A 72,089-nucleotide genomic window follows, 5' to 3' on the forward strand; every position below is an offset into this window, starting at 1 on the left:
AATTTATAGATAAATTGGAGAAAAGACAAGATTAGCATGACATTGATATTAGAGGCAATTGATTTCAAAAATGGCACAATTGAGTGGAAAGAAGGTTATGACACCTTCTATGTCATGAATTATGACATATTGCCAATGCAAAGGTTAGAGGACTAAAAGCTTATGACATCTTGCTATGCCAAAAGTATGATGCATGAGAAATTCATGCTTCCACCGAAGCACAAAAATAGGGAAAGACTAGAGAGAAATTAATTAGGTGGAAATTGAAATTAGGAAAATTAGAAATTGATGAAATTAGGAATTAGGAAAATTAGAAATTGATGAAATTAGGAATTAAGTGAATTAGAAAATGAGGAAATTGATGAAATTAAGTGAATTAATTAACAATTTTTCATTCATTAATTAATTCATAAGAAGAGGGGGAATTAATTAGCCAACTAAATAAATATTTAATTGTGACAAGAAGACTTAGGATAAATAAATAAATTATTTAACCTAGAGGGAAAATGACAATCAAGATTAAATGAATAAATCATAAAATCCTAGAAGATGAATTAGAAATGCAAGGACGACAATTAGGTCTTGACAAAAGATAATTAATGTCGATTCGATTTGATCATGATTTTGAATTGATAAATGATTTGATTGATAAATGCGCCAATTAACGAGGAACAATGACGATCGATGTCAAATCGATCGCAAAATGACAAAAATGACAACGAATTGAAAATGACCACGATCGATGACAAATCGATTGCAAGATGACAAGATTGAAAAGATGAAAAAACCCTAATTCCATCATCGATTAAGATTGACGATGTCCAAAATATGACAAATGAGCATGCACATTGATGCGACAGGATAAGATTGACCAAAATCATGACTAAAGATTGTTGTCGACAAGACCAAATTCAAAAGCGAGATAAATGAAGAATGTAGAAGAAGGACTCGATGCTCGCAAATGATAAAAACCAAGTGTGTGACATAGGAGAAATGTTAATGTGATGCAAAAACCCTAAAATAAGGCAATGCGCAAATGTTAAAGTATGACTCCGCAAGCGTTGACCATTTTTAAATGTCTACATTTTGCCCCTCTTTGAGACAATGCGATTTCAAGCGTTGTTTCAAAGAACAATAATGAAAATGCCCCAGACATTGACAATGACATATGCATGCCCCCTCGAGGAATTGGCCGAAAAAATCCAGAAAAGAGGCCAAGTGATCGATAAGAATGATAGAAGATGATAGGTTCGAACGGACTACCAAGACTGATGGAAGAAATGTTAGTAAGCATAAATTAGACAAAGGACAGTTAGAGATGAAGGAAAACTTGCTTTCACAAATGCACATAAGTAGGTGAGAACCTTTATTTAATGTAGCAAAGTGGATGCAAAGCATCATGGCATTGAAGGCCAGAGCTGGAACGCAACCCCTTTTGCAAAAGACAGACACATCGCACACAAGGAATGAGTGAAGCATCCTAGGGTGCATACATCAAGGGTCGAGGTATGTGCGGCGTTCACAAAGCAAACGTACTTATCACAGACACCCAATGATATAGTTGCCCTAGTTTGTGGCAAACATTCGACAAACAACAAACACAACAAAAAAAACAAAAGGGACCATGAACCATCCCGGTCACTCTAAATCACTCAGTGACATCATCGAGCAACATAGGAACATGATCGAAGCCAAAGATAAATCAGTAAAAAGATAAGACACACAAATTCAACCAAGTCAAACAAACAGTCTGATTATCATTGTCAAAAGTGGAAAATAGGAATGATCATGCTGTCTGGTTTCAGGGAATGCGATACCCCGTCTAAGATAGGACACAGTCTGGTTTCGAGTATACCACACCCCGCATAAGACCCATGATAATGTTGACAAGGACAAATGATATTGATGCTGATGTTCGATTGATAAGACAATTATGATCAGTTTGAATGCTTGGTTGAACAGTTCATCTGTGAATGCATGATTTCATTAAAGCCTAATGTTTGATTGCGTGTCATTGGAGGTATGCTCAGCGATCTGTCTATGCACAAAGGGGATATTTATTGACAAAATGCAAAATGCTTGAGAAATTGTTTTTAGATTTTGATGTTTTGAAATTTTTTTTGTGTTCATTTTTTTCAGGACATTATTTGACTTTTTAGGGATTTATTTCAGGACATTTTTTTATTTTTTTGGATTTTTTTTTTCAGGACATTATTTGATTTTTTTGGATTTTTTTTCAGGACATTTTTCAATTTTTTTTGGATTATTTCAAGACATTTTTCAATTTTTATGATTTTGCCCCCAGTGTCTAGCAAGGAAAGGAATATGATAGGTGAATAAATAGGCTTGCTGAAATGATGGTGGATAGAGGGAAGACAAAGGCCTTTTATCATGGAGACAATACGGATGCAATTTTCAAGGGCTATTGCGTGATGGGACAAAAGACTGGATATGACAATGTAAAGCAATGACAGGGCATGAGGGACATGTCAAGAGGTTTTTGAAACCATGTTTAAATTTTGCATCCTTATGTCAGATCAAGATCAAGGAATGAAAAAGAGTGTATGGATAGTGATAAGATATGGATAGGATAAGCAAGACCAAGAATGGATAAGGGACATGGACTGAAGGTCAGGATAGGATACGGGATAGTGGTAGAAAGTTGCAATAAGACAGGGAATATGGATGAAAGGTTGTAATAAGCAAATGGATAAAGACCAAAAGCTATGATAGACTGAAAGCTGCAAACAAGATGCATGATGCTCATGAAGATCATCAACCTTGTCAAGATCAAAGGTGGAAAGAGGAAATGGACATGAGGGACAATAGGATAATGGAGGGTAATGACAAGGGTTCGATAGGATAATGAAGGGCAATAGGATATGAAGGAGGAAACCTGCCCCCAAGTACGGTGTGCAAGAAGTTCATAAATTACGCATGATGCCTGTTTGCCAGGTTTTCATCATGGTACTTGCCCAAGGCACCTGTTTGCCAGGTTTTCACCAGTGGATGAATTATTATTGCTTTACTTTTTTCTTGTCTTTTTTTTTTCACTTTTTTTTTTGTATTTTGACTTTTTCAATAGAAGATGGACAGATGATAGGGGATGGAAGAAGGACTCAAGCGTCTTTTTGTTTGGATAGTAGCCTTGAAAAAAAAAATGGACCATGACCTTTAAAAGTATGCTCAAAGACGTTGGTAGGATAAGGACATTGAAAATGAGATGAAACTAAGGCAAGGATTTATGCAAAGGATTGGACCAAAGGGATCAAAGGATGGAAAATATGAATTGGATAATGGATAAGGTATTGGAATAATTGGGCTTTAGTGGATGGAAATGAAGGCAAGATCAACATTGGCACACACCTTGAGGGGTGATAGACTGATGGAGGAAGAATGGATCTCAGATTGTGAGATTTGGACGGAGGAATAGCTTGGGATTTTGGGACCTAAGGGCCCAAAATGGATGAAGAAGGTGATGGAGGAATAGACTTGGAAAGTTTGGATGGAAGAATAGCAATTTTGGATGCCAAGTTGGATATTTCTTTAAGCTTTTGTGCTTCAAGGAGCCGCTTAGGGATCCACATGGTTTTTGATTTTTTATGCTTTTGTGGTTCCTTAGAGTGCATTGCTTGCACAAGGGATTTAGGAACCCATATATATTTTGACTTTGCTTTATTTTTCTCAGTGGGCCTTTGTGGCCTTTTGGATATTTCTTTTTCTTTTTGGATCATATTTTTCTTTTCTTTGACATGTTGATTAGATTGGACATGTTGATCCTTGAATACATGTGGATTTCTAGACTTATGACTTTTATACTTGGCATCCAAATTGCTTGGAGGGGGAAAGGAATGCATGGATGGATATGAATGAAATGGAGTTCTTTTGGATGGATGGAATTTACTCAAGGATGTGTGCCTTTGCTGACCTTGCATAGAGGAGGAAGGGATATAAGGACCTAAGATGGATGGAAAGTATGATGGGGAAGGTGTATGTTTTGATTTTGATGGAGGGGTATCAACGTCTTGAGAGTGAGTTGTGTGGACACGACCCTTAAGATCTTCTTTAATATGGAGGGGTTCTTTCTCATGAAGGTCTACTCCTTTGCCTTTATGAATATCTTGACTTGTAGGATACTCTTTTCTTTGGGAAGAAGACGTGAGTCCATTATGAGGTGGATATGATATGAGAGAAATAATGAGTTCTTGAAGTGGATCAGATTGCACCAAAGTGGAAGAACCCATTATGCATGTCGAGGGTTCATGAACATCTTGCACTGACACGTTAGAATCATGAGGGGGACTAGGATCATGAGGGGGACTAGGATTGTGTAGTGGACATGGTTCAATGACAGGCTCTTCAAGAGATGGAATGGGAGAAATAATGGGATCATCAAAAGAAATGCGATCTTGGAGTGTGTATGGAGGATTAAGACAAGGAGATGGAGGAACAAGAGGATCTTGTGGAGGATTTAAAGGAATAATTTGATCTTGACAAGGAGGAAGATCATTGGAATCCTCTTTAAAGGTGCTTTGCTCTTGACTTTCAATGGGATCATCGGAAAGGATGGAAGGGATATCTGGAATGTCAATGGGATTTGAAAGGATATTGTGTTCTTGGATAGAATGGACAGGAATAATGGAATCATTGCGAGTATCTGGGGAAATGGGATCATGGTCAACAATTGGATGGGATGATAAGGTTTGAGGATCTTGATCTTGATCTATTTTAAGACACGTTTCTTCATGCTCTAAATTATCCTCTTGACATGAGGTTGGACTTTGGATATGCATGGGGGATTCTGAAAAGGGATCAATGTTTTGGCATGAAGGAAATGCACTTTGAACATTTGTGATGGATTTTGGCAAGGAATCAATGCTTGAACATGAGGAAGAGGGACTTCGAATGGGGTCCTCTAAAATAGGTAATGGCAATAAAGTGCATGGTGGCATTTGGTCTTGTATTTCTGAAACATGACAAGGATGTGCATCATGAATTGGATTATCTTGGCAATCAATTATGGATATCTCTTGGATAATTTCATCCTTGGGTGTATTATTTGATGAGGACAATATAGAAGGTTCTTGTGAAACTTCTAAAGGTGTAGGGATAGATGCCATTGTAGAGTCCATTTGTTTGTGGGGGGATGAGGCATTGCTAGACATAAGTGTATATTTTGATCTTCCTCAAAGAACTCACTTGGTAGTTTCCTTAAGATCCTTGCAATAAAGCCACCTTTCTTTCGAGGTTTGGACATAGTTGTATCTGGAATTTGAACTTGTTTGGCAAGAATTTGGTCTTGGTTTGATGTCATGTTTTGATATTGGACTTGGTTCAATTGTTCTGACATGTTTGAAACTTGGGTTGGTGTGTGCTGCAACCTTTGTTTTTGAATGTTTGGTTGTGGTTGTTGACATTGATATTCGACCATTGGTTGAACCATTTGTGGACATTGTATAGTTGGTTGGACATATTGTTGAAATTGGACCATTGGTTGTATTGGTTGTATATGTTGAACAATTGGTTGAACCATTGGTTGTATTGGTTGAAAATCTGATTGATAGTAAACACCTTGTTCTTGTTGTGGAGGCACATAATGTTGAAATTGATGTTGTCTCTTTTCTTGAAATTGTTTCATATTTGTGAGAGGAGAGCTGGTATGTCTGATCGTTCAAGAAGAGATCTTACATCAATTGGCTCAATCTTTGGATTTCGACCTAGAAACTTTTTGAAACATTTCGGACATTTGTGATCTATTCTTCTCAATGTTTTTCATTCTTTGTTCCAAAATCTCATTTTCTTGAGCTAGCTTCTCCTCTAGTTTTTGTATTTGGAGACGTGTTTCATCATAAAAAGTTTGATCCAAGTTCTGAGACATGTAGAGATTGGATTGACATGATTGATTGCTCAATTGTGATGACATGGCTTCATAAGAAGGTTGAGACCCCATTTCAACAAACATGTCACTATGCAATGCAACTAATGGGATTGACAAATGCAACCTAAAGGATGACAATGCAACTTAATGTTTTTGTTGTTTTCCAAGATTTTGACAAACTCATGAATGCAATTCTAAAAATGAGACCCTTAGGAAATTGAAATGATGTCTAGACCTCAAAGGACAAAAGGACCAAGTGACAATAGGACAAATTGACAATGTCTCCCCTATATGCTTGGATACTAAGCTAGGTTTGACCAAATGACATTGATGACAAAAAGACAAAAATTTGATAAGGTCTAGACTTCTTAACAATGACTTAGGGTTTATCAAAGATTTGGATTACTCAAGTATGACAAAACCTAGTTTTGACACTATATGTAAAGGGAAAATTACTATGCAAATGACCCTAATATGATATGATAATGACCTAAGCTTGATGAAGAGACCTAGGGTATGCAAATGTGACCTAATGTTATGAGGACAAAGATGCAAATGCAAATGAAAATGTATGACAATGTCAATCTAAGACAAAACCTAAGGTTGAATTATGAAATGGTATTACTCTAATGAAAGAGGACACATGCAAATTGATGACCCTTATTGATATGCAAAGGAGTATGACCTAGGTGAAACTTAACCTTGGTAGTTGACAATGAATTTGCAAAATGCAAACCTAGGATGAACCTAATGTTGGACATACAATATGACACCTAATTGAAGACCTAATAATGACATGAAAGGGGACACCTAAATGAGAACCTAATAAGGACATGCAAATGGACACCTAAATGAAATGGACCAAGTGGAATGCAAGAATGATGCTCTAAGCCCTAAGTATGGACAATGGAGGACCTAAATCTAAGTGACATGAATGTTGAGACAAGATTTGGAAAAATGTTTGACAACCATGTTTGAAGGTGTTTTGAACTTTGTTGAATGAAATACTCTTGTGTTTAACCTTGTTTTAAATCAATTTGTCTTGTTTTTGAAATGAGACACAACTCAACTTTTGACAAGCAAAGAAGACAAGATATTTTAACTTAGACTCAAGACAATCATGCTCATTCACACATTTATTATGGTAGGCAAGGATAGTAGGTACTTGAGAGGTAGACTCGTTATGAGATTCAAGGAGAATACATAGATGCTTGACCCCACGGGCTCCCCTCCACGACACTCACTTCTCAGGGCAGCCAAGCATCAGTCCCCATGGAAATCTCCCCATGGTGAACTTAGTATCTCTTCCAAGTATCCGAACTTGTCCTTCTCAAGCAACTAGAAGGATTTTTGGCCTCTAAATACAAGGTGTCTAGTAAGGATTTCTTGTAAGCGTTACTCCTTGGTGTCACGCAAGCGTGATTGAGACATAGGCCCACCAAGATACCAAACAAATGTAGTCGTGCAAGCACGATTTAGACCGCGAGGCCCTACTTAGATGCTGATATGAGAAAGAGTCCAAGGGTCATCACTTCCCAAGTAACTACAGTTCCCATGTAACCCTTCCTTCAAAGCTTTCGCCCATCAGGTATTTATTTATAGTGAGTTAGAATGCCAAGGTACTCTAGCTGTACTCACTTTGGGTCATTCCCTTCTCACGATTATCACTTGCTTGCAAAAGAAAGCAAATGGTTGGGAAGGCAGGCCCTCTAAAGGTAAAACACAATCCAAAACATGAGAATGGTATCGAAGATCTGGATTTCTGATCACCCTAAGAAGGATGAGAGCATACTCTCCTACTCCAATGTCAAACTCAACAAACAAAGTAAACACATGTTTATTCCATCCTATTTAGCAATCAAACTAGGTGCCTAATTATGAACCACAAACACAAAAGTTCAGTTGAAATACAAGGCAACCTGCAAAATCATCAAGTTAAAAGTTTGATTTGCTTGGTCTTTGACTAGTGAACCTGCATAAGATTTGTTAGTAGTTTCACTTTTGTCTTCGCCATGCGTAATGCCAAGGTGCTGCACAGAGAATCAGTACCAAAAAAAAGCAGAATGCAAGAAATAGAATGAAAACCATTTTTTTTTTTTTACACAAGCGCAAATTGCCTTAACATAGGCGCAGAACCCATCAAGTTTCACCTGTGTACCCTACACAGGTGTAGAAGTCTTTGACACATGCACAAAACTGTTTGACACAAGCGCAGAAGTGTCCAAAAAGCTCTGAGGCGCCCTGTTTCTTGATTTTTTCACCTACAAACAGCTCAAAAGCACTCAAAACATGATTAAGGGGTTAGTTCACGTCGGGTTCACCAATTAATGTAGCTAGGAAATCGGAAATCATCAAAGCAATATAAACATTTGCCTAGTTCAATCACGAAAACTCAAATGCAATGATAATAATCCTAAAAACATTCAATGAAAACATTGAAACAAGACATTCAAAATGAAATCTAAGCAAACCAAATGCAGATGTCTCCTTCATGTGGCTCCATTGTTCTTCTTTCTCCTTCAAATTGCTTTTGTTTGTGGATCTCACCTACAAGTGCATACACATGAGATGAAAGCAAGATTGACAAGATAGCATGACAGCATAAGGGTACTAGAAGCGTGATTGATTCGGGGATTGATCAGGAAGAAATTCATCCAATTTATAGATAAATTGGAGAAAAGACAAGATTAGCATGACATTGATATTAGAGGCAATTGATTTCAAAAATGGCACAATTGAGTGGAAAGAAGAAGGTTATGACACCTTCTATGTCATGAATTATGGCATATTGCCAATGCAAAGGTTAGAGGACTAAAAGCTTATGACATCTTGCTATGCCAAAAGTATGACGCATGAGAAATTCATGCTTCCACCGAAGCACAAAAATAGGGAAAGACTAGAGAGAAATTAATTAGGTGGAAATTGAAATTAGGAAAATTAGAAATTGATGAAATTAGGAATTAGGAAAATTAGAAATTGATGAAATTAGGAATTAAGTGAATTAGAAAATGAGGAAATTGATGAAATTAAGTGAATTAATTAACAATTTTTCATTCATTAATTAATTCATAAGAAGAGGGGGAATTAATTAGCCAACTAAATAAATATTTAATTGTGACAAGAAGACTTAGGATAAATAAATAAATTATTTAACCTAGAGGGAAAATGACAATCAAGATTAAATAAATAAATCATAAAATCCTAGAAGATGAATTAGAAATGCAAGGACGACAATTAGGTCTTGACAAAAGATAATTAATGTCGATTTGATTTGATCATGATTTTGAATTGATAAATGATTTGATTGATAAATGCGCCAATTAACGAGGAACAATGATGATCGATGTCAAATCGATCACAAAATGACAAAAACGACAACGAATTGAAAATGACCACGATCGATGACAAATCGATCGCATGATGACAAGATTGAAAAGAGGACAAAACCCTAATTCCATCATCGATTAGGATTGACGATGTCCAAAATATGACCAATGAGCATGCACATTGATGCGACAGGATAAGATTGACCAAAATCATGACTGAAGATTGTTGTCGACAAGACCAAATTCAAAAGCGAGATAAATGAAGAATGCAGAAGAAGGACTCGATGCTCACAAATGATAAAAACCAAGTACATGACATAGGAGAAATGTTAATACGATGCAAAAACCCTAAAATAAGGCAATGTGCAAATGTTAAAGTATGACTCCGCAAGCGTTGACCATTTTTAAACGTCTACACCGGTATTTGATGAGGAAGCTACTTCTCAGGGGGTGTAGTTGGTATTTTGTATGGACTTGAATTTTGTAGCTTTGGCATTTGATGTCAAAGGGGGAGAGATACTATGGAAAAACACATTATCTTGTAAAGAGGGATTGGTATTGAAAATAAATCTTTGGACAAACACATGTTACTCCCAGGGGGAGAAATGGAGATTGTTGATTTTTGGTATTTGGCATTTCTATTTTGGCACTTTGATGGTTTTTCCATCTTGTGTTGCTATCAATGCCAAAGGGGGAGATTGTTGGTATTTTGGTATGGTTTTGTCATTGATGTCAACACCTACTGAAAACAAGCACTTTGGAGATCCAACAACATTCACCGACAAACAAGTAAACTGTGCAACAGTTACTGGCATATGGTTCACCGAAAAGATATAATGTTCACCGGTACCTGGAATGATATAGCAGACACTTGGTAATGTTGAAGACATCGTGTGGACATTTTGTTTTGAAGAATTAATCATTGGTATATTCATATTTGCATATTTGCTTTTACCAGCAAATAGGTCCAGGATATCTAGGGTTACACCAGTAGGTTTATCTTTTCCAGATCAGCATGGCACGATATGGAGATGATTTATTATTGTTATAAATGCATTTAGCCTACATGTTTAATCGGTTATTGCATCAGATATTATATTGTATAAAAATATTTTATTGTAATATCTTGTAGAGCCGACCTACTAAAATTGGTCTTAGGGTATGGTATAAATGTAAGATCTTATTTGTAAGATCAAGTGTGGAATGCGAAAAAGAATTGAGTGAAGGTATATGCGAGATCAAGTAGGGATATACATGAAGACATCATTTGAAGGTGAAGTTAGGTTTTTGTAGAAGCATATCAGCATTACACCGGTACTGAATCCAGCATATGAAGATGCTATTTTGTGCAGTACATTCTTATTGGATTTAACCATCCAACTGTAGTCAGTGTGACTCCCATTTTGTAGTGAGCTCTAGGCTGTTGGACTTTCTACATGTGCAGACCCCATTTATGTACACTTACTATCTGTAGTAGTATCATCTGATTGTGGGTAAGGTTTCCCACCATGGTTTTTCCCCTTACAGGGTTTCCACGTACAAATATTGGTGTTATGTGTTGTGGATGACTTTATGTTTGTGTTTCATGCATTAATCTATACCGGTATAGCAATTTACTGTTAACACTATCTACCTGCATACTTAACTAGTTTACTGGTATTAAGCATAAAGTTGGTTAATTTGTTTTTGGTTTGAATTTATTAGACAACTGATTCACCCCCGCCTCTCAGTTGTCTTCGGGACCTAACATGCATAACTTCCAGGGTTGTTGATAACTGATCTGTACTCAAACGATCTATGCCCAAACTTGTTGCATGCATAACAATGACCATTAAATCTACCAGTTCTAGCATTGTGTTTGTACACATTATTTTGCATGTAAGGAAAATTATTGTGTCTTACTCCTACACACATTGACAGTATGTCCTTCCTTATGGCAGTTAAAGCATACAAGTTTTAACTTTGGCTTACCTTTGCTTCGGTTGATCTTAGGTGCCGATTGCTCCTTTGGTGCATCAGTCTTGGTTCTTGAGGATTCACCTACCTCATATGTAGAGAAACCAAGTCCAGAGGTATCTTTTGATGGCTTCATTGATTCTAGCTTTTGGTCCAACTTTGCAACACTACGGTTGAACTTTGCAAGTATCTCCTTTGTCTCATCAAGTTCCTTGGAAAGAGCATCATTGGTCTTCATCAAGGTTTCATTCTGAGAAATGGCTGCATTGATTTCTGCTTGCATTTCTTCTTTCTCTTCCTTACCCTCTTGCAGATAAGCGACAATGGTACTAATTTCTTGGTTTAACTTAAAGATCTCATGCTCCTTGTCCTTCACTAGATCTTCAACTTTTCTTCTCTTTTGTAGCTCTTGACTCATCTTGATAGTTAGTCCTTCCATCTCCCTCCTTAGGTTAGTTTTGGACTCATTCAGTTTCTCTACTTCTTGGACTAGGGCATCCATGTCTTCTTCATTAGAAGAGTTGTTCTCAGTAATTTCCATCATTTGCTCAGCAAGATCTCTTCTTTTGGCTAAAGATGCTTTATACTTGAGCTTAAGTTCATCATAGGCTCTCTCAGATTCAGCCAAACAATGAGTGAGTTCCCTCATGTTGTATTCCCCCATATCTCCTTTCAAGTGGTTAGACTTAGAGAAAGGTCAGCTCTGATACCAATTGATGGATACTAAGAGAGAGGGGGTGAATTAGTATGCCCAAAAACTTAACCAAACTCTTAAGCAATTTTACTGCAGACCGGTATAGTAGTTTAAACAACAAACCGGTTAAAACACAGATAAGAAAAATAGCAAATACAAAATTCACCCACAAAAGCACAATCACCATAACATAAGATATTTTGACATGGAAACCCAAATGGGAAAAACCACAGTGAGTAAAACTCACAAGTTAACTATCTGTTGAATAGTAACCAGACCGGTTAAGGCCTTACAATGTTCTTCACCAGAACAAATCTTGCTAGGATTTCAGATCTTTGTTAGGAGATAAGTCTTGTTAAAGACTACCCTACTAAAGGATTTCAGATCCACAACTGTAAACCACCTTGTTAGAGGATTTACAATAGGCTTGACTGGGCCTACCTGATTAAGGGTTTCAGACTTGTCAAAGAGATTAGTAATCAAAAAATGAATGATCTATAAAGTAGCACACAATGCTTAATTAGATCCTTGACTACTCCCTATTAATGCATTGCAACATTACTTCAGTCTTCTATCCTTTGCATGTTCAATCTCTATCATACGATGCTTCTATAACAACTTCACACTTCAACACACATACACACACTACAACCCTAGACATGATGTCCTTAAATAGGAAGCTAATTTCATGTCGGTCTAGTGAGATTGGATTACAATTTCCTAGGTTCAAAGGATCTAGACACATTTGGTAACATGGCACAAAAACATCGTCAAAGTGTCGGTGGATGATAATTCATCACACTTTACAAGTTTACCAGTTGAATCACCGCATCGGTGTTGGTGGATGATAACTCATCACACTTTACAAGTTTACCATTTTAACACAGTATACTGATTACTGGTTAACAAACAAAGACAAGTAAATTGGAACATAGTGCTCCGATCAAAAAGATTAACTACTGCTAGAAGTCCTCATTCTGCTTGAGGTCTTCGGTCATGCTTCGACCGGTAAGCTTCTTCTGCAAAACACCAATAGTCTTCTACAAACAAAGACTATAGATACAATGACATATAATATCAGTGTGAACAATACAACACATATTACAAGTGGAGAATAATTCATACATAAAATAAGTGTGTGTCCATCAATGACAATCACAACTAAGCATGTCAACAACCACCTCAACTAAGTACAAACATTATCAAAATGCCAACATTCACTAATTCTGAATTTGCCAACCCACTCAAGGTTTCCTTACTTTTGCACTATTTTTATACAACCTTATCTCCATTGGATCTATTGGAGGAGAAAGAGGAGGAGTATAACCATCTTTTATTGAGTTCCAAACTCCAAACCTTAAAGAGAACAAATGTGCTTCCATTCTCACTTTCAAAAAAGTGTAGTTTGTACCATCAAACTTAGGCACCTTGTAGGATCCATCATGTGCTATCCCAAACCTTCCTCAAGTGATTAAGCTACCTTTAGAGGAACTTGTTATTGATACCAATTGTTGTACATACCCCAAGACTAATAGGGGGATGCATCATTCTTGAATGAAAATCTAAAAATTATTTGCACAATTTAAATTCGAAATCCTTAATCTAAACAGCAACAATGAAAGATAAAATAGTGAACACCAATGCAAGAAGGGAAAAACCATAGTGAGAGCTATCTCACAATATGTGAACAACATTATAAATTTTTTTTAAGGTTCACTACCTACAGAAGCACACTACTCCTAGAAAGAACTTGTTGAGGAAGTTCACTACCTTCAAGCAAGATACAAAGGACCTTATGAAGAGATTCACTATCTTAGAATATGATACATGAATATATGGGTTACAATAAATAATCTTTCAAAATCACAACCTCCAAAAATCTCCTTAGAATGTAGGTTCTCTTGACATGTTACCTCAATAAAATATTGAACAAATCAGCTCCAAAACTTTCACCACACTTATATTGCCTCAACTTCACATCTTTCATAATCCATATCAATCCACACACTGTAAACTTATTTTATATTTTATTTATATTCTTCACAACATCTCAAAACTCTAATTAGGTTTCCAAAAATAGGGAACAAGGAATGATCCCACTAAGTCGGCCTAAAAAATAAATTGTAGTGAAAGCGGTCCAATCTAGGAGATAAAGAAGACCTAAAAGAACTTATTACATATTTCTATGTAGCCCAAAACATCAAACATGTTGGTGCACTGTAGGTCCTAGAGATAACTGAGAGGGGTGGGGGGGGGTGAATCATTTGTCAAATAAATTCAAACCAAAAACTTATTAACCAACTTAATGCTTAATACCGGTAAATCAGTTAAGTATGCCGATAGACAATGTTAATAGAAAATTCATGTACCGATAAGAATTAATGCATGAAACATAAGCACAAAGTCATCCACAACACATGACACCAATATTTGTACGTGGAAACCCTGTAAGGGGAAAAACCATGGTGGGAAACCTTACCCATAATCAGATGATACTACTGCAGATAGTAAGTGTACAAAGAGGGGTCTGCACATGCAGAAAGGCCAATAGCCTAGAGCTCACTACTCAATCACAAATGGGAGTCACACTAACTATAGTTGGATGGTTAAATCCAATAAGAATGTACTACACAAAATAGCATCTTCATATGCTGGATTCAGTACCAGTGTAGTGCTGATATGCTTCTACAAAAACCTAACTTCACCTTCAAATGATGTCTTCATGTATATCCCTGCTTGATCTCGCATATACCCTTATATCTTTTTTGCATTCCACACTTGATCTTACAAATAAGATCTTACATTTATATCATACCCTAAGACCAATTTTAGTAGGTCGTCTCTACAAGATATTACAATAAAAACATTTTACAAACAATACAATATCCGATGCAATAACCGATTGAACATGTCGGCTTAATGCATTTACAACAATAATAAATCATCTCCATAGCATGCCATGCTGATCTCGAAAAGATAAACCTGTCGGTCTAACCCTAGATAACCTGGACCTATTTGCCGGTAAAAGCAAATATGCAAATAAGAATATACCAATGATTATTACTTCAAAATAAAGTGTCCACATGATGTCTTCAACATTACCAAGTGTCTTCCATGTCATTGTAGGTACTAGTGAACATTATATCCTGTCGGTTAACCATATACTGGTAACTGTTGCATAGTTTACTATTTGTCAGTGAATGTTGTTGGATCTCCAAAGTAGGTGTATTTAGTAGGTGTTGACATCAATGACAAAACCATACCAAAATACCAACAATCTCCCCCTTTGGCATTGATGGCAATGCAAGATGGAAAAACCATCAAAGTGCTAAAACAGAAATGCCAAGTACAAAAACCAACAATCTCCATTTCTCCCCCTGGGAGTAACATGTGTTTATTCAAAGATTTATTTTCAATACCAATCTCTCCTCAAAAAGATAATGCATTTTTCATACATCTCTCCCCAATGTTTTTCCATATATCTCTCCCCAATGTTTTTCCATATATCTCTCCCCCTTTGACATCAAATGCCAAAGTCACAAAAAGTCAAGTTCATACAAAATACCAACCAATTCAATATACCAACTACTCCCCCTGAGAAGTAGCTTCCTCATCAAATACCAGAATAAAAGATTTGTCCATTTAATTCTGCTGGTTGATGACAATCATCAACTGTCTAAGTCTCTACCGGTGGAGGTAAGACTCCGAGCTGATCTTTGAGATACTCAAAAGTTTCCTTAGGAAAAGGTTTTATAAAAATATCTGCAAGCTGTTCTTTAGTATTCACATAAACTAGTTTTATCTCCTTTTCTTCAACTTTTTCCCTTAGAAAATTCAGTTTGATAGAAACATGTTTTGTTTTAGAATGTAATACTAGATTCTTAGATATATCAATTGCTGCAATGTTATCACAATATATAGTAATAGGTTCCTTGCATTTTACCTTTATGTCTTTCAACATTTGCTTAAGCCAAAGTACCTATGTTCAGTTTGTTGCTCCTGCAACATATTCTGATTCTACTGTTGATAAAGATGTACAACTCTGTTTCTTACTTAACCAAGAAACTAATCTCTTTCCAAGAAAGAATGCTCCTCCAATGGTGCTTTTTCTATCATCCACATCTCCTGCCCAATTTGCATCTATGTATGCATATAAATCAAAATTTTCATCTGTAGGATACCATAATCCAAGATTTGTTGTCCCTTGTAAGTACTGGAAAATCCTTTTTACTGCTGATTCATGATTTTCCCTAGGATTACTCTGAAATATAGAAACTATACATACTGCATTCATAATATTAGGTCTGGTTTGTGTCAAATACAGTAAACCTCCTATCATAGATTTGTATCTAGTTGGATTCACAGGTGTAGATTAATCCCTTTGAGATAATTTGTCATTTGTAGTCATAGGTGTGCTTACCGGTTTAGAGTTTTCCATCCCAAATTTCTTAAGTAGTTCTTTCAAGTACTTCGATTGACTCAAAAATATGCCTTTATCAGTTTGTAAAATCTGCAATCCTAGAAAGAATTTTATTTCTTCGATCCTAGACATTTCAAATTCATGCTGCATTTCAAGAGAAAATTCTTTGCATAATCCATCTTCTCCTCCAAAGATTATATCATCAACAAATACTTCCATAATCAAGATGTCATCATTAGTTACTTTGTAATATAAATTGCTATCTGCATTTCCTTTAGTAAAACCAATCTTTAAAAGATACTTATCCAATCTTGCATACCAAGCTCTTGGAGCTTGTTTTAACCCATACATAGCTTTTCTTAATCTGCAAACCATATCATTGTCATCTGTCAAGGAAAATCCATCAGGTTGTTCAATATAGACTTCCTCTTCAAGATCTGCATTCAAAAATGCACATTTAATATCCATTTGATAAACTTTATAATCCTTGTGAGCTGCAAAGGCCAAGAATAATATAATTGCCTCAATTCTGGCTACTGGTGCAAAGGTTTCATTGTAATCAACTCCTTCTTTCTGAGAATATCCCTTACACACTAGTCTTGCTTTATTTCTGACAACCTTACCATCTTCATTGAGTTTGTTTCTAAATACCCATTTGGTTCCAATTACATTTTTATTTTTAGGCCGGGGAACCATGTCCAAGTATTATTTTTCTCAATTTGTCCTAATTCTTCTTCCATAGCTTTAATCCAAAATTTATCTTCACATGCCTCATTGATAGATAATGGTTCAATTTGAGAAATAAGACATACCTCTTCATTTGCCAATCTTCCTCTTGTCATGACTCCTTTAAATTTGCTTCCAATTATTTGATCTTCAGAATGATTCAGTCTTACATACCAGGGTGTCTTAGTTTGTTGTTGTTCTTGAATTACTGTGGAATCCTTTGATGATATCGGAGTAACTGGATCATCATTCTGTACCGGTGGATTTATTGTAGGTTCATTTGTCATAATTTCTGTTACCGTTTCAAAGTCTATATACCTTGAAGTTCCTCTGAATTGTTCATCAATCTTTACATTTGTACTCTCAACAATTTTCTGTAATCTTTTATTAAAACATCTATATGCTTTACTCTTAGATGAATAACCAAGAAATATTCCTTCATCACTTCTAGGATCAAACTTGCCAATATACTCATCTCTTCTAATATAACATTTACTTCCAAAGATTCTGAAATACTTAAGAGTAGGAGTATTACCAAACCATAGTTCATGAGGGGTCTTACCGGTTTCACCTTTGATGTGAACTTTGTTGAATGTATAGACAGCAGTGCTTACTGCCTCTCTCCAGTACACATGTGGTAGATTTGCTTCTGATAACATACTTCTTGCTGCATCCAAAATAGTTTTGTTTTTCCTTCCAACAACTCCATTCTGTTGTGGTGTCCGAGGTGCTGATAACTGTCTTTTGATTCCATTTACTTCACAGAATGTATTAAAATCTCTAGATGTGAATTCTCCTCCTTGATCTGATCTTAAACATTTAATTTTCTTACCGGTTTCATTTTCAACCATTGCTTTGAATAGCTTGAACTTCCCAAGTGCTTCTGATTTTTCTTTGAGAAAAGTAACCCAACACATTCTAGAATAATCATCAATAATTAGCATTAAATATCTATCACCTTGTAAGCTTTTAGTTCTAGCTGGACCACATAAATCAGTGTGAATTAAATCAAGGGTATTATTGGATTTTTCTGCAATACTTTTGAAACTAACTCTAATTTGTTTTCCAAATTGACATTCCTTGCAAATTGTATTCTGAGGTTTCACAATTTTAGGTAGATCTCTAACTGCCTTAGAAGTACTGATTTTTACCATGCAATCAAAATTTACATGACATAGTCTTTTATGCCATAGCCAACTTTCATCTATATGTGCATTTAAGCATGCCTTTTCACTATTATTCAAATGAAAGATATTACCTCTAGTCTGATTACCGGTTGCAATTTCCAAACCAATTCTATTCATGATTTTGCATTTTCCATTTTTAAATTGTAACTGAAAACCTTTCTCAACTAATTAACCAACACTTAAAAGATTATGTTTTAATCCTTCAACATAGTAGACATTGTCAGTGTTATGTTTACCATCAAGAGATATTGAACCCTTACCTTTGATTGAATAGGTTTTGTCATCTCCGAATCTTACTAAAGCTCCATTGTATTCTTGAAAGTTCAAGAATTTACCTTTGTCTCCAGTCATGTGATGTGAGCATCTTGAGTCAATAATCCATTCATCCTTTGATTCAACTTTAGCTGCTAGGGCTTGTTCTACCGGTTGAGCAATAGGTACTGGTTGATCTTCTGTTATAGCAACAAAGACCCATCCGTTGTCTACTGGATCCTCATCAGAATCATCAGTCACACCTTCATCAGCAATGTAACAAGATTTATCTTTGTTTTTCTTAAATCTGTATCTCTGATATTCAGGATTAGGTTTGTATGTCCTTCTAGCTTCTTCTCTTAGTCTAGCATGTCTATCAGGGCATCTTGAAGCCATATGACCAATCTTATTGCAGTTGAAACATTTAAAGGGTGCTTTACCTTCATACTTACTTCCAATTGGTCCTTTTGGCATTTTTCTTGCAAATAGTGCTTCAAGTTCTTCAAGCTCTTCATTCTCCTTCCTAGCTTCTTCAAGTTCTCTTGCATAAAAGCCTCTCCAGTATGATTTGTCAAAGGATGGAGCAGATGATGTTGATGCTTTGAAAGCCAAATCAGTTTTTATAGTAGCAACAGGACCAAATTCCTCAATTTCAAAAGCTGAAAGTTTTCCAATTAGTGTATCCCTAGTTACTGATGTATTAGGCATTGTTCTGAACTCATTTATAGCAGTAACCTTCATTTTATATGCTGGTGGCAAACCTCTTAAGATTTTTGAAACAATCTCATCTTCACTCAAGGTTCCTCCACAACATTTGATACCCAAAACAATTTCATTTACTCTTTCCATAAAACCAGAAATCCTTTCATCTTCTTCCATTTTCAGATGTTCATACCTGACTCAGAAGCTTTCAAGTTTTGCAATTTTGACTGTGGAATCCCCTTCATTTAGTGTTTCCAAATAATCCCAGATAGCTTTTGCAGTGGACCTATCTGATAATCCCATGATTTGTTGATCTGATAATGTGCTCAAAAGTGCTTCTCTTGCTTTGCAATCATTTTCTTCATCTGTAGCTAAAGTAATGGGAGCAGTCTGACTAGCTACACTAGTAGTATAACCATTCTTAGTAACTTCCCAGATGTCTTTACCAATGCAATTCAGATGTGTCTCCATTCTGATTTTCCACATCTCATAGTTGGTTCCATCCAGTTTAGGACTATCCTTTCTGAAATAATTAGTAGACATTGGATCTCCTCAAGTTGTTAAACTTCTGCAAAAAGAGGACTAGGCTTTGATACCAATTGTAGGTCCCGAAGATAACTGAGAGGGGGGGGGGGTGAATTAGTTGTCAAATAAATTCAAACCAAAAAATTATTAACCAACTTAATGCTTAATACCAGTAAATCAGTTAAGTATACCGGTAGATAATGTTAACAGAAAATTGTTGTATCGATAAGAATTAATGCATGAAACATAAGCACAAAGTCATCCACAACACATGACACCAATATTTGTACGTGGAAACCCTATAAGGGGAAAAACCATGGTGGGAAACCTTACCCACAATCAGATGATACTACTGCAGATAGTAAGTGTACAAAGAGGGGTCTGCACATGCAGAAAGGCCAACAGCCTAGAGCTCACTGCTCAATCACAAATGGGAGTCACACTAACTATAGTTGGATGGTTAAATCCAATAAGAATGTACTGCACAAAATAGCATCTTCATATGCTGGATTCAGTACTAGTCTAGTGCTGATATGCTTCTACAAAAACCTAACTTCACCTTCAAATGATGTCTTCATGTATATCCCTGCTTAATCTCGCATATACCTTCCTTAAATATTTTTTGCATTCCACACTTGATCTTACAAATAAGATCTTACATTTGTATCATACCCTAAGACCAATTTTAGTAGGTCGGCTCTACAAGATATTACAATAAAAACATTTTACAAACAATACAATATCCGATGCAATAACCGATTGAACATGTCAGCTTAATGCATTTACAACAATAATAAATCATCTCCATAGCATGCCATGCTGATTTGGAAAAGATAAACCTGCCGGTGTAACCCTAGATAACCTGGACCTATTTGCCGGTAAAAGCAAATATGCAAATAAGAATATACCAATGATTACTAATTCAAAATAAAGTGTCCACATGATGTCTTCGATGTTACCAAGTGTCTTACTTGTCATTGCAGGTACCGATGAACATTATATCCTATCGGTTAACCATATACTAGTAACTGTTTGTCGGTGAATGTTGTTGGATCTCCAAAGTAGGTGTATTTAGTAGGTGTTGACATCAATGACAAAACCATACCAAAATACCAACATGCACATCCTTCCAAGTAAACAATAGGGTCATGTTTAGATGAAATGTGTAGCACATAACCAGTCATCCTAAAACACATCTTTTAAATGAATTTACTCAATGTGGATCATGACAAGGAATACTGTGACCCAAAATACAACTCATCACATACTCCAATTATGACACAAACCCCCAAATGCATAATTCATGCAAGAGAGTGGGCCTTGTTGTCAAAATAACTACAAATCACCTTAGACACCAACTCTAAACAATATGCAGCACCAAAAATATCAACCATTTTCATGCAGACCATATAGATTCATTACTTGAACATTCAACACTATTTCCATACACTTCTTTTTTCACTATCATACCAAAACAAGCTAGCACAAACAAACTAATACAAAGTTCTTCATACTCATATGCCCAGAAAACATATTCACAAGATAACTCAATGTCAAACTAACTTGCAGATGACATCATCACTTGAAATATGAACTAAGACACTATACAAACATTACAAGCATATCCACTAAGTTTCAAGAGCATAAACATCAATTTGGAGAAATGAGAAGCATTTTCTAGACCAATTTTGATAACCAACCAAACTACCAACCTATTGCATTCACCAAACAATGTCCACAAAAACACTAGAGACTTAAGAAGATAGAAGTACAACATCCAAAAAATACACATGTTAGATCCAAAACTACAAGACCATATCTTCAATTGCAAAGGAATGTAGAGAATTCTCCCATATAGCCTTCAACACACCTTCCTATATTTTCACACTTATCACTCTGCAAAGATCAAAATAACATTATAGCACCATTTACTCACTTAGGAACAACTTGTGATATGTACAAGACATCAATAGCATATCCACTTCATCACCATGCTTCTAATCCCCTGCTTAATATTTCTAATCCTAAACTTATGCTTCTAAATCTGATCTTAATATGATATCATCATGTTAACATCTTTGCTAACAAACAAGAAAGACATGACATGAACATGAACCACATCACCATCACTGGCATCATCATACAAAATATCACAACATACCGGGTGTAGCATCCTAAATTGTACTCACCTACAATTTTGTCCTCACTTAGGCCTCACTTTGGCATTCATCCTCTAAGGTCTGATTGAAGCTTTGATTCTACTCACACCAGTCACCAAACTCAATATTTTTACTATCTACACTTTCCTCCCCAATATCCTGGGACCTTGATGATTAGGACTAGGCCGCCCAATGCCACGGTCCTCTCAAAGAGGGCCCATTTTGGGGCCTCATAATGGTCACTGAATTTGAGCACAAATCTAGATCCCATGTTGTCTTGTGTCAAAAATTCAATTTGTTTTTGACTAACATATATAAAAGGAGGTCTACCCCTCTCATTTTGATATAGCACATTCATAATTCGAATCCAAGATCTCAATTACACTCTAGAAAATCCAAGTGAGTAAGCAAATAGTCTTCTTTCAAGCATTGGAGTAGAAGTAAAGTCAAGATTCAAGCATTGGAGATGACATTAATGTTCTATGTTTTATGAAGATTATCTACATGAAACCCTAATTACTTGTGAAGATAAACAAAACTTTATTAAAGGTATATCATTAGCGTTTCAGACATTTTTAGCGTCCCTCTCAAAAGGAAAGTATTTTACTATACTACATTTACATTTCAACTCTATTTCATGGTTAATTCCAAAACTAGGGTTTGACCTAAGGCAAACCCCTATTCCCAACAATTTTCCCCTTTTCACTATGTGCAAGTATAGGTACAAAGATGCATTTTGGAGGAATGGAAGGATTCATAGAGATAAATAGGTTTCCTTTTGGACAATAAAAAGTTCAGAGGACCAAGATGACCACCACCATGGTCCCCATAATTTGGGCTGAACTTCTAAGAACAAATCTGAACCTTCATCTACTTAGATCCAGGTTTGTGGCTCTATTTGATGATTGTAGCTCACTGTTTATGCATAATTGCTTCAATATCCATACATTTACCCTAATTTCAACATTTTTAATTAATTGAATTCAATTCATAGGGAAAGAAAAACTCCATCTAGGAAACCAAGATTTCGATCAAAACCTAGATCTATCAAGGCTAGATCTAGCAAATTCCATTTTTCCCCAATGTAATGGTAATCAAGCAAAAATCTAATGGTGAAATTGTAATTTTTCACACATTATATTTTGGTGAACCCGACCTCTTACAAATTAATTTTTGATTTATGTTCTCAAATCTGAGTTTTTAATCATTTTCAAATTCAAATTTACATTTATAAGTTTAATTTTCAATTGAATTACATAAATTTAGAGGTTAAATTCACACGAAGCCTAATTTATAATTCTAAAATTGAACTTGTGGGTTGCTTGATTTAGATTAATTATTTCAAATCTGATTATTTATGCAACTTAAAATTCAAATTTGCACTCATGGATCTTATTTTCAATTGAATTACATAAATTTAGAGGGTAAATTCGCCAAAAAGTCTAATTTATAATTCTAAAATTTACTTGTGGGTTGCATAATGTTTCAAATCTATTTCAGATCTGATCTTTATGATGTGCTATGCTTGTTAGCAACAAAGAGGAGGAAAACTAAGAGGGGGGGGGGGGTGAATCAGTTTTCACCGGATCTACAAACTTAACTATAGAAATAGATCTGATAAACTGCAGTAATAATAAAGATAAGCAAATTAATAACACAACACACAACACCAATATTTTGACGTGGAAAACCCGGTTAAGTAAAAAAACACGGTGGGAACCTACCCATAGTAAGATGATACTCTGCAGTAGTATATGAAAATATTACAATGGGGAATGCACATGCATTCAAGCACACTGCCTAGAGCTCACTGCTCAAATGATAATGACTTGAAAGGCTACAACTCTCAAGGAAGTCTCACTAGCTTACAACAAAATTAGGACTACAATATAGAAGAAATGAAATGAAAGAATAGCATCTCCAAATGCCTAATTACAGTTCTGGTTAAGCACAATTGTTTTCTCTGCAACACCAATCTCTCCTCAAACACAATGCCAAAGGATGTGTTGAAACCCTAAAATTTCAATACTTAGTGTCCATGTCATGTCAGTCACCACCAAGCTTCTATATTTAAGATGATGAAAGTTTGAAGCTACAGAAGTTTTCTTTTACTCAGTATAAAAACCCCATATGCTATTTCCATCAGGCCTCAATCCTACATGAATAATTTTTGATAGACTAAAGAAAAATCAGCAAAATAAACTTCGCCAGTCAATATTTCATGTATACATTGAAATATCTATTCTGATTTGATAAATCGGTGTTAAACACTAATATCGGGATAGTGTTACCCAACATGAGGACTTGACTACCTATCGAGATAATTAATAAAGGCAGAACAACAATTCTTTGTAATCCCAATGGAACAGACTATCCTGATATCACTACTTTGGTGTAATTATACTGAATAGGGCATATGGATGTCTATTGGAGTAACTACCAAAGGCAGAGTAGAAACATTATGTAATGTTGATAGAGCAAGATATCCTGATAAAATAAAATGTAAGAATATGCTATGAACCTTCATCAAGATAACTTATGAAGTTAGAATAGCATACCAACAGGGTTCTGATCATTAAAACTATCTCGATGATAAATAAATGGAACAATGTCGGGATAACTATCCTGATTATGAATTCATGAATAAATAAATCAATATTGAAGAAACCTATGGTGATAAAAGGAAAATGGAGAAGGAATCCTTATCGATATAACTAATGAGATCGGGATAATGAATCACCTATGATTTAAATGCATAACTTATTTTGAAATAGGTATAAGGGTGGACATCGTAACAATCACTTTGATGGCATGCTTTTGGTTGGAATACTTCTATCGGGATAAATCAGTGAATTCAATAGCAAAACCTTCATCGAGATGACTTGTGAAGTCGAAAGGATAGTTTTTAGATATGTCGATAATGAAAGTAACACCAATAGGCATCATCCAATATGTGTTCAGTATAGGTAACCCAAAGATCAAAATCAAACTAATGGTTACCTATCGGTATGACCCATGTCGAAATGACATGAAAAAGAGACAGCTATAGAAAGCGCCATATTTATCCACAACAGCTAAAATTGTTAGAAAGGTGCCAAATTTAGAAACATTGATGGAAGGAGTTAAGTCCTTGTCATGCATCTTGTTGCATGAATGACATTCTCAGAGAAACACAATCCAGGAAATTCTCACACCAAAATTACAGATGCGTAGAGAAGACATTGGAGCAGGCGAAAAGGGACAAAAAGAGTAACAAGTAAGTATCTTGAGAAATTCTCCTATAATTTCCTCAAGAAATTCATTGGATTGCTTGTGAAATGGAGAGTTCTAGCGGTTCTAGGAAGAGGAAAAAAGGAGAAACAAGCAAGGGAAAAGGGAAAAAATAAAAAATTGAGGAGACTAGTGTAGAAACCCAAGTAGAAGAGAGAAGATTAAATCAGGATCTACTAGACCAATTGCCTTGTCCCACCCCTAAACCCAAGAGGTCTATAGAATGGAATTTGGAAGACAAATATGGTGATGTAGGAGATGTATACACAACCATTAGAGGCTATGAATTATTCATGTTCCACTATCATAAGCATGAAGAGCCTGAGCCAATTTGCAACACATGGAAAATGAACTTGGGAAAGCAAGTTGTCCCAAATGTTTATGTTAGTGTGGATCTCCTAAAATTGTTAGTGTCATGCTTGTGAAGTGTGTACCTGTTAGACCTGCAGTTGCAACACAAAACACTCAATAAATCATTACAAGCAATGGTTAGAAAATTAATCAACAAAAGCTAGAACCATAGCTAATTGATCTATTGCCTCCTAGTAAATGTGAGTATGAATTTTGCTCTCAGATCTGGTTATGCAAATTCCAGTGACTTGACTACACTTAAATGGAGGATTTAAATGATGAAGATGCATAAGCTAGCAATGATAGCATGATTAAGATACATAATTTCATGATTATTCTAGAAAATAAGCTAAAATGAAGATGCAATTAAGCTAAAATTGAACATGATAACAATGCTAAGAATGATTTGCTAAGAGCTATATGCCTATAGTAATAATTCTTGAATGGAAATGAGATGGATTGGCATCAAGATCCTTTGAACTCCAAAATGGGGTCTATTTATAGGATTTCCAAGGCTAGGGGTGAGGTGGCAGGGATCAATGGTCAAGATTAAGTCTGAAGACATCAATGGTTAAATTGGAGGAGGTTGAAGAAGAGGGTGGATGAAAGGGAACAATTGGAGGTTGGTAGAAGAAGAGGTTGGATGAAAGGGAAAATTGTCATCTCCATGGTGACAAGTGTCAAGAAGCTTCTAGAAGAGGTTGGATGAAAAGGAACATTTAGTGACAAGTGTCACAAAGCTTTGCTCATGAGAGGGCAAAGTGTTCAAGGAAAGGGGACATGGTGGTTAGGATGTGCAAACTAGGATGGTTAACTAAACCCGGGGTTAGATGGAATGAGTTAGGTTTAGAAGGGGTTAGGTTAGGAGAATTTGAATGTAGAAATTCAAATAATAGGAAAAGGATAATTAATTTCAACAACTCATAATTGATTTGTTTTAATTAATTATGGGATTATTGAAATGAATTTGATGGGGGGAATTAATTAATCAAAGGGGATTATGAAAATGAACCTATTAAATAAATCCTTAGATTTATTAATAAGTAGATGATAGGGGGATTTTAATCAAATTGTTTAGTGAATTCAATTAAATTAGGAATGGGGATTAATTAAATGATTACTTATTTAATTAATTATCTTGAGACCATTTTTAGATGTATACAGTTAGCACAAAATTATGATCCCAAAAAGAGGGCAATCTGCGATCGAGATGGAAAGCCCTATTTCTTTATATCTAGGGAGGCAATCTCTAAAGTTTTTGACTTGCTTGGGATTTATGGATATCCCATTGTCCTTGAGAATCTATCCAAAGAATATCAAAGGTTAGATACCACATATGCAGGATGGAGATTGCCCTTTCACTTTCTTAATCCTAATGCACCATTGGAAGCAGGGGAAGGTTTTGCATTTCATGTGAATTTGTTCAAAAATTATTTCAAGTACACATATTACTCAGTTAGGTATTAGGGTTGAACACCCCAGATTTCATGAGGGTAGAATCCATGATCATAGCGATAGACATTCAGTCCCTAAAAGACAGAGAATTTGATTATGCTACAATTGAAGCAGGGCAACTTGAGACAAGGCTTATAGCTATCAAAAGAGATTCATCCCGAATCCACTTCCCACATTAATCCTTGTTGATTGTTGATCCCAACCAGTGCTGAGAGGGGAGGGGTGAATCAACACTTTACTGATTTTGCTCATTAAAACTTTTATCTTAAGTTATCACTAACTTAACATTCATCAATATAGATAACTATTGTAGAAGAATAAGCATGCATGAAAATATACACAATGACACCAAGATTTTTCTCATGGAAACCCAAATGGGAGAAAACCACGGTGTGATTAGGAACTCACAAAATTTGTACTCTTCTAGAGTACACCCAGTGAGGAGCCATCCCTATTAGGAGGTTACAAAGACACTGTTAGGTGTCACCCGGTTAAGTGATTTTGTCTAAGGCCTATTAGTGCCTTTACCCTATTAAAGGTAGCCTTGTCAAAGGTCTTAAGATCATTAATTAAGATGACACCCTGTTAAGGGATTTTAGTTGCAATGGTTATAAAGCAACAAAAGGATGATCTACTGAAGTAGCTACCAATAGCTTGATCAAATCACACTAACAAACAAACTCTATCTGCACCGGTTGTATCTTCTCTACGCACCACCAGTTTCCTACTTATACATTCAGCTTTTCACTCTGTCGATTCTCTATCCTTTGGCTTTGTACTTATGCCAGTCCTCTGGCCTTCGGCTCTATACTAGGATTTTCTCCCCCTGTATTCACACTTTCTCACCACACTCTCCACATGAGAAACAACATCATCAAAATGAATTAAGCAAATTTAATACCCTTTAGATCTGTCACCAACTTTTCCCTCCAAAACATTCTATTCAAAATTATGTTACTGCACCATAAATCACTCTCTAGAAATCATTCCAGCAATCTCTGCCAGAACAGTCGTTCATGTCGATAAGTCCATCTGTTGACTAGAGAAGACTGTCGATTTAACTTGATATTAACTTAACATTACCATTCCGTCAGTTAGAAACTCTATCAGTGTACCGATCAAAATCTGCCTAGCCAATTTCTTCTTGTATACCGATATGTTCTCTACTTAGTTGGTGGACCTCTTATGTGCCGGTCTACTCACTGCTTTTCAGTCTACTTACTACTTTTCGGTCTGCTCACTGCTTGCCAGTCTACTCACTTCTTGTCAGTCTACTCACTGCTTGCCCGGTCTACTCATGTTTACCCTATTTACTTATTGCTTAGTCGGTTAACCTCAGTGTACTAGTCTACTTACTACTGATAGACTGTGAGGACTTGGGAAATGATGTTGATAGCAATGAAAACCACATTAGTCACCAGTCATACAAGATGCACCAGAATTCCAACAAACTCCTCCTTTGGCATTAGTGGCAAATACTACAAAATGCTACAAAACTGTGTTGGTTCTGGCCCCTATTTTTGACCCTTGTAACTCCAACATTTTAGGAAAAATTTGATTAAGATGACACTCTACAAGACTCCAAAATTCCCCCTTTTCCCATCAATGGCAAAGACTATCCAAAAGAATTTGTCAAAATAAATAAAAAATCTCTTTGAAATTTTCTTGACCCACTTTAAAAGAAGATTCCCATGAAGATTGAACTTGTTTCATGGTGGTGAAGTGGCCATGTAAAACTGTAATGAAGACCCCCATATCAATAACTATCTTGTAGTCGGGTTCATTTATTAGGTGGTCTGCTTCTTTAATATTCAGTTGCATGAAATCAATAATTGGTGCTAGATAGCACTGGAGCTCTAACAAACTAAGACTTCATTTGTCTTCTTATTTCAACCTTCTGATTTCATGATTTAGCATTTTGACTTTTCTAGTAAAGATCGATGTTGAACTAGTAAGGGGATCAAAAGAGCTTATCAAATCTTGAATTTCATTTTGAATCTGATTTATTTTGTCTTTTAAATCTTTGATTAAAGCAGGAAAACTTGAAGATTTCACTAGTAATTAACCAAATTGCTGCAGTATATTTCTAACTTCTTCTATTTTGGTGAAAAGGGCAACTTTTCCAACTAATATTTGTTCCATTAAGTTATCTCCTCTCTTTGTTTCATATTGCCTTACTGCAACCTTCTCCGGATTGGTTGCCTCAGAACTGATTGCTATAACAAGAGTATTCAACTGATCAATGATGGATGTAGTATCATCAACTTCAATGTCTGAGATTAGGTCAAAGAGAATTGTCTTGGAAGAATTGAGAATTCTTGCCTTCTTTTTCTTTCCTCTCAGTTTAGCCTTTTCAGCTTGGATTCTCAGTTTTTTTGAGACTTTCATCAATTTCTTGGGAGTCATTTTCTTTAAATCAATGACCGAGTCTCCCTCTTCTTCCTCCTTTGTTTCATCTTCCTTTTCTACAGTCTCAACTTATGAGCTAGTTGTTGTGATGAATCTTACCTTCTTCTTCTCGTTTTCATTTTCTAAATCTAACTTCCTCTTTGCCAGAGGAATATTCATCATTGCTTTATTATCCTCTGCTTTCTTCTCTTCCTCTTTTCATTCCTCTTCTTTCTTCTCTTCTTCTTTTCCTTCCTCTACTTTCTTCTCTTCCTCTTTTCCTTCCTCTTTTTTCTTCTCTTCCTCTTTTTTCTTCTCTTCCTCTTTTCCTTCCTCTGTTTTCTTCTCTTCCTCTTTTCCTTCTTTTGTTTCTTTTCTTCCTCTTTTCCTTCTTTAGAGAGAATAGGATTTGGTGTCAATAAGGTTATGTGAGGTCTATCCTCATAAGGAATATCTTCAACTTTCACTTCATCTTGACCAGGAAGCTTAGTTTGATCAGCTTCCTTCACCGGTGAAGTATGAACCAATTGTTTGATATCCTTTGTCAGATTGGGAATGCCAGATACAACATTGCCTATGATGTCCTCAACTATGAAAGTATCAAAGTCTTCACTAGAGTCATTTTCCTTAGCTTTCCCTTTATCAAGGGAAGCTGCACCTTGGTCCTATTTTGTTTCCTTTTCTATTTCATCTTCAACTTCCTTTTATTGATCCATAATTTTCTTCCACAAGGAAACATCTTCATCGTGCACTATTCCAACCTCACCTACTACCACTCTTCCAGTTCTATTCCTTACTCTGAAATGTTGAATGCATGCTTCAATTATTAGTGAAGCTTGATCAAGGTCAAATTCATGTTGCACTTCCATGAGTTCTTTTATTTTGACTTCCTTTTCAGTAGCTAGAGTTGTTTTCTATGCCCAAACTTTTGGGCAAAACACAACCAACAATTTTTTTTTTTGAAACACTTAATTACATGCAACTATCACTTAAATAGTTGCGACAACTTAACAAGATGTTCCAAGTGAATTTTTAAATGATATTAAATACTATTATAACAATTACGATAACTCCTATTATCAAGCGGTTCGAATAAAATTTATAAGAGTAATAATAAATTCACTCAAAAGTCCCCTTTTATTTCGATTGCGATTATTAGTACATAATTAAATCCATCTCTTCTAATTAGACATTAACATAATTACTTGGTTCATCATTAATTATTTATTACATATCAAATATCCTCCATCCTGTTAATACATCCTTTCTTAATATTTTAATTTAAATGTGGAATATTAAAAGAATTATTATTATTATTTTATATCCTCAATTTTAACCCATAACTTAATTCTAATCCACTCCCTAAACTAATTGATGAGGTAAGATTTGTCTCCAATAATCATTTATTGCTTTAAGGAACTAATGAAATTTAGTCCTAGCTCTTAGATTATAAATGTCTATCATTAAATAAAATGTGATTAATTTTATCTGACTAAAGGGTTTGATTTGAATTCATAATTATTTCTATCCTATAAGGTTTAATCTCACAACCTATATGTAGTATAAATTTCCAAGTAGAAATAAGATCTAGAAAACATCCTTTTATTTCATACCCTTATGTTTAACAATAAAACCCTAATAAAATATTAGATCGACCATTTGTCCTTAAACAAAATTATTATTAAATGTCTAAAGTAAAATAAACATTAATATATAATAAGTTGTAATAATTCTTTAATATATATAATTAAATTATATATTTTTTTTTTCTTAACCAAAAATTGGTACAATATACCCAATTCACTCATATCATTCTAACTCACTCTTTTACACACACACACACACACACACACACACACACACACACACACACACACACACACACACACTTAAATACATATATATATATACACTTTAAATATATATTTCCATTGTATAAAACAACCATGAAAACCCTAACTTTATTAATAGAAACATATAGCCCCTTTTTAATTCATTCATTCTTCATTGTCCATAATACCCTAGCCTTAACCAGCTAGGGTTTTATATTTTTATTGCCACTTGATTTGTGCAGGGGCTACGAGCGGTGGCCTTGGCATTCAGGTGGGATTTTATGGAGGGCATGGGGAAGGCAAGCGGCGGTGACCCCGGGGGCGCCGCTCACTGTGGACTCCCATAGTGGCGGCGACCACTGTGGACGCCCACAGTGGTGGCCCTTGGGCTGCCCATTGTGGAACGCCACAGTGGTGCCGCCCACAGTGGCGGCTCCCGACTGCACCGTCCACTGTGCTAAGCATAGTGGCTCGGCCCTTCCGCCAACCACTGTGCTTAGCACAGTGGCTTGGCCAAACCCTCACCCCTTTTTTTTTTTTTGGTTTAAAAGTTTGTTTAATAAATTTTTTTTGTAGTTTTTTTTAAAAATAAAATTATATATATATATATATATATATATATATATATATATAATAGGTATATTTTTAGGATGAAAACAATAAACGGTTATTTATATGTATATAAATTTATTTGTATACTTAAAATTTATTTTTGAAGCATAACAAATCTAGGTCTATTTTTTTTTTATATATAAATTATCATAAATCAGTGAAACACTATTTTCTTTAAATTTAGTTCCTTTCATTAATTTCTTAGTTGCTAAAGGAAATAATTAGGCTAACTAAATACAGATTTTCTTTCTATAAAAATAAGAAATTAACAGCATTAGATGTACTTAGAACAGCATCTTTAAAGTTTATTCATTTCCATTAAACCTGATTAACTATAGGATTTATTACTGCTATAAATAAATAACAGAGTTTGATAATTCTATAGAAACTATCCAACTAGCAGGTTTTATTGAAAGTTAACAGCAACTAAATAAACTACAATTTATTAATTTCAAAACCTTAGAGATGGCTATATAATCTCTGATTTTATTTTCTGTAGATAATTAGATTAACAGGTGTTTAAATACTAAGTGTTGCATTTCCATGCAAAGATCTAAAATGTATTATTTCCAGCCTATCACATGCAAGCATATCTAGTCCATTTCTTTTCTAATAAATCATTTTAAAAGCGTACGGGAAATTTTAAAAAAAAAATTTCTTTTCAAATTATCCTTTACACACAATTCCTTTTATTTCAAAACTTAGGAACCAAACCAAAAATAATTCTTTTCTTTTCTGCAATATAACCTAAATAACTATTACAAATATTTAAATCTTATCTTCAAGATACTCTGTCACTTTACAAATAGGTCTCCCACTTCTATTACATGAGGAAAATGATAAATACATATCCAAACACTTTTTTGCAACAACTAATTCCAGCCACATCTACTTGTCCTGATATTTTCTTCTAACAACCTGCAATTAAAATCAAAGAGACGACCATGGAGTGCTCACCTCCCAGCCTAGGCTAACTAGTAGCCACCCCCGAGCTTGGAGAACCAAGCCCTAGACAGGTAACACACATGCAAACTCAAATAAACAAGGGAAAACAACCACAATCATATTCCCGACCTAGGCTACACTGCACCACACAATGTGATGTCTTTTCAAGGGTGGTAGTGGACCAAGTACCCTAAGGAGACTGCAAGTATGGTAAAACATATAGCCACCTCATGGCAAACCAAATACATCAAGTGTAACAACCCCACATTCCTTATGCCCCCAAAGGCATTCATGCCTTATTTCCCTCCTTATGACCCCCAATGCATAAACAAGCCATGCAGCAAGGGTCACATAAAATCCCTTGTGATCACTCTCATAACGAGAGCCTCTCACTCGAGGGCTGTCACTTCTACCACCCACAAGACCCTCCTCTCTCCCAAGAGTAGGAGGTCTTGATTACTCCCAAAACACATACATGGCATAAGCATAGAACACCAAATAAATTTTCAAGAAATACATGCACGAAAACAAGTCTTTTACACAAGCATTTCTTTCAAAACAACATGCAACAAGAAAATATTATAAGAAAAATTAAAAAAACCAACCTTAAACTGCCCAAAGGTATGCTAGTTTTGTTGAGGATGAGCAGCACAATTCCACAGTTCTTCTCTTTCTACCCTTAGCAAAAATTCTCAATCCAAAATCTATCTTTTTCTTTACAAAATTCTTTTGTCTCCAAAAATGGAGAGTGGGTGATTACCCCCAAAATCTCTCTTCCTTGCTTAAGAAGACACTAGTGTGAGTTCTCTCAAGTTTCTAAAACTGAAAAGGAAAGTAAGGTAAAATGGGAAAGGGAACTCTCATTCGAAAGGGAAGGTTCACAACTTAGTTCAAGTCTTCAAACTTATTTTCGCACAACTTAGAAAAGTCACTTTTTAGGGTGTCTAAAAGGTCGCATGGGAGTAGAAACTTGCCTAAAATTACCCCTAACCCTTAGGTATATCTTATGGGCTTTAGGAAACCCTATTAAACTACCCCTAGGTGTCCATTTAACCCTTTTTAAACCCCTATGAAGTTTATTTTCGGGTCAAACCTATGTTGACCATCCCAAAGATTCTTTACCCAAGGCATTTATGAAATCACATCACATTAATTGAAAAAGTTATAGTTAAACAATTCCCTCCAAGAAACAAATTTAAAAACTCAAACATAAATCAACACGTGTCAAGTGACAAGAAGAAAATACTTTTACAAAATTGCACATGAAATCTTGTCTCTTGTTGGATTTAAATAAATCAAATAAATAACATTTAACACACATGCATCATTTACTATTACGAATAAAATACGACACAAACGGGGTGTTGTCTCTCCAAATAGACAAACCCTGGTTTTACGAACATACATAGGTCTAGGTTTGGTTCTCCATAATATTTCCATGGTCACATGGATATCTTTTTCCTACGCCACTCCAATACACATTAGTAATTTCCAATAACCTCGTATAATATTAAACACATGAATTAGAATACACATCAAACACTTCGCATACAATTTAAATTTGAATAATTCAATATATCTCGTATCCAAATAATTCCACATAAGCAATTATCATAATTCTCCTAATTCTGGTCCACACATAAAACATACATCTTATATCTATCCTCATAATAAAGTCCTGCAAATCCAATAATGACATACATCATCTCCAGTTTATCCTATTCTAGAATCATATAGAGTTCTATATCATAAAGCATATAAATGAAGCATCAACATTCATCAATGTTATCCAATCATGGAATCATATAAGTTCTACATCCAGACATATCTGACATACGCTAAATCAAGATTATCCAATCAATGGATCTTTTAGGATTTCAAATTCATACCACCTCAAAATGTACACCACAAGGTGCAATAACTCTATAACTTGGTTCAATTACTTTTCTCACCAATCTATCTGTCTAACACAGTCCTTTCTATTGAATTATAAAGAACTTATTAATAGGGTCAAACATGGTCAACTAAGTTAATCAAAGCTTGGTCTGGGGAAGGCCTTACATCCTCCTCCCCTAGAGTTCCACTTACTCTTGGAAGTAGCATGAGTAGCATTACAAATTAGGGACATAATATTTGCCACAATTTCAATAGGTTACTCAAAATTTTATCTTGCCTACTAGAAGGTTGAAATACCAAAATCAACTTATTTTTTTGTAATTAGCTTACTATCTGCATAAGGTTAAATTCTTAGTATTTTTATTACATTTCCCTTAAATGTCAGGTAGGTGTTTACAAAGTTCTATCTTCCATAATCAAGGTTACACATATTGAATTTCTAGAGGTCCTACTTGTTTAGGATTTGTTTAAAAGCATGCTTATCCTATTGTATTCTTGTCCAAGCATGTTACTTAAGAAAATGGTCATCACACTCAGCCCAAACGAATCTACTTATTCTACATCAAGGCACCTCATTAGGGTGTTAATATAATATTCACAAAATCATCCTAGGTGCATAATTTCTTCCAACTTTCCTAGGTGACAAGGCAAAATCAAATTTAGGTTCTTCAATTCCGCCCTTATATAGGGTAGTTTTCTACCACTAGGGATTAAAATGTTTTTATTTCTAGGCACCAAGGTTTAAGTTTCATAGGGTACATTATTCACAATTTCCAAACATTAAGGTACATAACAATCCCATTCTAAGGGAGTATTTTAGATATCATCCACGCAATCATCTCCATACACATGCTAAATTTACCAGTCGACAATCATTACTTTCGTAATTCATTAGGTCTAGATCACACTATTGCTATAAATTTTTCTTTTTCAGTTTGTCACAATTAATTTAACTTAGGAGGATATTCCTTCCTTTATCTTAATTTGATAAAATATATATATATTTTTTTGTTAATTCTTTGTGCCTAATTTCACTCCTTGTGGTATTCTCCTGTGACACACTATCAGTGGTTCAACGAACATGATAGACATTTACACAAATCACATCACTAGGGCTAGTTATATCAACCATCAAAATGGCCACTTGACACTTTACAAAAATACAGGTTACTTCTGCCAAGTCCAATAAAAAGAAGAAGAAAAAAAAATGCCAGCAATTGAAAGATATTAAAACTAGAAACATGGCAAGTGCCATAGCTCAAATAAAAAGAAACATAAATTTAGTGATACTTTTATCAAAAAAAATAAAAAATATAATAATCAGGAATTACTAGCCCCCAGGTCATGAAATGCTATTCAAAGAAAGTCAAAAGAAATGATGTCAAATCAAACTCGAAACAAGATGACCATTCTAGCCATGCTATAGGGAGTAACCGCAGCACATCACTCAAGATCACGTGTCCTGAGAGTGTTAGGAAGTGATTATTAGACACTTAAGGTTCTTAGATTCTTTATAATCCTTTATTGATTTATGAAATAAATTATTATACACAAGAGATCGCAATTGTTTAATAGATCATACTCCATTTTAACCTTAATGTGCTTACTATTACCAGCAGCACTTTCTGATATAAACTGCTATCTTTGTAGGGTTATTAACATCCATAATAATATCTAATAGGTGATTGCACTAACTCTACCATTCTCCGTCCATTCTTCTTGGACTTCCATTACTTATCTTAATATGCTAAACCTTGATTCAATGTTACGTGGTAGCTCAAGTATTGACACTTTCATGTCTTACACACTTGGTTGATAGTTTGGTACAAAATTGACACTTGTTTACTTAGAACCACTTAGGATTGTATAATGTATATAATTTTTACTACGGACATCATTTGTTTTCTTAGTGCCTTATGTTAGCTCCTTGTATTTTTCACCTTTAACATTCACTTGCCTTTATTAGGTAGGAGCTTGTTGCCAAATTACTAACACTTATGGTCAAGAGCCATTTGGGGTGGAATTATTGTCAAGTAAGATCGATAATGGTTGACAACAATTTCTACCCACACATTTCATGACATATTTCGGACTACTTGGAGAGTGGACTTATCCTCTCCTACTTTACTTATGTAACTATGAAATCAAGGGGGTGTGCACTCGAAAAGTGACCAACACCCATCCTTTTTAATTAAAATTTAGTTAAAAGAGTAATTATCTCGTTCCATATTACTTATTTATATTTACCTGCTAGCCAAATTCCGGCATATCACAACCTTCGATCTCTCCACTCTAAATAAACCATCTTACCATCCTAATATCCAATTACCCAATTACGGTATAACATAAGGATGTCCAACAATTACCAATGTCTTAAGACTCCCATAATTTCCAAATTCTTAGCTAACCGCATAATTTCGGCTCCTTATCAATGTTCTCATAAAATATTTTATACTTCCAACTAATCCTCATTTAAGCTTTGGTATTATATTACTGTTATACTATCATTTCCTAAGCCATTTCCATCTGCAGGTTGTTTCATCCATACTTAATGTTTTTGCATACTTTCACACTTGAGTGCCAAAATTTGCAAAGCTTCTTTGATTGTGCCTAGTAGTTACATTGTGTTACATATTGTCTTGTACCTAGTGGCTAACCATGATTGGGTTGCACTTTTCTTCTTAGTTTTCTGAATGAATATTAGTTACTTATTCCTAGATTATAAGATCTTAATTCTTTTACACCCCTTGTACTTCAATGGGGATTTTTGTATGATTCCTAAATCAACTCTACTCTCTCTTCCATTATTTACTTTTTTTTTTCAAGATTATCTTCCCATAAAGGAACTAGTTGAGGTTTTACTTGCTTGTTTCCCAAATTATATAACCACGGATGAACTTAGGGTTTATTGTAATAACGTGTTTTAACCCTAGAAGTTCATGCCTCCTTTCTCCTTATATAACTCAGCTATAGTATTACTAGGGTTTTCTAATTAGGGAGTTTGTCAGCCATCACTTTAGTTCTAATCTTCAGGGTTATCCCAACTCTAGCTTCACTGCATTACTACAAAAATTGTCTAACAAATGCTCTTTATAAGAAATCTAGCATAACCACATTCTTAAGGTACCTAGTCATTAGGATAGGTTAATGCTTCCATCTGAGGTTTGCAAGAGTCCCTTTTTCCTCTTCTTCATTTATGTCTCCAATGGCGGCCTTGATCTTTTAAACCATCAAAATTTCACATAGCTTAAAACTTAACTTGCACTGTCTCAGTCTTATTTATCTTGTTTATGGTGCCTTCATCTAAGGTCAAATTTATCTCACTTGTTTTGCCATGTCAAGAACATATCTCGATGGATGGCATTCCTTTAGTTACCATCAGAGGTATTTTATTAAAAGATTAACTCCTCATACTTGATTTGATTAGGGTAGTTATTGTGTTTTAGTTCCAATTGAATGGTAAGCCCATAAGTAATAAAGAACTAAATTCCGTTAATACACACCGAAATTACTTCATATGAATAAATAGTTGAATATTTTGCAGCCTTTGGGGTTTTATTTAAGCCATAAATATTATGACTAATACGTTCAAATTTTAGGGTTTTTAGTGACCCATGGAACCCCTTGAATTTATATATGTTGATCTATTGATCCACAAGAATTTTCACTTATGTTTCACTTTGTTATTTCGCAAGTTTTCACCTAGGTGTTATACTTCAAGCCATAGTTTGTTTTCAACTAAGTTATGAATGTAGCCCATGTTCACCAATGTATGAACCTAGGGCTCTGATACCAAAATGTCATGCCCAAATTTTTGGGCAAAACACAACCAACAAATTTATTTTTTTGAAACACTTAATTACATGCAACCATCACTTAAATAGTTGTGACAACTTAACAAGATGTTCCAAATGAATTTTTAAATGATATTAAATACTATTATAACAATTACGATAACTCCTATCATCAAGCGGTTCGAATAAAATTTATAAGAGTAATAATAAATTCACTCAAAAGTCCCCTTTTATTTCGGTTGCGATTATTAGTACATAATTAAATCCATCTCTTCTAATTAGACATTAACATAATTACTTGGTTCATTATTAATTATTTATTACATATCAAATTTCCTCCATCCTGTTAATACATCCTTTCTTAATATTTTAATTTAAATGTGGAATACTAAAAGAATTACTATTATTATTATTTTATATCCTCAATTTTAACCCATAACTTAATTCTAATCCACTCCCTAAACTAATTGACAAGGTAAGATTTGTCTCCAATAATCATTTATTGCTTTAAGGAACTAATTAAATTTAGTCCTTGCTCTTAGATTATAAATGTCTGTCATTAAATAAAATGTGATTAATTTTATCCGACTAAAGGGTTTGATTTAAATTCATAAAGATTTTCGTCCTATAAGGTTTAATCTCACAACCTATATGTAGTATAAATTTCCAAGTAGAAATAAGATCTAGAAAACATCCTTTTATTTCATACCCTTATGTTTAACAATAAACCCCTAATAAAATATTACATCAACCATTTGTACTTAAACAAAATTATTATTAAATGTCTAAAGTAAAATAAACATTAATATATAATAAGTTATAATAATTCTTTAATATATATAATTAAATTATATATATATTTTTTCTTAACCAAAAATTGGTACAATATACCCAATTCACTCATATCATTCTAACTCACTCTTATATATATATATATATATACACACACACTTAAATACATATATATATATACACTTTAAATATATATTTCCATTGTATAAAACAACCATGAAAACCCTAACTTTATTAATAGAAACATAGAGCCCCTTTTTAATTCATTCATTCTTCATTGTCCATAATACCCTAGCCTTAACCGGCTAGGGTTTTATATTTTTATTGTCACTTGATTTGTGCAGGGTCTACGAGCAGCGGCCTTGGCATTCAGGCGGGATTTTATGGAGGGCGCGAGGAAGGCAAGCAATGGTGACCCCGGGGGCGCCGCTCACTGTGGACTCCCACAGTGGTGGCGACCACTATGGACTCCCACAGTGGGGCGACCACTATGGACGCCCACAGTGGTGCCGCCCACTGTGGTCACCCATAGTGGCGGCTCCCAGCCGTGCCGTCCACTATGCTAAGCACAGTGGTTCGGCCCTTCCGCCGACCACTGTGCTTAGCACAGTGGCTCGGACGAACCTTCACCCCTTTTTTTTTTTTTGGTTTAAAAGTTTGTTTAATAAATATTTTTTTGTAGTTTTTTTTTTTTTTAAATAAAATAATATATATATATATATATATGCATTTGTATATATATATATATATATATTTATATATACATATATATATACATATACATTTATATACATACATATACATATACATTTATACATATACATACATACATACATACATATATATATATATATATATATATATATATATATATATATATATATATATATATATATATATATATAGGTATATTTTTAGGATGAAAACAATAAACGGTTATTTATATGTATATAAATTTATTTGTATACATAAAATTTATTTTTGAAGCATAACAAATCTAGGTCTATTTTTTTATATATATAAATTATCATAAATTAGTGAAACACTATTTTCTTTAAATTTAGTTCCTTTCATTAATTTCTTAGTTGCTAAAGGAAATAATTAGGCTAACTAAATACAGATTTTCTTTCTATAAAAATAAGAAATTAACAGCATTAGATGTACTTAGAACAACATCTTTAGAGTTTATTCATTTCCATTAAACCTGATTAACTATAGGATTTATTACTGCTATAAATAAATAACAGAGTTTGATAATTCTACAGCAACTATCCAAATGGCAGGTTTTACTGAAAGTTAACAGCAACTAAATAAACTACAATTTATTAATTTCAAACCTTAAAGATGGCTATAAAATCTCTGATTTTATTTTCTACTGATAATTAGATTAACAGGTGTTTAAATACTAAGTGTTGCATTTCCATGCAAAGATCTAAAATGTATTATTTCCAGCCTATCACATGCAAGCATATCTAGTCCATTTCTTTTCTAATAAATCATTTTAACTGCGTAAGGGAAATAACAATTTTTTTTTTCTTTTCAAATTATCCTTTACACACAATTCCTTTTATTTCAAAACTTAGCAACCAAACCAAAAATAATTCTTTTCTTTTCTGCAATATAACCTAAACGACTATTACAAATATTTAAATCTTATCTTCAAGATACTCTGTCACTTTACAAATAGGTCTCCCACTTCTATTACATGAGGAAAATGATAAATACATATCCAAACACTTTTTTGCAACAACTAATTCTAGCCACATCTACTTGTCCTAATATTTTCTTCTGACAACCTGCAATTAAAATCAAAGAGACGACCATGGAGTGCTCACCTCCTAGCCTAGGCTAACTAGTAGCCACCCCTGAGCTTGGAGAACCAAGCCCTAGATAGGTAACACACATGCAAACTCAAATAAACAAGGGAAAACAACCACAATCACATTCCCAACCCAGGCTACACTGCACCACACAATGTCATGTCTTTTCAAGGGTGGTAGTGGACCAAGTACCCTAAGGAGACTGGAAGTATGGTAAAACATATAGCCACCTCATGGCAAACCAAAACATATAGCCACCTTATGGCAAACCAAATACATCAAGTATAACAACCCCACACTCCTTATGCCCCCCAAGGCATTCATGTCTTATTTCCCTCCTTATGACCCCCAATGCATAAACAAGTCATGCAGCAAGAGTCACATAGAATCCCTTGTGATCACTCTCATTAACGAGAGCCTCTCACTCAAGGGTTGTCACTTCTACCACCCACAAGACCCTCCTCTCTCCCAAGAGTAGGAGGTCTTGATTACTCCCAAAACACATACATGGCATAAGCATAAAACACCAAATAAATTTTCAAGAAATACATGCACGAAAATGAGTCTTTTACACAAGCATTTCTTTCAAACCAACATGCAACAAGAAAATATTATAAGAAAAATTAAAAAAACCAACCTTAAACTGCCCAAAGGTATGCTAGTTTTGTTGAGGATGAGCAGCCCAATTCCACAGTTCTTGTCTTTCTACCCTTAGCCAAAATTCTCAATCCAGAATCTATCTTTTTCTTTACAAAATTCTTTTGTCTCCAAAAATGGAGAGTGGGTGATTACCCCCAAAATCTCTCTTCCTTGCTTAAGAAGACACTAGTGTGAGTTCTCTCAAGTTTCTAAAACTGAAAAGGAAAGTAAGGTAAACTGGGAAAGGGAACTCTCATTCGAAAGGGAAGGTTCACAACTTAGTTCAAGTCTTCAAACTTCAATTTTCGCACAACTTAGAAAAGTCACTTTTTAGGGTGTCTAAAAGGTCACATGGGAGTAGAAACTTGCCTAAAATTACCCCTAACCCTTAGGTATACCTTATGGGCTTTAGGAAACCCTATTAAACTACCCCTAGGTGTCCATTTAACCCTTTTTAAACCCCTATGAAGTTTATTTTCGGGTCAAACCTATGTTGACCATCCCAAAGATTCTTTACCCAAGGCATTTATGAAATCACATCACATTAATTGAAAAAGCTATAGTTAAACAATTCCCTCCAAGAGTCAAATTTAAAAACTCAAACATAAATCAACACATGTGTCAAGTGACACGAAGAAAATACTTTTACAAAATTGTACATGAAATCTTGTCTCTTGTTGGATTTAAATAAATCAAATAAATAACATTTAACACACATGCATCATTTACTATTACGAATAAAATATGACACAAACGGGGTGTTGTCTCTCCAAATAGACAAACCCTGGTTTTACGAACATACATAGGTCTAGGTTTGGTTCTCCATAATATTTCCATGGTCACATGGATATCTTTTTCCTGCGCCACTCCAATACACATTAGTAATTTCCAATAACCTCATATAATATTAAACACATGAATTAGAATACACATCAAACACTTCGCATACAATTTACATTTGAACAATTCAATATATCTCATATCCAAATAATTCCACATAAGCAATTATCATAATTCTCCTAATTTTGGTCCACACATAAAACATACATCTTAATTCTATCCTCATAATAAAGTCCTGCAAATCCAATAATGACATACATCATCTCCAATTTATCCTATTCTAGAATCATATAGAGTTCTATATCATAAAGCATATAAATGAAGCATCAACATTCATCAATGTTATCCAATCATGGAATCATATAAGTTCTACATCTAGACATAGCTGACATACGTTAAATCAAGATTATCCAATCAATGGATCTTTTAGGATTTCAAATTCATAACACCTCAAATGTACACCACAAGGTGCAATAACTCTATAACTTGGTTCAATTACTTTTCTCACCAATCTATCTATCTAACACAGTCCATTCTATTGAATTATAAAGCATTTATTAATAGGGTCAAACAAGGTCAACTAAGTTAATCAAAGCTTGGTCTGGGGAAGGCCTTACATCTTCCATCTCCCTTCAATTTGATCTTGCAAATCCGATGGGATTATGCCATATAATTCACTAGGTGTCCTACAAAACTTGTGCGGGTTCCAGATTAGGGCTTGTTCAATTTTCTTTTTGTCATCTTGATTACTGAGGGAATATGTTCTCTCAACATCGGCCAGACCTCCAAACATTTTGATCCCTTGGACCAATTCATCAATTGTTGGAGCTTTGTTTCTTTCGCTCCTTCTAACCTCTTTAATTTCCACATCTGATAAGGTGTTAGTGATATCACCCTCTTTTTCATCCTTTTTGATTTTTGTATCACTCTTCTTCTTTCTGGTATAAGTCACTCGTACCAGTCTATTTTTACTTGGGGAAGATACATGAGTACCTAGATCCTTTTCTTTTGAGTATGTTGCAGTCTTGGTTGCTGCCGTCCACTTAGATTTTGTTTTTGACACTTTCTTCTTTCCACCTGTCAATTCTTCATCCTTAGTAGGTGTGACCCCTATTTTATCACTAGCACCGGTGGAGTTAGTGGCACCAGATGCTTCACCTCCATATTTCTTATCAAGGGTATCAATCATTCTTCTTACTTTTCTTTTCATGATTGGCACCTGAAGTTCATGTTTTATTTTGGAGCTTGCCTCCTCACATGTTCCAAACCTCTTTGCCTTTGAGTATACCAGTTTGGACAATAGCATATTGACATAAATTTTAACAATATTTGTTGCAACCTCATAGCCCATAGGTGGAACCCAAAAGGTTACGGGTTGATCTACTTGAATGATACAATAATATGTGTCAACAAGAAAACAATTGTTGTCTTTGTATTTCTATACTGTTTCGGTTGGAATTCTTTCTCTCTTGTGCATCCTAGTTTGGAATTCCTCAAAGTATCCCCACATTGTTTCACCAAACTTATCTCCTAGATCCCTAGACATTTCACCTATCTAAACCATCATAGGTTTCTCTTCAGACCATACTACCTTACCCTTATCGGGGAAAAAGTTTTGCACATAGAAAAATATACATACTAGTAGTGAGCCATATTTGAAAGATTGCTTCTTGTCCTTCTTAAGTCTTTCCATGTTCACCATAAATTGTCTTTTAATCATCTCACAGATATCATAGGTTGCATCCTCCTTGAATATATGATATCCAACATGTATGGCACCGCTTGGCACACTATTCATTTGGCTTGATTGATAAAACCTGTAACCCAACACTGTAGAGGCAAATCTTACTTCAACATCCTCAATATGGGTGATTGTAATTTCTCTACTATCACATCAGGATTTGGTGAACTGGATGAATTCAGATGATGAAATTGTTCTTAGGGTTAATGCTTCACCGATTGCACTAAACCCTGTCACTCTTCGAATCACCTCATTTGTAATCTTGATCGGTGCTTGGGCTTCTAGCCACAAAAAATGATCATGAACCCTGCTCAGTACATACCTAACCCATTCGTCATGAAACTAATCAGGAAAATCAACAACATTAGCCAAACCCTTGTTCTTCAAAGATAGAAATTTTGCCTTCAATTGATCATTGACATAGAACCCTTTAAACTCATTTCGAATGAACTTGTCTCCAAGTTCTTTGAGCTTGCAATGAATGTAGGATTGAATGTCTTCTACCAGAAATATACTGGAGGGCACAGATGATAAAGCATCGGTCATCTTGATTTCACCTTCTTTCATCGGATGCAACTTGAACTCGGGCTGGGGTTCTTTGATAGCTTCAACAAGCACAGGAGTTGAAATCGGCGCTGCCATGATGATCTTCCAACAAAATTTTCATAGACAAAGTTGAATACATTCTCCTTAGAAATACCAAACACCACTATCGCTCTGCTTGAACTTCTCGCACAAATATTTCTTAGCAAGATTCAAATCGTCTTTGATCACATAGGAGCTCAAGAGATTTCACAAGAAAACAGGATAAATGAAAATGTGTCAACATTTCCTTATTTATCCTTTGAGATTTATTGGCGTTATACTACAATGGTTAGTTTTGAAACTTACAACTTAAAGTACACCAATTTGACTTTACCGGTTGTTTGTTACCGATAAGGATACACAAACAACTGACTCATAAGACTTTCTTCAACTTTTAGACTATCTTTTATGCATCACAGCTATGCAGATAGACATATCCTTATATTTGTTAAGGGGATTCAAAAGTAATGTTACCATATGTGCTCCCCCTGGGCATCAGTATGCCTAGTTAGAAGAGGAATTGTCATCACCAATGGATGATGACTTGGTTTTAGAATGACCTTCTCCTTCTTTTCCTTCTTCCTTCTTGATCCATGTTTTTTCATTTCATTTCTTACTTCTTCAATTGTCTTCATTCCTTTTAGATCATTTTTCTCTTTCTTCTTGCTAAACGGGTTCTTTTCTTCAGACCAGTTGTAGGATCGGTTCCTCCATTCTCTAGCTATGTGACCGATCTTATGGTAGTTGAAACATAACATACCAGTTGTCCTCCATGGTCCTGAATTATTTCTTTGGCCCATTCTCATTCTGCAGTTTTCTGCAAAATGAGCAAAATTACCACACATGGAAGAAGTTGCATTGAATCGATTACTCCTTTGTTAGGACTAACCAGTTTGAACGGTGATCTTGATGCCTTTGACTTGAACCTTCATTCTTCATATTTGTGTCCAAACTTATTGTATGTGAAGCAATGTCCATTAAAACTTTTTCTATTTGACATACTGCTAGATTGAGATCTACACTCATAAGCAGTGTGGCCATACTTATGTCAATTATGGCAATAACCATTCAAGGTGAAAATCTTCTTTTCACTAACCTGTTTATTTCTACAGTCATTAGTCTTATGACCCAATTTACCACAATCATTACAAGAGAATTTGGAAAAATTCATACCTTTCACTTCTGAATGGTTCATTTTATCATCCTTCATCCTTTTGGATTTAGATGATTCTCCAGTTTCTATAGGACCTGAACCAGGGTAACCAAGATTGGTTGTTTCCTTTGTTCTTCTCTGAGCCTTCAGCCATTTATCTACCTTCTCAGATCTTTCATTTAATTTCCTCAACTTCTCATTTCTATCCTTTTCAGTTTTCAACTCACTCTTGAGTTGTTCAATCTCTTTCATCATCTTCTCTTTTTCGTTTGTGTTGTCATGCAAATTCTTATGTATATATTCATTCTCCTGAGTGATAATTCGGATTTCTTCATCTTTCTCAATCATGATTGCATCATTTTCTCTCAGGGCATCTTTAGCAAGCCTCCTAGCTCTTTCAGCTTTTGATAGATCTTTTGCCTCCCTCTTTCTTTCATTAGCACTTTTGTTGGCTTCTAGTATCTCAGTCATTCTCAAGGCCTAACCTTCATGTTCTCTTTTGAGATGTGTGACTTCTTCGGTCAGTTTCTTGTTCTTTTCCATGAGTTCTAAGACTGCTTCTTCGGCTTCTTTAGATCCACTTTGTTCAAAGAGTTGATCTATGATGTCCTGACTCTCATCTAGTTGTTGAGCTAATTCTTTCCTTTTTGCAAGAGATTTTCTTAGTCTCTCTTTCAGTTGAGCAATGATTTCATTTGCTTCATCAATCTACTTCGAATACCGGTATTTTTCCATGATCTTTATCCTCAAGCTGTCAAGCTTCACTTCAGAGGAACTTGGCTTTGATACCAATTGTTGATCTCAACCGGTGCTAAGAGGGGAGGGGTGAATCAACACTATTGATTTTGGTCAATTAAAACTTTTATCTTAAGTTATCACTAACTTAACATTCATCAATATAAATAAGTATTTCAGAAGAATAAGCATGCATGAAAAGATACACAGTGACACCAAGATTTATCTCGTGGAAACCCAAATGGGAGAAAAACACAGTGTGAGTAGGAACTCACAAAATTTTTACTCTTTTGGAGTACGCCTGGTGAGGAGCCATCCCTGTTAGGATATTACAAAGACACTGTTAGGTGCCACCTGGTTAAGGGATTTTGTTTAAGGCTTATTAGTGCCTTTACCCTGTTAAAGGTATCCTTGTCAAAGGTCTTAAGATCATCAATTAAGATGACACCCTATTAAGAGATTTTTACAATGGGGCCTGTTAGAGTCCACCCTAATAAGGGATTTTAGTTACAATGGTTAGAAAGAAATAGAAGGATGATCTGCTAAAGTAGCTACCAATAGCTTGATCAGATCACACTAAAAAACACTCTATATGAACCGGTTGTATTCACACCACCAGTTTCCTACTTATACATTCAACTTTTCACCCTGCCAGTTCTCTATCCTTCAGCTCTATACTTATGTCGGTCCTTTGGCCTTCGACTCTGTACTATTCTTTTCTCCCCCTGTATTCACACTTTCTCATCACACTGTCCACATGAGAAACAACATCATCAATTTTAATTAAGCTAATTTAATACCCTTTAGATCTGTCACCAACTTTTCCCTCCAAAACATTCTATTCAAAATTTTGTTACTGCGCCATAAATCACTCTCCAGAAATCATTCTAGGAATCTCTACCAGAATAGTCGTTCATGCTGATAAGTCCATCAATTGACTGGGGAAGACTACGGATTTAACTGGATGTTAACTGAACGTTACTAGTCTGTCGGTTGCAGACTCTACCGCTGTACTGATCAAAATCTACCTAGCTGGTTTCTTCCTATATACCGATATGTTCTCTTCTATGCCGGTCTACTCACTACTTGCCATTCTACTTACTGCTTTCCAGTCTACTCACTACTTGTCGGTCTACTCACTTCTTGCCCAGTCTACTCATGTTTACCTTGTTTACTTATTTCTTAGCCAGTTAACCTCAATGTACCAGTCTACTTACTGTCAATGAGGACTTGGGAAATGATGTTGCCAGCAATGACAACCATATTAGTCACCAGTCATATGAGATGCACTAGAATGCCAACACTTCCCACATTATTCCTTGTTGATGCATATGGTGTTGTTTGATGGCCAAGAATTGGGTCTTTGGCCTGAGGAAATGAAGATAAGGCGATGTGATAATGATGATAAGCCTCTACCAATGCAATTATGGACTTAAATATGTGACTGTAGATTTTTTAGATCCAGTTACATTCATTTTGAAGACTAATTTATGAAAATTTTATATAGGTTTTATGATCACCCTTGCAATTTTGCACTCTCAAAAAATATAAAATATTCCTGAGGCCTGCAGACTTTGGAGGGCCTAAAACCTTTAAACACAATTGGGGTGACTGGTATTACTTTTCTGATGTGACCATGATTAGAGTCTATGGCTTTGAAGGATCTCCATTATTGTTTCCCAAGACAGTGCCTGATAGAATAGCCTATTTAGAGATCATAAGGTAGATAGGAGATTCAAGACATATGCATTTAGGTTTGCATGACAAGAAGACTTTTATGCCAGGAACCTTACATGTTGGTGAATTCATTATTAATGGGAGAGAAGGACAAGAGCTCACATGGAGCAAACTGGTCCAATATGATATGAAGTTGGGTGTTCCAAGGAAGAACTTTGATACCGAAGGATGTATCCATTCAGCTAGAAAGAAATAAAAACTTGGTGATTATGAGCATATACCATATATGAGGGATGATTTGATCAGAAACATGGATAAAAAGGAGGCTGAATTGGCCATTGATAACCATAACAGGGAGATGGAGGAAAAGGCAAGGGAGAGGAATACTATCAATATGTCATCCTCAAATGATGAAGAGTCATTAGAAGGGGATGAGTTTTCATTTAAGTAGTTCTCCAAAATGCTAATTGAAGAGCAAGTGTCACCTATTAGGGATCTTGATGAAGAAGTCCCAATAGAACAAGATCCAAGACAATTGGCCTGCAAGAATTTTATATATGATGATAATTTTATAAAGTCTCCTGAATTCATGTCCTTTTTGTATAAAGTAAAAGGAAAAACAATTAGAGAAAGTGTTGGAGAGGTGGATACCTCTAATGAAAAACAATTATCAGCTACTCCAGAAAATGAAATAGAACTGGAAATGGGTCAAATAACTCTTGAAAGAGGGAGAAAACTACTTGAAGATGTAGGTGTCTTGATATTTCTAGGATCGGATATGAATTCAACTTGAGTATTTGACAGTTTTCTTCATAATATTGATGCAAAACATAAGTTATCTCGAGAAGGTGTGACCCAAGTATACATTGGATCATTGTACAACCTTGACAAGTAGTCTATGTTGATTTGGTCATTGTATCCTCCAAAAAAGAAACCCATAGGAATTGATACACAAAAGGCATTTGGACATATCATGACTTTAAACGTTGGTGAGACATACCCCATAGTTACAGCTGATTTGGGGGTGAACATTGCTAAATTAAATAAAGCTTAGATTCAATTATTGTTGAGAGAGAACAAGTCTGGTAAACTTGAAAATATCAGGTTGAATAAAGAAATTGATCATCTAAAGGAAATGTTGAAACAAAAGGAACCTCATAGACTGTTAATGCAAGGTGAGAGCTCACAACCTCAAAACTAGGTTGGTAAATTAAGAGAAGCCAAAGGTGAAACCATGTCAGTGATTATCCAAAAAAGTTTATTAACTTGATGACATGGATGGACAAATACTGGGATGTATACACTAAGAATCAAAATATTATTGAGGAGCATGAAATACTAGATGAACGATTGCATGAGAGATTCAAAGAGATACATGGCAAAGATGAAGTAGATCCTAAAGACATGCAAAATTGTGAAGGACTGATGAAAGTCCATAAAGAATATTTGGAAACATTAAGATCTGAGGGTGTTGATTTCCTTAGTGATGGATCAAATCAAATCCCACCCCCGCTTGATAAAGATGGAGATCAAAAGGAGAAGGTGGATTGGATACGGTAATGCCAACTGGTACTCAAGGATGCACTAAAGGCTGTCAAGAATGAAGATGTTGATGGGGTGGTAGAACACATTGAAAACATGATTCTAATGGAGGTGGAAGCTCGTGATGCCATCCATGATTTTGATACTTGATATAATGAGAAATATTTGGCACATTTAACTAGTGTGAAACTATGTTTAACTAGATGATTAGTTTTCTTTAAGTATTTAGTTTATCTCCAAAAGACTTCTTTCAAAGGGTCTAACCATTTGATATGTTTTTGATTAAGAAAAAATAGGTTTTAAGGGACCCGAAACCCACTTACAATATGAAAGAGGAGCATGAAAGAAACAAGAAAAAACAACTGCAAAAGACCAGCACAAAAACCAACATCTAGGACAAAAAGACAGCAAGGAGCCAACAAGAAATTGGCATCCAAAACCCAGCATTACATATCAATTGAACACTTTTATAGACTCCTCAGCATTCTAGACCAAAAGCATCATTGCTTTGGCCGCTTCCCTCGGATCATTGCCCTCCTGTTTCAACTGGATGTCTTTCATTTTGGTCTCAATCTCAGTGGTGTCCTACCTAGTCCTTCGCTTGGAAATTTGATGGGTGGAGCAGGAGGTCGGTGCATCTTCAATGATTACCAAGTTCTTATCTTGATTTTTCCTCTCCAAGTGATCCACCAAGGCATTCATATTCTGTGATGAAACTTTTAGGACCTCAAGACTGTGGTTCATGAAACTTTTCAGAACCTTCTTTGTACAAGCAACCCGAGTATTGATATTGTCTTTATCCTCCTCAGCCTGTTCTTTCACAATTTTGATAACATCCTCTAGATGTTTCAAATCCCCTTTAATCAGATCTTTTTCCAGCCAGTCCTCCATCTCGATTTCCTCCTCGGCTTCACTGGTTTCCATCTCCTCATTCTTTTTCCCCGAATTTGTTTCCTTAATCAAATTGTTAATCTTATTTTCCAAATCCCTCTGTTTGCTCTGAATGCTAGTAATGTTGTCAATAACCCATTTCTAGAAGTTGGAGGATTCCAGAGTATAGTTATGGGCAGTATTCAAAATAGTATTCACTGAATCCCTACCCTACTCAGTTCCCACAGAATTAGGGTTGTCTTCCTCCTTAGAATTCAGGGTGACATTCCTACTACCCAATCCCATAAGGTTAGAGTAAGGGTTTTTAGAGTTACTCCCTTCATCCTCTTCACCAACCTTCTCATCCTTCTCACTCTCCATTTTTGTCTCACTATCCTTTCCCTTTTCCTCCTCCAAATCAGAGTGCACCTCTGTTTCCACATTATCTGTTTCAGCTCTCCCTTTTTTATAGGTAGGGGTGTTAGGCTGATCCTCATCCAAATCAGAATCTTTACAACTCTCAGAAATATATGCATTAGTGACTAGGGGATCATCTTTGCTAGCCCTAGCTTTCTCCTTCAGGTATTCATAAATAAGCAATATGAGCCCCTGATGGGCTATAGGGTAAGAATTAGGCTTCTTAGCATGATCAGCTAGACTCTCATTCAGAGAGGACGCTAAGTAATAAGGCAGGGAGATTTTAACCCCATGACAGAAGTGATTAAGGATTGCAAAATGATAGTTATAGATTTTAGTGAATCTACCATCAATAGTGAGAAACCCCATCAAAACCCTTAAAACTTTCTGCCAGAAGGACTTTTCCTACTAGGGAATGTAGTAGGAGATGTTGTCTTTCTTGACAAGCTTGACCTTCTCATCCTCCGATTTTGAGAAGTTTTTGAATGCTTCGGCTGCATACTTCCAATCTCTATAGAATTTAGTACCCTCCTTCTGAAGACCCGTGACCTTCGCAACTAGGTCCTCATCAATTTTCCATATCTCCCCGAACAAGGTGACTCTGTTGTTGTTCCAGCCTCTGGCAAACCCATGTGACACTGAATTTCTGCTTCCATGTAGCTTTTCCATATAGTCAGTAAAGCCATATCGATGAAGCCTTCTCCAAACTTTTCGTTCACTCTTCCAGTTTTTGCAGCCAAGGGGCTCGTTCCCATTTAAATTACCACCCATTTTGAACAACAAGTAGGAATACCCAAAGATATATTTCACAGTCCGTAGGAATAACCCCAATTTCTTGTGTAAAATTCTGGAATAACAGAATGAAGTCTCTTTCTTAGTTTTAAGGCTTATGTTAATGGCCGCACAAAACCAACATTTATTATTATAATCCTCCTCACATATTTGATCGTAGAAATGATGTCAAAAGGCAATCATTAATTGGCAGTTAATCTGCCCCCAAACTTTGTCTTTGGAATCCAGACACCAAAAGATAGTCATGATATTATCTTGGTCCATTGATGCGATCAAAAAATAATTGTGCTCTAACATCCCTTTTACAATGGGTCTGTCCAATATATTTAACATCAACCTCTAAATTGACCCCTTCATTAGCTAAGAGGTCTGCAACCTTATTGCCTTCTCTTAGAGTATTAGTTATGATAATACTAACATAGTTATTTAACATTTTTTTAGCACTCTCAACTAAGTAATATTCCAAGAAACAAAACTAGTACCTTTAATGGCCTGGATGATATTTAGGGAGTCCCCTTCCAGCCAATTTCTTTAAAATTTGAACCCTTGAGCAAGCTAGAGGATTTTTAGCATGGCCAGAGCTTCAGCCACATGATTAGTTTGGACCCCAAAAGGAGAAGCAATAGCCGTAATACAGACACCTTGATCATTTCTGATAACTCCTCCACCACCAGACTTCCCAGGGTTACCTTTAGCCACCCCATCGAAATTCACCTTTATCCAATCATGATCAGGAAAATGCCAAACAATATTATCTCTCCTATTCTTATTGTCAGATCTGCAAACTTTATGTATTAAGTTCCATTCAGTGAGGATGCCTTTTTCAGTTTCATTCATATTAGTAACAAGCCATTGCTTATTATTCCTGTGAGGAATATTTATGTTCTCTTTTATAGCCCTACAAATTTTTTCAAAGACCACCTAAGAGGTGCACTTAGCTTCCCTAAATATTATGTTATTTCTCTCTTTCCAAATTCCCCAGCAAGTCATGGGGAGGATCATGGACCAAAGGTTCTTGATAAGATGACAATTGGTGGGGAAAGTCCATTGCCAAATAATTTCCTTGAGACTCTTGTTCATGACCCAATCAACTTTCCATTTCTCCCACAACTTACTCCAAATTTCCCAGGTAAATGAGCAGTGGAAAAATAGATGATCAATTGATTCTTCCTCTTTCTGGCAAAGCTCAGACCTGTTAGGGAATTTGAAACCTCTTCGGACCAAATTGTCAATAGTCAGGATCCTATTATGAGTAGCAAACCAAAGGAACATATTGACTTTAGGGATCAAAATTTTGTTCCAAACTTTACCCCAAATGGGTTACTGGTCTGAGAGAAAGTGTTTTTGTAGGCAGAAGCAACCGTAAATTCACCTCTAGGATTACTTTTCTACAGAAAAACATCTTCATAGTCTTTGTTAATAGAAAAAGACAGCAGCTCCTTCTGGAGCAGGGAAAATCTAGCATGTATAACATCAAGCCTCACCCAATTGTTCTCCTTCCAGTAGTCACACACCATAGGTCCAAACCTCTTGTTGCATTCCTCAATAAATTGACTGTTGCCTTGATCAAAGAGAGATTCATTCTTCATCCAAGGATCCTCCCAAAACCTTATTTTGTCACCTTTTCTCAGGACCCATCCAGCTCCAGCTTTGGCCACTTTTATGGATTTGATAATACTATTCCAAATGAAGGATCCAACAGGGATGTCTTTAGAGTTAAGGACATCTTGGATAGTCTGATTCTAAATATATTTGTCAAATCAGATTCGGTTCCAATCTTTCTTGATGTCATAAGCTCTCCATAATTGTTTTGCTAGGAGAGCTTTATTAAAGGTTTTTAGAGTTTTAATCCCAAGCCCTCCTTTGCTCTTTGGTTTACACACTTTGTCCCAAGCAACCAAGGATATCCTCTCTTTTTCTTCAACTCCTGACCATAGAAATATCTTCTAGATTCTTTCCAATGCTTTAGCAAATTTAGCCGGGATACCAAATAAGCTGAGAGCATAAACAAGGAGATTCTGGAGTATAGCTTGAAGAAGCTGCAACTTCCCAGCCTGAGATAAAATGGATCCTTTCCATCCAGCAAGTTTTTTGTTGAGTTTGTCAATAAGCATATTCTAGAAGGATTTTGGGGGAACTAAAACCAATGGAAGACCCAGGTAGGTGGAAGGGAGCATGTCCACCTTGCAACCAATAATTTTAGCAATTCTCTATTGTCTTATGACTGGAGTGTTCATGAAGTATATAGCTGATTTGTCCCAATTGACTTGCTGGCCAGTAGCCAAAGCATAAGAATTAAGAGAAGTTTTGAAGGCATCAACCTCCCCAACAGATGAATATCCCATAAGGATAGTATCATCAACAAATTGTTGGTGAGAACAAAAAACATTAGCAGAGGAAGGTTGAAGGCCTTTTGATAATTTTATTCACTTTCAAATTATGGATCAATCTGCTCATGCTCTCTGCCAAGATGGTGAAAAGACTAGGAGATATGGGATCTCCTTGTCTGAGCCCCCTTGATGATTTAAAGAATTTTGTAGGAGATCCATTAATGAGAATAGAAAACATATGAGTGGAGATCAACTCTCTGATAATTTTGATTATCTTCTCATCAAATCCAAAATCCTCCATAATTCTGAAAAGAACTTGCCAATCCACTCTATCATAAGCTTTCACCAAATCCAACTTTATCAAAAATCCTTCTTTATTAGCAGCATTCAGGGAATGAATATTCTCATGCACAAGAATGATAGAGTCCAAAATCTACCTACCAGGAACAAAACCTTTCTGCTCCTCAGATATGATGAAGGGGAGGACAACCAAAATTCTAGTAGTAAAAACTTTGGATATGATCTTATAGAAAGAGTTACATATACTTATAGGCCTAAATTTTCCCATTGAATCCACCCCAGCAACTTTAGAAATTAATGCAATAAAAGTGGAATTGGATTCCTTAAGGATTCTTTTAGAGCCAAAAAATTCTTTTACCTCATTGACCGTATCTTCTCCCACAATATGCCAGAATTCCTGGAAGAAAAACATAGGGAATCCATTAGGACCTGGTGCTTTATCCCCTTGAAAAGAAAAGAGCTTTTTTAATTTCTCTAGCAGAAGGGATAGCAGAAAGGGCCTTATTCCTAATCAATTAATCTAGAGATTCTGTTCGCAGCTTTATGTTTCAAAGAAGTCATGTGGAAAAATTTAGTGTTTCTATCCCCAGCGTCCAACCAAATCGCCCTAGATCTCTGCCTCCAATAGATTTCCTCCCTAGAAATGATGTTGTGAAGTTTGACTAATACATCATCTTCCATAGCTTTGGGATACTTTTTATAGCCCTCTTTCTGTATTGAGTTTTGGATATGTTCTAGTTCCTCCTTCAACTTTTTCTTTGAATCAAAAATATCACCAAAGACCCTCTTGTTCCATATCTTAATGTTGTCTTTGATATTTTAAATTTTTTTAGCAACTTTATACATGGAAGTTCCATTCACATCAATAATCCACCAGTTGGCAATAGGTTTTTCAAGATAAGGGTGACAAATCCACATCTTCTCAAACCGGAAAGGGAAACTCTAATTATTCTTAAAGTTCTCAGCAACAAAAGAAATGGGACAATGATCTGAACCAATTCTATTAATAACAGACAGGAAGCATCTATGAGAAATAATCCAATCATCAGTAACAAGGAATCTATCAAGTCTTACCTGAATGAGGTCTTCAACATCCCTTCGGTTAGACCAGGTGTAGGAAGCTCCATTAAGATCCATATCAATAAGAGAATTGACATTGATAAAGTCCATCAAGTTAGATCTGCTATCCGATTGAGCTTGAGTTCCCCCAGATTTATCAGTGCCTTGCAGAGGAGTATTGAAGTCTCCCATTACAACCCAACTGTTCTTAGGGAAAGATCTTTTTTGCTAGATTTTATCCCAAAATTTGCTTCTAGCAGATTTGGAATTAGGGGCATAGATATTGGTAATCACACATTCCTTTCCTTCATAGATGCTTTTAACTTTCATGGTTATTATGTTACCATCTTCATCAATAATTTCTCCTGAAATAGTTTTCTTATTCCAGAATATCGCTACCCCACCAGATGCCCCATTCGAGCTACTACCATAAACCCCTCCATTTTTAAAGAAGTTTAAATTCTCCACTTTCTCCTTACTCATTTTGGTTTCCTGAACAAGGATAATATTCGGTTTTTGGTCTCGAATGAGATTGCGTAATATATCCTATTTATTGAGACCATTTAGGCCTCTGATATTCCATGATATTACCTTCATTTGGAAACCTAAGGGCAAGATTCCTTTATAGTTCACTTCCTTCCATTAGCTATGTTTTGCTTGCTCTCCTGGTCCCTATGCCATTTCATAGTTTTACGTCCCGGCGGGGATTTTGAGGCACCAAAATCAGCCTTGGACCTGGTCCTAGTTTTCACCCCATTAAGGCCTCATGCCTTCTTGTTTTTTTTCTTTTTTCCATTCCCTGTTATGTCTTCTTCTTGTTCCTCTTTGGGCTCGTCTTGCATATTACTCCACATTTCTCCTCTTTTCTGGGATGATGTGGGCGTATCAACTCCAATATTCTAGAATAACGCATTTAGATTTACCTGAGGTGATCCAAACTTGTTACTCCTTCCAAGTTTAATTTCATGTCCTTCAAATTCATCTAAGCACTATTCATCTCTTTTTATTATAGAAACTTGAGGGACCTCATGATGAGAGTCAGTGATATTCTCAATCTCACCATCTTCAAGTATCTCTTTACTGATATTATTCTCCTCCTCCCGAATCTGTAGAGCCTCAAAAGTATTGACTGTTTTGATCTCAAACTCCCTGATTTCATTCTTTTTATCCTCCTTCAAAGGGGGTTTCTTAGGAGGGTCATTTCTATCTCCTTCTGATAGTTCTAGTATATTACCAAGACATCCACTTATTCCTTCCACTTTGTTATCTTCCTTATTATTATTCTTTTCTTTCCAAACCTGTTTGTGGGTGTTTACCGTCACAGGTTTTTTAGGGTTGCTAGGGCAGGCCTTAGCCCAGTGACTAGCTTTTTTGCAAGAAAAGCACTCAAAGGGGAGTGATTTGAACTCTATTGTCTGTTCCCATACTCCAAGTTTGGAACTTATAACAATAGTGCTAGGAAGGTCCATCTTCTGTGAAATATTGACACAAATGCACGCATAAACCAATCTTTTGTGAGCTACAGTCATTGGATCTATCGCAACAAGCTCCCCAAAGGAGTTAGCAATTCCTGAGAAGACATCCTCCACCCAAAATTCCATCGACAGGCCTGGTAACCTTACCCAGACCGGAGCAGATTCAAAGAAAGAGTCATTGAGTTCCATGTTATAAGACCATTTTCTCATAGATAAAGAGGATTTACCAAACATCCAAGGGTCGCCGCTTAATGTTGCTTCCATATCTTCCCCACAAGAGAAGGAGAAAACAAAAAATCCTCTGGACAAGGCAAAAACATCAACCTGACCTTTCACTCTCCATTTTCTCTTTACAAAAGACCTAACATCCTCAATATTGGTTCGTGGTCCGACAAACTTCCCCACCAGAGAGAAAGCCATTAAAGAAATGCTATGATCGATAACCAAGTCTGGAACCTCAATAGCAAGTTTACCCATTTTTTTATCAGATATATCTTTCACAAAGGGGAAGGATGATTTACCAGTCAGTTTTCATGTTGCTTTCCTTGCAAAAAGACTACTCCAGGGTTTAGAGGCTTGCACCTCCTTGATCTTTTCTGAGTCAGCTTTCACAACCTCGGGAATCGATTTTGGGGAATCTATCATCTTTTTGCAGTCAGGAGGAGGCTCCCGTAGTCGTGGGTCCCCATCCTATCTCCCATCGTCATCATCCATCACATGTCCTTGAGCTGTAGTGGCATCAGAACCAGAGGATCCAGCTTTGTTGTTCCCTCCATTTAGGAATCAAAACTCTAACCCTTTGATATGTTATAAAGTACTCAATGTAATCATTTGCAAAGCATTCAAAGTTTAGCAAGTTTCTTAAAGTTTAAAATTTCACGCAGTTTTGATATTTCAGGAACAAGATTTTATTTCAAAGTAATACAAAGAAATTAGTTTCCCTATTTGCAAAATTGTGTTGTGGATTCTTTCTTTTGCAAATTAGTTCTCTGTCATAATTGTCTATGGTTGATAATTACTACTCTAAGTCACCGTGTGAATAAATTGTATGTTGTTACATAGTTGGAGCATCAAGATACATCTGAGAATCATTCTACCTGTTGTGTCTTGTCTAATTGGTCTCTCACAAGGAAGGTTAAATTCAATTAGACTAATTGTGAAAATATTATAAAATTATAAAGCATTGGAGGTTGGGTAGTTGACAAATCCATCCAAGGGAGATTTAAAAATTCTTTGAGAGTTATACATATAGTTTGCAAGTGAATGAATCTATTTCCCAAAAGAAATAAGGCACTGGTCTAATTACATACAAAATTCAATTTAAGTCACTTATCCACATTTTCTCAGTTTCATTTTTAAGTGAATAGGAGATATAAGTAGAAGTTAGAAGGAAAGATAGTTCAAAAATCTGATAGTAGTGACTAGATTAGAGAAAGGATAATTAGTAAAGAATATCATCAAGAGAGTAGGAGAAATCAGATAGTTGAAATCAATAAAATAGTTTATCCCAAAGACAGATGCCACTTTGAGATAAACAACAAAGGTAGAAAATACATATCTTCTATAAAAGGCACCAAGTAAGAAAATAAATTGGTGAGTAGGTACACCTGCCTAGGTTCTGCAGAGCCTTAAGTGAGGGAGTTAGCAACCTTGAAAGGTTCACTTTATTAGTTGGCCAAATCAATTGGAGTATTTTATCATTGAGCAAGGCATACTCATAGAATTTTCCAACTTGCTGATTTGAGCACCAATAGGATGAATCACTTGTTCACACATACACCACTCTTTGATAATGTAGACACAACCTTGATACTTGAATTACACAAATATATCACCTATATATACAATTCATCAACCTTAATAACAAGTTCAGCTAAACCCTCAAGTCACAATTAGAAAATTACATCACATGATACAAAGATTGACCATCAGAATAATATTATGATTTACATGACATAACATGGACCTAATTCAAATTCCCAAATGATTAACTCCACTAGAAATCATGCCAAGATCGACCACAACATGCTATACCACTAGAAATTCCACATAATATGAAAATCATCACCGGTTTAGAAAAATCACCAAAAACTCGCACAACGATCAATATGGATCATTAAAAAAATAGGATACAACTAGGAAACACCAAAAAGCATGTTAGAATCTGTAGACACCTAAAATTGTCATGTCTAATTAAATAAATATCTTTAGTTATTTAATTATTTTAGCCTAATTCTTCTATTAATTAAATAAATCTTTATTTATTTAATTAATTCATTTATCCTCTTCTAGCCTTATTTCTCATTTAAATAAATTCATTTATTTATTTAAATTATCCTTTTCCTAAATTAAATAAATATTTTATTTATTTAATTATCCCACTTCCTCTATTAATTAAATAAATCTTTATTTATTTAATTAATTCATTATCCTTTTCTACCCATGACACATGTCATTCATCTCTTAATTCATACACTACCTACCCTCTTATTATTTTCTTATTTCCTTTACCTACCCTCTAATCAAAGCCGACCTCTTTTACACATCTCAATCTTATCCTTTCATTTCTTATAGTGTCTTCTATATAAGAAGATGCTTCCTTCATTATCAACACTAATCAATCTATACATCCTAACTCAATTGCCAACTCGACTACACTACGCCTTTTACATGCGATCCTACTTGCAACCACATTTTTGTTCTTTATTGAGCTCTTGTGCACATATAAAATCTAAGAGAAAATATATCAAGCAAGATCAATGGAGATAGGAAGAATGGAGATCTAAACCCTATTGGACATGTGATGGTATAATCTTTGTGATTTCATTTGATTTGCATTGTCTTAGGCAATCTTCATACATTATGGTGGATCTTTGTTGTTGTTAGGCTAGGGTTTTGTGGTTGAATTCAGTTAGTCTTTCAACATTGTTGTTATCCATTTTCACCATATACATTTTGGCATGCCCCGTGTGACATGGATTTTTGTTAGATCTGTGTTTTTTGTAGATTTTTCTACCCTATATTGTTGTTTTGTAAAACAATTTGGAGAATAACCTTGTGCAGCTAGGGTTTTGGACACAAAATCAAGATCTTGGAGAGATTCTATCATATCTCACGAACGGCTTGGAAATTTTGCACCAATATTTTTTTGCAAGTTAAAGACAGTATCAGGAGCTCTCAAAAAAAAATTCAGATCTATTGGAGTATATTTTAATTTTCTATGAATTCTTTATGAATTTTCATACAAAATTAATTTTTAGAACAAATGAGTGAATTTTTTGGATTTTCTTACATTTTTGGAAATCTCTCATAACTATACAGAGGATCTGTTCTTTGTGATTTTAATTGTGGTGCAAAATATTTCCTAAAAATTTGGATCTTTAAAAATTAGGGTTTTTCCTTATTTTGATCAGATCTCACAAACGGCTTCCAATTTTGCAATAAAATTTTTTATACAAGTCAGGAAAAGTATCAAAAGGATTAAATAAAAATTTTAGAGTTTTGGGATCAAATTTTCATTTTATATGAATTTTTTATGAGTTTTCATAAAAAATTAATTTTGAGAGCAAATTAGCGAATTTTTTGGATTTTCTTACATTTTTGGAAATCTCTCAGAATTATACATAGGATTTGTTCTTTTTTATTTTAAATTTGATGCAAAATCATTCCTCAAAAATTGGATCTTTGAAAATTAGGGTTTTGCATTATTTTACTCATATCTCACAAACTGCTAAGATTTGTTGTAGAAAATTTTTTATGCAGGTTTGGAAGACCATCGAAACTCTCCAGGAAAAATTTTAGATTTTTTGGATTGATTTTGCATTTTATATGAATTGTTTATGATTTTTCATAAAAAATTAATTTTTGGAGCAAATTAGCAAATTTTTTGGATTTTCTTATATTTCTGGAAGTCTCTTAAAATTTTACAGGTGGTTTTTTTTAATGATGAATCAGATCTTTGAATTGGTCAACAAAATGGATTGTTGAAGGCCACTATTTCACAAAGTCTTTTGGATCTAAAATTTACCTAACTTGTGTGCTTGCAGGAAGGGGTGATCATTTGAAACAATCCAAACTACTAACAAATCTTTATTGTAGGCCCTTGGCAAGGGTTTTTGATCTTTATTGTGTGCCTTGTTCTCATAGACTAGCAAACACTTCAATTGGTGCACTAAAATTGAACCATTATCTTTTGTGTTTTGAGCAATAGGCTCTTTTTGTTTCATCTTTAGAGGGCCTGTCTCCCCGTGTGGTCATTAGGACTACTAGTGAGGAAAGAATGACCCAAGTGGTAGCAAAAGAAAAGCCATCTTCTTCCAAACCACTATAAATAACTATATCCATGGTGAAAACTATGGATAACGTGTGTTGATTAGTTCATACCAACACTATGTCTCCCCATAAACCCGTTTGATCAAATTTATTTGATCAGTTGTAGGGCATAACCCCTACCGGCTAGGAGCCTTATGTATTTATAGAGCTGAAAGTGCCACATGTATGGCCACACGAGCAGATGCCCTTACTAGCACCTTTTTATTTTAGAAGCCAAAATCCTTCTAGTTGTTGGGGCAGGAGGTCGGACCTCTGGTAGCAGCCCACACACTACGGTTCTTAGTAGAGATACAAAGTTCACCACAAGGAGTTTTCATGGGGACTGATGCTTGACTGCCCCGAGAAGTGAGTACCGAGGGTGGAGCCAGTGGGGTCAAGCATCTAAGTATCCGCTCTGAATAGCGTAGCCTTGGGGGAAACTCCATGTGGGATCAACAACTATTGTCTTGGCCAACCATAAGAATTGTGCTTGTCTTATTTTGAACAATCAAACATTCAAGACCAAACAACAAAACATTGTGTCTTTTGTGTCTTCAAGTGTATGCAAAACATTTTTACATCAAACAACACACTTGTCTTTGAGTCATTTTGGAGTCTAAACACTTGCAAACATTGAGTCCTCATCAACACTATGTCCTCTTGTCACGAAAAATAGTCAAAAATTCAGATTTGGTCACAACAACAACTTCACAAATTGGAAAAATTTACAGTCCAACAAACAAGAGCAATCAGTTTCAGAATTCTTGAGCTTCCTAAGCTATCTCTTCAAGTTTTCATCTATCATTCAACCTATCTTTGGGTCTCACAAAGTCCATCATTGCTTTACACCTTACATTACATTCACATTTGTCTAAACTTGAGTCAAAAGGTCACTTGCTTGTCCTCATCATACTTTGTCAACACATTACATACAACAACATTTTGCTAAGTGGTCCCTCATCAAGGTCTATCACCTTTGGGTCTCATTCGGTCTTACTTAGAGTCAAGGTCAACTTACCTCATCAAGAGAAACTATCATCTCTTTGGAAGTCACACCTACTCTACTACATACATACTTGGTCTTACACTTTGGACATTGCAAGTACACCTCAAATTCATTTACATTCCATCCAACTCTTGGTCTTCCATACTCTTTCCATTTTCATCCAGTCTCACACATCTTGGTCAATACCTAGTTCATGGTTGAAACCCATTCCCAAAAATCTAGGAGAGAAGCTAAAGAGGCTCAAGAGTCCACAAACATGAGTTCCTATGAGTATGACAGTTATATCTTTTTCAATTCTGATCATACTACATTACCTGACATGGATGCCTATAGAAACATTCCAAATGTTGAACAACAATGATACACACAATGACAATATGGACAACTTTTCCGTACATTCAGCAGAAGTGGAAGACACCATTATGAATCCTCATTTCAATCGATTGGTTGAGGAAATAATGAAGAGGGATAGACAATATTTCTTACAAATAATGGCACAAAGTGGAGCCAAGATCCCTCATGATTTTGACATGTCTCAAATAATGGAAAATCGACCGTTACAATAATCTCACTCCAACATGGATCAAAGGAGGCCTAATAGTGGAGGCAATAGAGGACCACATATGGTGCCTGAATCACCATCATCTTTGTTTCAAAAACCAGAGGTCCCACATACACATGGTCAAGCATATGATACTCACCTTTGCAGACCATTATGGAAGTCTTATGCAGAGAAATATGCTCAATCACATACCAATGCTAAGGATCAACCACCAAAGCAATTGGATATTCAAAGGCATGCTCAAAATTTGGACACAAGGAAACCTTGTGTCAAATTTGGGGGCAACACACTAGAACAAACTCATGACATGCCTGTAGAGTATGGTATACATGGACAAAGTAGATATTTCATTCCTCAACATGACTCTATACCAAGTGGTCCATATATGCAGCATCATTATAGACCTCCACCATATGAACATGTGTATGATCAATATCATCCGTATATGCAACATGCTCCTCCACCCGGTGGTTCAGGCATGGGGTATGGTCCAAGAATTCAATCTCCACCTAAGAGCAATTTGGAACAACAAATCAGGGACTTACAAAAGAAAATGGAGGACATAAATACACCGAAGCCAACATACACAATGAGAGACATATGTCCTTATTCATTTGACAAGAGCATTCCAATGCCTCCTTTTCCTACACACTTTGTGACACCTAAGTTTGATAAGTAAAGAGGAAAAGGGGATCCTAAGGCACACATAAGATAGTTTTTCATAGCTTGCATTGAGGTAGCTTCATAAGAGACATATTTGATGAGATTATTCCTACAAAGCCTAGGTGATCAAGCTATGGAATGGTTCTCCCAACTTCCACCTGGAATTAAGTCATGGGGTGACTTAGCTGAGGCATTTATCCAACATTTCTCCTAAAACATAGAGACAGACATATCAGTCACTACTTTGTGCAACACCAAACAAAAGGATGGAGAATCTTTTTCATCATTTTTACAAAGATGGAGAAATCTAACCAGCAGATGCTCTTGAGAAATTCCACAAAAACAAATGGTAGAGATGTTCACCCAAAATGTTAACAAGGACATTGGCTATGATCTAAGGAAATCTTGTTTGTCCACCTTCAAGGATGTCATTGAAAAAGGCTTAGCAACAGAAAAGGTCCTAATTGAACAAGGAGTCATTAAGATATTCAAGGAAAACAAAGATGACTTTAAAGGAAAAGATAAGCCAAGATTTTGGAACAAAAACAAGAACACCGTCAATGATGGTGTTGTTGATGCTAATACAGTACGACCCAAAATCATTTTTTCAGGATCAAGCTCTACAAACAATCAAGTGAATACTCAAACAACTTCAAAATCATGAAGGAAGTACACTCCATTGGGAGAACCACTTGAGTCAGTTTTCAAGAAACTAGTGGCAAACAAAGTAATCACTATTCTAGATTTTCCTCCATATGAACCAAAGGTTAAACCAAATTGGTGGAATGATGATGAATATTGTGAATTTCATAAGAGCAAGGGTCATAAAATAGGAAATTGCCATCGATTGAAGAACATCATACAAGATCTTATTGATAGAGGTGACATTGAGATTGAAGGACACTCATCCAACCAAGAACATGAGATGTTTAAGGAACCATTCCCAAAGCATGACAAGAGAAAAGCTAAAGCCACAGATGACCAAACCAACTATACAAGAGCATCCTATAACTATGACTCAACTATCAATCACATCTCGATGGATAATTATGTCTCTACCATTATCATCAAGGACAAAGCGCCTGAGAATTCTACCCAAAGACCCAAAATTGTCCTAAAAGAGATTGGATCTTCTTCGGAACCTACCTCTAAATGCAATGTTACCACTTGTCGAGGTAAATTCACTTTGCAAGGTGCTCCAACTAAAAACATCGCTTCCTCATCAACTAAGCCTGATTATGACCTTGTAGAACAATTAGGGAAGACACCTACGCTTATCTCAATCCTTGATCTCTTACGCATATCCCCCGCACATAAAGCCATTCTTGACAAAATCTTGAGAGACACTGCTATCCCCACTAATCTAAACGTGGAACAGTTTCAAGCCATGGTGGGATACCTTTCCATTCCACACTCCCTTACATTCATAGAAGCTGATGACGCCTCCGTAAGTCAGCCACATAATGCACCTTTACACATTGAAGCCTTCATACACAAACATCAAATAAAACGAGTCTTGATAGATGGAGGATCAGGTCTAAACATTGCACATTGAGCACTATTAAACAATTGGGATATCCAGATAAAGCTGTGAATTCTAAAAACAAAATTACCATCAAGGCATATGATGATGAAGAACGTTCATCCAAAGGCACAGTCACCTTGCCCCTCAAAGTTGGGCTAGTTACAAAGGATGTGGTTTTTCAGGTCCTTGATCTAGATCTCACATACAACATACTCTTGGGATGTCCTTGGATTCATGAGATGAGCACAGTACCATCTACATATCATCGATGTATCAAGTTTCCACACAATGGAGTTGAAGTGACCATCAAAGCGGATCCAAATCCATTCATATATTGCAACAATCTGCAACCTTGATCAGAAATAACAATCCCAGTCAATCAAGAAGCTATTCCTTCATCAGCATATGTGGATCCAGAATCCTTGAAACCTTCTACATCAAAGCAAGTAGAGCTCAAAGAAAAATTCAAGATTAAAGATCTGGGATGTGGTGAGTATATCTTTCATGTTGATCAACTCCCACTATCTTCTAAGGTATTCAGTCGACAAGAACAACCTACAAAAAAATTGCAATGCCAAGGAATTGGGTGTGAACCACCTAGTGTTGTGGCTACTATGTCCGAATGCAAATCTCCTCTAGCGGTGCAAGCAACTCTTGATATCAATAGTCCTAAGAGTGGTTCCAGCAAAGAATCTATTGAGCATATTGCCAGCCCTCTTGAGAACTCACATAGATTTACCATTTCATCCACTCATTCCATTTCCACTCCACTTCTAGACTTGGATCAACAAGAAACACAAATGCCCTCAGTCATTGGGGATGAAAAATCAAGCCTTGAAAAGAAAAAAACTAAAAGTCAAAACTAAAGAAAAGTCCTTTAGTACAAATCAAAATCAAAAGCTATTGGACTCTGCAAAAATCAAGGTCAAGGATAAAAATACTATGAAAGAAAAATATCAAGAGTTGATCTTCCCTAATATCAAAATAACTGGGGGCAAAAGCTATAAAATTTCAAGTCAAAAAGAATACTTGTTGATCCTAAGTCTCCATTATGCTATCCAACTTTCACTTCTTTTCACAATCATAAGCCTTCATCACTCATCTACTTGTTCCACACATTCTTTCCCTTCTGGCAATACATCATGGACCTTTAATGGAGCTTCCTTGAAGGACTTTGTTATCAGGGATGCCCAAACTTCTTTAGGTGACACGCATATGGGACTGTGTAGTCCATACATTAGTAATTCTATCTCAGTTCCTTTATCAAGGAAGACAATCACTCAAGCTACACATCGTTCAGTCAAGGAACATTGCAGTTACAATCATAAGGTTAAGCCTCACACATTTGAGGTAGGTGACTTAGTTCTCAGAGAAAATCCTAAAAATCAACAAGACAGAGAGAAGAAGGGCAAATTCAAACTAAACTGGCTTGGTCCTTACATCATCACAACAGTTTATGGATCTAATGCATATTAGCTCTCAACCACAGAGGGTGAACCTTTGGATGATCCTATCAACAACATGCACCTTCACAGGTTTTACACATAGCTCTTCAGAGTATCCTAATTCAAAAATACAAAAAAATTCAAAAATACAAAAAAATAAAAAAATTCAAAATACAAAAAAATAATAAAAATAAAAAATACAAAAAAATCAAAAAAACATAAAAAAAATTGTTACTTGGTGAAAACCTGGCAAACAGGCACCTTGTGACACAAAAAAAATAAAAAAAAATAGAAAAACATTTTGTCCAACGGTGGAAACCACTTCAGTGGCACCCTGGGCAAGTACCATGGTGAAAACTGGGTCACCAACGCCATGCGTAGAGACATTGCTCCTCCCTCCTTCAGGATTCCATTTCATCCTTCACTTTGCACACACTCACAACCTATCCTATCATGGCTTGTTATTGATCTACCTAAGATTGGTTAGCCATTCATAATAAACATTCCTTTTCACCCATTTCCATCCATAATAAACTAGCTCCTATCTGTGGCTAAGGCTAATCCTACGTCTAGTGATGGGTGTGGAACTGAGAGCATCACATGTTTCGAGGAGTATAGTTTCTTCCACTCTTCTTCAGTCTATATGTGCACAATCCACAATAAAACAACATTTGCATCACCAATCCGCAATAAAGTTTCGTCTTCTCCGCAATAAAGTATCAGTTGTTGCATGGATTTAGTCAGTTTCAAATGAGACACAATATCAACATTGGACTTCAACAAATCAAATCTTTCAACAAACTCAGACAACATTATGGTTCGTGATATCTATCCTTTTTGTGAAAGTAAACATTGTGACCATAATCAAATAAGACTTATACAAGTGACAAGAGACACTAAACTTGAGGACTATAGTGAATGTTGGTGTCAAGTCTTGGTTTTCTTTTGATTTTTATCTTTTGGTGACATGTCTTTTAGCTTTTTCAGGATGTCTCTGACTAGAGATTCTATCTCCAGGATGTCTTTGACTATAAAGGCGAGGATGGGGTATCGTCACCTATTTTTCTTTGTTGTCTGTGGATTGTCTCTTAGTAATGCTATGACTTGTCCAAGGATATGAGGACATTATAAGTCTAGTATGAACTAGGGCATTCCTTGTTTGTAACTGTCTTATCTCCATGCAAACAGGTACAATGACTTTCTGGGTCAAACATATGTCTCGATTGTCATAACCTAATTGCCATAATAAAGCTCAATGATGATAACGCACAAGAAGCTCTTTCACTTTCATATCTTCTATCTTCCACCCCCTTTCTTGATTGACTTCCATCATCCTTCTTGAGTCCGTGTAGCCTGCTATCACATGACTGAGTATAATGACACACCAAAAATATTTGCATTTCATGTAGTTGCACCTGCATTATCACATATTAAGCATTTCATACATACATATAGATATCACAATCACATCACATCCTACACACAACACATGTTAGCAAATTTTACATTTTTCATCATGTAAATAGTTATTTGCATTATCATATTCATCTGCATTTCATACATTCACATTTGCATTGGCATAACACTTAAAAACATAAAAGAACAAAAAAAATATTGCATTTCATCATGTACATATTTGCGTCCATATCATAACCATCACATAGAAACATACATCATGAAACATCTCATCACATAGGTACGCATGCATATAGCTGCCGCAAAGATGAATCATCTCATATATATAATCATAAGTATCATGATACAATGATGTCAAAATCATATGGCTACAATCACCCAAAGGTGTCTACATCATCATACAAAATGGTACAAAATTGATACATAGGGAGCCCTCTAAGGCTATGATGAACTCCCTCCCTCAGAGCCACCTGGCCTCGATGGAGTCTGAGCCCTGGAAGGAACCACCCCAGTATCATCTCTCCTATCCCCTCTATCTCCTGAGCGTAGCTGTCTCATCCTCCTCCTCGCCTCCTCCTCCCCCATCCCGTAGCCAATCCTTGTGTCACCCTATCCAGACAGAGAAACCCACTGATCACTCTTGCCAACACCGCAAGTAGTGCCAATCCTATCGCTATCATGGTATCCCATGCCACATGTTCCGCCCTCATCTCCAATCTTGGATCCTGAAACACTCATCTCAGTGCATCCCTATCTCCATCTTGATCATAGGGTATTAACTCCCCATCGATCGATATCCTCAGTATCCTATACACATCCTCTAAGGTGACTATCATCTCACCCATCGACAAATGAAAACTACAAGTCTCTGAGTGCTATCTCTCAACCAGCGTAGTCAGCAACCCCATGTTCGCCTGAAACTCAGGCGCATACAAAATGTATCTTAGACCCATAACCTCAATGGCAGCCCTGTCCTTGAATGTCAGCTCTGGTCGTAACCTTTGAGTCAATGGGAATCTCTCCCGTGACTCTAGCATAGGTAGATACTCCCGAAGTCAAGCAAATCAATCATGTCAGTGATAGTGGCATTCACTATTCGTCATAAAATGCTACTTTTTATCTTAAGTGCTTATGATACTCTATCCTAGTGACACTCATTGTTCATCACAAAGTGTTTCTATGGATCCTAGTGGTACTCCCTGTTCATCACAAAGTACTACGTGTTTTTGCACTCCCTGTTCATCACAAAGTGTTGCTCAAATTTGCACTCCCTGTTCATCACAAAGTGCTACTCTTTTTAGTACTCCCTGTTCATCATAAAGTACTATGTCTTGGTACTCATTGTTCATCACAAAGTGCCTCAATCTATCCTATCTTAGGGCCTCTGCTTGAGTGTATCCTCTTGAGTAGTTTCCTAATTGGCAACGTATGTTCTATCATAGAATTGTCAATCCTAGCCCTATCTGCTATCCTAGTCTTCACTAGAGGACTTGCTTGAGTGTATCCTCTCAACAGCTTATCAAATCGACAGCGTATGTTCATCACAGAACTGCCAATTTGACCTTCAAGACATAAACACGCCTTCATGACATAAACGTGCTTAAAGACTGCACAAACATGCCTGCTCTACACAAACGCGCTTGAAATACACAAACGTGCCTCTGTTCTGCACAGATGCGCCTATCTTGCACAGACATGCCCACATTTCACAAACGCGCCTGCACAACGCAAACATGCCTTGACGTTTTTACCCCACTTGATATTTCTCTAGACATACCTAACGTGCATTAAATGCACTACCTAGCATGCATTTATGACAATAATTAATGCGACAAAGTACAAGGAGGTTTTGTGGTACTTACCAGCTCTCTTGCCTTTGCTAGCCTCTGATATCGGCGAACTCGATCGAATCTATGAACCAATGCCATCGTTGTTGACGGTTGTTGCTCTATTCTCTCTCTACACTTTGATCTCTTGAAGGTGTGGATGACAATGAGGATGTATTCCCCTCATGGTCTATTTTATAGACTGCCCTAGCCCTCGTTTCCTGAGTCAGTCTTCATTATCCTGTGACTTTGTCACTCTATCCTATCCGGTCAGTCCATTCTAGCCTTTCTTTCTTATCAAGAGATTGTCTACAATCTTTCCAGACATTTTTATCCAATCTCTCGAGGGGGCATATCATTCCCATCTTGGGGCAACTTTGTATCAGTTCATCTTATCTTCTTTGAAACAACGCGACAAGCTACATTGTCTCAAAGAGGGGCAAAATGTAGACACCTAAAATTGTCATGTCTAATTAAATAAATATCTTTATTTATTTAATTATTTTAGCCTAATTCTTCTATTAATTAAATAAATCTTTATTTATTTAATTAATTCATTTATCCTCTTCTAGCCTTATTTCTCATTTAAATAAATTCATTTATTTATTTAAATTATCCTTTTCCTAAATTAAATAAATATTTTATTTATTTAATTATCCCACTTCCTCTATTAATTAAATAAATCTTTATTTATTTAATTAATTCATTAGCCTTTTCTACCCATGACACATGTCATTCATCTCTTAATTCATACACTACCTACCCTCTTATTATTTCCTTTACCTACCCTCTAATCATAGCCAGCCTCTTTTACACTTCTCAATCTTATCCTTCCATTTCTTATAGTGTCTTCTATATAAGAAGATGCTTCCTTCATTATCAACCCTAATCAATCTATACATCCTAACTCAATTGCGCACTCGACTACACTACGCCTTTTACATGTGATCCTACTTGCAACCACATTTCTGTTCTTTATTGAGCTCTTGTGCACATATAAAATCTGAGAGCAAATATATCAAGCAAGATCAATGGAGATAGGAAGAATGGAGATCTAAACCCTATTTGACATGTGATGGTATAATCTTTGTGATTTCATTTGATTTGCATTGTCTTAGGTAATCTTCATATGTTATGGTGGATCTTTGTTGTTGTTAGGCTAGGGTTTTGTGGTTGAATTCAGTTAGTCTTTCAACATTGTTGTTATCCATTTTCACCATATACAGAATCATCGACAACAACTGTTCTAACACAACTTATCAAATATTCATTTGTCAATATCTGAAAGCTCAAGAACACAACCAATCAACAACTGTCATGAAGAAAGATAACATGAGGAGTACCAAATCATGAACCATCTAAAATGAAGATACATAACACCATCCTAGACAATTTCCCAACATATCAGCTTAAGATCTAATCACACCGGAATATACCAAAGGAAACGTTGAACTCTACAAAGCACTAATCAGATAGACAAACTGCAAAATCGGATCATAAGATCTTCCCAATCTAAAAACACTAGAGCAAATCATAGGAATATATTGACATCAATGACAACAACATGTCCTAGTAGCAGCAATGACCAACAATATCCAACAATCTCTCCCTTTGGCATTGTTGGCAACATATGAATGTGAAAAATAACTAATGCAAAGAACAAAGATATCTCCGACAAACTCCCCCTAAGATCAAGACATATAAATTAGTTTTTAACATGATCTCTCTCCCCTTTGACAACAATGCCAAATATCTCAAAATAGACAACTAAATTCTCTCCCCAAAATAGAAACATGAACTAGGAATCTCTCCCCTTAACACACAAACTACTCTAGCAGAGGATCAACACCAACTCATCAATCTAGATAAAGAGATAAGGCTCTGAAGTCCATTGGATTGATGCAATTCAATGCATCTTGTTCTCATCAGGAGGGGTGATACCCCTAACTTGTCTCTCAAATAGACAAATGTTTCTGTAGGCAAAGGCGTAGTGACATACTCCAACTTCACCTTCTCTTCACCGACTTGCTCTCTCAAGTAATGATATTTGATTGACACATTCTTAGTCTTTGAATGTTGCACCAAATTCTTTGACATGTTAATAGAATTAGAATTATCACAGTAAATGATAGTAGGCTCATCATAAATAATTCTGATATCCTTCAACATTTTCTTCATCCAAACTACTTGAGTGCAGTTA

This window comes from Cryptomeria japonica, chromosome 6 (genome assembly GCF_030272615.1).
Source record: "Cryptomeria japonica chromosome 6, Sugi_1.0, whole genome shotgun sequence".
NCBI lineage: Eukaryota > Viridiplantae > Streptophyta > Pinopsida > Cupressales > Cupressaceae > Cryptomeria > Cryptomeria japonica.